Genomic DNA, 72,089 nt, shown 5'->3' with positions numbered 1-72,089 from the left:
TGAAGATATTCAATGTATTCTCCTCACTGAGTCAAAACGACGAGAGTCAAGGGTGTTAGGGTGAGCATTACGGTTATCAATTAAGGGAGTAACAAAAAAAAAGTTTGAACCGGATCAGGTTTATTTAAGAGATGTGAATGCATCACATCAAATTAAACTGAATCCTTTTACTTTCAAATGTTTCGAGATGCGGATAGAATCGTCCTTTCTTGGAGAGGTAAATCTTTGAAGGAACGGGTGCGTTTACTTACAAGTAAATTAGAAATGATGTAAGACAACAACAAAAAGTCATGACATCATATCCTCTCAAACTGAACTGCACCTGTAGTAGTGGAAATTTAATCCGACTAAGTCAAACCAAAAAGAATTGTTCAATTTTCAAATCAAACTGTCCTTGAATCGTTCGTTTCATGTACAAAAAAATAAGTACCAAAAAATATTTGGTTCCTTTTTTTTTTTTTAGAATAAACCCACACCCTGTTAGCTCCCCATCCCTACTATACACATCACCCTCCTAAGACGCCTGATGGTTGACCAGAATTTCTTCGATACCATCCAGAGGTCGTTCCCAGTGACCTGACCAAACTCTTTCCACACCCGCGTTTTTGTCTCAGCAACTACCAGAGGCCAAGACAGACTACTACAAACCCTGAGAATGATTGTAATGAAATTTCATGCTCTCAGAAGAACACTTTGAGTCGACTCAAGCACTAAATTACATTTAAACTCAACTATTTTCCGCAAACATGAGCATCATGGTCCGTGCCTGTTCCATGCGCGCAAACCAAGCAGAAACACAGAGTCCCTTACAAAACAATCTGGACAGGCATGTATGCATTAAGCGTATGTTTACTTCTAATTATAGAACATTATTTTTTTTAGGAGGACAGGCTGAAGATGCGGGTTGACTTTGTCGTATTCCCTCAGTTTCATGTGAGCATTCAAATTCCCTTGCACAACTCTTAGCATACACGATAAAATGCATTTTATGAGGAGAGCGAGAGAGACGGATGAGCCTTTCAATGAATCTCAGGCCTTTTGGAGTGTTGGGGGAACGTCTGCAGACCTTTTCATGACATTGTCGAGGATTAGTCATTCTTTGTGGAGTGGCCCACTCCAGCCGCAACGTCTTGACAGCTAGCAGGAAGAGGCTGAACGAAATGATTCAGGGCGACATTTCTGGGATGGGGTGTGCCCTCAGACCTGTGGAAGTGGAGTGAGAACAGTGGTTAAAGGATCATCCCTGTTAAATGCCGCACCTCCTTCGGTGAGATGTCGCATCTGGTTTTTGAAAGAGAAACCACACACTGCACTTTTATAATTGAAGCGCCTTAACTTTTAATTACAACACGTGTCCATAATTAGCGCAGAACTCAGTCATAAACAACTTTAAATTATGCGCACGATGATGATAATAAACGTTGCAGTAAATACAGCGTATTTAATGTCATTGTATTTTTGTAGCTTGCACTGTAAATGCAGCTCATTTTTAAATCCGTTAACTTTTACCACCATCCCCTAAATTTAACATGATAAATTAAATTTACCTCAAGAGAAATCATTCACTCTTTTATATCTTTTTTTTTTTTTACTCTTTAAGTTTCGCTCAAGATCCAAAAGGGGTTTAAATAAGCTGAAGTCTTTTAGGAAGTATAAATTGAGAAGAATAATTTGTTTTACGGTACCCAGAGCGGGGCAATTCATCGCCACATCTACCAGTCACTGACGGAGCACTGGTGAGCACTTCAGTATTTCCATCATGTTCTTTATGACGTGGAGCCTTGAAAAAAAAACACATGGGCTGAACACCGCCTGATGCCTGTTTATGTCTGTTAATCGGGGTCAGGACAGCTGGTTCTTCTCAATCTGTATATTTTTACAAAAGTAGTTCTATCAGCAATGGGTCAATTTGGTGACGGATTGCCCCGCTCTGATGCGTCCATACCAAGATTGCTGCCTCGCAGATCTACCAATACCGGTCCTATACTTACCTGGTTCTTTTTGTCACGCTACAGATTTTTCATAATACTTACATTTAAAAAGACCACATTCACTAAACAACGGCTGCTAATGTGACAAAAACATAAATATATGGCAACCGTGGCGACTGCTCTTCTGTGTTATGTTATATCGCGCAAAGTCAAGTTAAGGATGTATGACATACTTTGGACTTATGGATTGGATCAGTCTGGTTCTAATCAAAACAAACTGATACTCTCATATGGCCCTGGATTGAACTCGATACCGATCCAGTGGATTGGATCAGACCATCGCTAAATTTGACGTTTTAGCAAATAATCTCCTAAAGACATTATAATATGTTTGTATTGACTGTAAGTATTTCCAACTACAGACCGCTATCAACTGGAAATTCTCGAACCTGGAAAAGAAAACATGCATCAAATTTTCTATGATTAAATTACTTTAACGATCGATTCTTTGCAACGAAACTTCCGGTATCCGGAAAACAGAATCTATTCAGAGGACCGCTTTAAAGTAAACACAGGAAGTTCCCGCACCATATGACGGACAAGTATGCGCTCCTCCTTTTATGAATATAATATAATCGGCTCCAAAACTGCGACAAATAAGTGACTCTTTGTTGTTGTGAGTTTCGGTGTAAGTATAAGTAATTTTAATGTTATTCATTTACCTCCTGGGCAGATCATGGCGCCCATAAGTAAAAGGAATGGAAATGCCCGTGGAAGAGTGATCATGAAATGCATCTGATTGGGCATAGTGGCAGATGCCCAGAGTTGGAAAGATTTTGAAAAACAAGAAATTAATTCTTGCTTCGTATTCTGGCAATTTACTTTCACAGAGGAAATTGCTTGTGGCTCTACACACAAGAATCACCGGACCCCAACGATGATCAATGGGATAATTACTTGCAATTAGCAATACAACTATATGATATGCAGGCAAACATTTTCATAAAGCAAGAAATGAAGCCAGCACAACAATTCAAAATAGACTAATTATTTTCCCAAGATGGTCAAAACTCATCATAAAAAATAAAGTACAGTGTACAACACTGACTTTAAGTACTGTGTTTTCTGCACTATAAGGCACACCTAAAAGCCTTTTATTTTCTCAGAAACAGAAACTATACAGCGCATTAACCTCAATTTTTCAATTATGGGGGACGAAAATACAAAATAAATGAATCACCATGTTAAGTTTTCAGTTTTTAACCCCTGTATTTCAGTTATAAATATATTTTTTTACAATTACTCCAATTTTCACGCAATTTATATGGGGACAAGGCACAAAAAAACGTAAGTTTTGTAAAAGAAAGCACGATTTTATCAAATAAATCCAGAAACTGTTTTTGATTCAACAAAACAACATACTTTAAGCTTTTTGTTTGCAATTTGATTAAAAAAGATTTACGTTTAATATTTATTTATTTAATCATAAATATAGTCTTTAAAACTCTTGATTCGTCTCTTGATATCAATCTAAGGAGTATTTTAATGTAATCAAGAGATATTTTTCCCCATTCTTCAAATAGTACATTCCACAAATCATCTTTCTTCTTATTTTCTGTTGGTCTTTTAATAAAGTTTGACTGACTTATCTGATTGTTTTGTTGACATTCAATTTGATCCATCTAGTGGCTGCTTAACGCAACCCCAGCCACTACTGTCTCTTCTATTCTATGCGCCTTATAATGCGGTGCACCTTAAATATGAAATACTTTTTTTTAAAGAATAGGCCATTCATTGAAGGTCCGCCTTATAATCTGAGGTGCCTTATTGTGCAGAAAATACGGTATTTTATAAATAGTACATCCTTTGGACCGTGTTTTTGCAATTTCCAGGTCATATACAGTACATGTTCTAAACACTGTCGTTTTTGTTTAAACACGAGGGTTTGGACAATATTTTTGCATTTTATTGCTCGTGTTGTTACACATGTACTGTATTTTGTTAACACACTTGAATGTTCACGCAGGACATGTACTGTTGTTTCCATTCCATTATGAGGCAAGATTGGACAACGCAAACAGGAATCCTTACTAGAGAATACTTACTTTATATACAAATTATATTTAAAAAGTCACTGATATATGGAGATCTATGGCTTTTCCTCCTCTGAGCTTATGTACTCTCACCCCTCTTTTGTCTGCTCACCAAAAAGAAGCAAAAAAAAAAAAAAACAACAACAAAAAACCTGACTGGCCTCCATTTAACTTCTAAGAAGCAACTCATTTACTCAGATCTGCAAGCGGTCAATCATATTCCACCGTGCTTGACCAGCCAGCAGCAGGGGCACCTCACTATGACAATCTTTCACCCATGTACGGGACCTCTGAACAACTGCAGAGTGCTAATGTCTGACACCAAACAGATGAAATAGCGATAGATTTTGAACGGTGGGGTTGCCACAATATGTGGTTACAATGGATGGAAGCCAAATTCTTATTCTTGGTCCAGACAAAAAATATATATATTTTAAATTCAATAATAAATGAAAAACAAACAAGGCTGGCGTTCGATTGGGGATGGAAGAGGACTATTTTGTGTGTTTTTTTTTCACTTTCGCGGCAGGGATTCTCGAAGATGCCAGATTGCTACACTTGTCTGGATTATGGGGTCTTGTAAACAGAGGTTTTCAACTCCCGAGTGAAACTCAAAACATTTATGGACATGATGGTATTTTATGATGTCCTTGGCTTTGCTGCCTCCCCACTGCAAAATTGACTGATGAAGCATTTTCTAGGCAATGGACAACTTTGCACACCATCAGCTTTTGTACAAGCACAAAACCAGCAAAGCCAGCGTGCTTGTTGGCAATGCAATTGGCAGACTAGTAGGCAGATGGAGGTGCATATTAAAAAGTAATGACTGCAATACAGAGAGGTTCAAATCTCTGGTGATAATGCGCGGTGTTTTCGCACAACCTCTGTGAAATGAATGGTGATGAGTTCAGAGCGGAATGTGGTTTCGTGCCTTTAACCCAGCCTGAGGGGCTGCCTGATGCGTTTGGTCTGCCCCTCCATAAGTATCTGCATAATGTGGTTTTAGAGCTTATGACTCGGAGGCTGTGCACATTTGTGTCTCTCATCCATTTCCCTGAGAGAGTTGACAAAGTGATTGTCCCTCCTTTGAGCCAAGAAGGTTTGTTCTCTGAGCATGTACAGTACTGTAGCTAGCGTATGCTTTTGAAGGTTAGCCTTAGCACGTTGGTAAAAAAAAAAAAAAAAATGTGGTGCAGAGCTAACACACAAAAGGTTCTGCTACATCTTTTATTATTATTATAGTTAGGGCTGCATAAAAATTTGGGCCAAAAATGGCAAAAGATTTCAGTTTCTGACCAATAAATGTTCCACATTATTGTATTTTTCACACTATAAGGCCCACTGGATTATAAATCGCACCTTTGGTGAATGACCTTTTTAAAACTATATTCATATTTAAGGCACACTGCATTATAAGACACATAGAATAGAAGCTACAATAATGGCTGGGGTTGCATTATGCATCCACTAGATGGAGCTGCTCTGAAGGGAATGTCAACCAAATTTACAAATCAGTCAAAGTTTTTTAAAAGAATTTAAACAAATTCAATCTTATTTTTTGATCAAATTGCAACCAAAAACATTCAAATACATTGTTTTGTTGATTTAAAAACAGTTTTTGGCTTCATATTATAAAATATAAAAACAAGTTTTTTTTGCGTTTTGCCCACAAATAAATTCTTTCAAAATTGGAGCATATATAGCATATCAATTTTATAAACGGTGTTTTAAAATTTTTAACTGTAAAATAGACATTTATAACTTAAATGCAAAGGTAAAAAATTAATAATTTACTTTTGTTTTCGTGCCCAAAAAATGAAAACTTGCAATTTATGCGTTATATAAAGCACACTAGATTATAAGGAAATTGAAGGCTTTTTGATGCGCCTTACAGTGCGGAAAATACGGTACTCTAAAGTATTTTAGCAGGTTGAGAAAAGACAGCAAGCTTCCATTTCTTTCCTGGGCCTACGGGCGAGCCAAAAAAAGACCTACCTAGGAAGATGAACAAGTTGCAGTCGAATCCCAACGGCATGTTGCGAAGACCAATTTGAAAATAAACGCACAAAATACCGTAATTTTCCAAAAATGAAGGCCAAAAGAATAGGTGCATCCTATAAACAGCAACTTAAAAATGTCATTTTTATTCATTTGACATCACTTGAATGAAGAAGAATGATCTGTCAGTCACATACGCCGAGTCTTGAGGCTTATACGACGGCCCCCACGAACAAATAACGAACCTTCTGTTTTCCGTTCCAGTTGATGCTATGTCATTGAATGTCTCAAGATTTGTGGTGACGTCTACGTGGCATGTGTGAGGTTTTTTCCAAGCTTCTACTATGGCCCTTGCTGGGGACATGGCCTGAGTCTTGTTTTTTCTTCCTCCCCTATCCCTCGTGGTTTTCTTTTCCCAACTTAAAGTCTCAGGACGCTTCTTAGCAAGTCCCGACAGGCCTTCCCATCCTTTCTCATTTTGTCTATGTACTGTATATGTCTTGGACGGTTTGAGCCTGATAAGTGAAATTTCGATGCCTTTTAATTGCGTAGGTGTAATGAAAATTAAGAAACCTTGAAACCCAACCTTGTAAACTTGCTTTTGCTGTATCTAATTACCATAACATTTACCACAAAAAGTAACACTTTGAAATTAATTGCCTTTAAACAGGTATTAGAACATTGAACAAGAATAATATTCTTCGCCAAATTGTAAGGTGTTATTTCATTTTCATCATTCATTTTTAGTTTCATTTCCATGCATCTCAAACCATGACGATAAAGAAAAATCACGTTGCTAAATAATCATCATGTAATAGTCTTGAACCGTGATTCTCAAATCAGGACAGTTTTGAGTCTATCTGGAGACAGCACGCCACACTTATCACATTTTTCCTGTTGTCCATGCCACAGAAGTCTTTCACATCCTCCCTTTGTCCTTCTGCCCCCCCCCCCCCCCCCCCCTTTCCCGCACACTTGATTAAAGCGCCCTGGGAATGGGTCCCGCATTCTTCCTCCGACGACTTTGATACGGCAATTCTTTCATCATAATATTGTGTCGTCTTTGTCTAATTAGAATATATGATTTCACTTTGTTTTGTCATTTACCTTTTATCCACAAAGAAAGGGCAAAAAGAGGGTAATATATCAAATAATTCACAATGACAGCAAAAAGCTTCTTTCATTAATCATTAAGCCGACCTATGGCGCACTATAACGAGGCGGACTATAAAACCACAATGGATGTCTTGCATTTTTTTAATCGCTTAACTTATTTGAGCACAAAAACATATTTTTTTAGGAGTCCAGACATTCAATCACAGGTACCTATTTTTTTTTTTTTTTTAGTTTTTCAAATGTTTGGCTAAAGAAGTGTCTAAAAATGGCGGTCACAAAATGAATTAAGAAGTAAAGGAATTCATTACTTTAAATAGTTAGGTACTAATTTAACTGATTACTTAAAAAGTAATAAAGAACTAAAGTAATCAATTACAATCAATTATAGTACTTTTGTAGTTCATTACCTCAGTTAAGTTCCTAAATTGATTACATTGTACTAAATTACCTCAACTGTCAATGACTTTAGTACCTTAAGTACCAAACTTTATTGATTACATAAGCACTTAATTACCTGTATCCGATTACAGTACTTCAAAACTTTAAAATCGATCAAAAATTGATTAGGTAAGAATTACTAGGGTCATCAATTACTTCAGTAATTTTCTATTTCATTACTTTAGTTCCTAAATAAATTCATTCATACACAATTATCTAAAGTATCCATTACTTTAGTATCTTGAGTGGCAAACGTTATTGATTACATAAGCATTTAATTACCTAAAGTAACCGATTAACAGTACTTCAAAATTTTAAAATCACTCAAAAATCAATTAGGTACAAAATTGCTAAAGTAATAAATTATTTTAATACTTTTCACTTCTTTTTGTCACTCTACAGAAAGGGGGAAACACTTGATTACTTTAGTTCCTAAATTAACTGTTTACACAAATATCTAAAGTATCCATTACTTTAGTACCTTAAGTACCAAAGTTATTGCTCACGTAAGCACTTATTTATCTAAAGTAACCAATTACAGTACTTTGAAACTGTAAAATCATTCAAAAATCGATTAGGTACAAAATTGCAAAAGTCATTGATTACATTAGTAGTTAATTACCCAAAGTAATCAATTTAGTTCTAAATGTATTTGAAAGTGGGGATTTTTGGATACTTCTTTAGCCTAACACTTTGAAATAAAAAATGTAATCAGTGGGATTGAGGTTTTTTTTTTTTGTTTAAAATGTAAAATTATGTTTTGAGGATTGTATGAGTTAATTCTTTCACTTAAATGGATAGACAAGCACAAATTGTGCTTGGTTTATTTATATAAATGCATACAGTATATTTATTAGAGTATCTAAAAGTAATATGCTTGTATTATTGTGAAAAATTATAAAGCGGATTACTCCTGATCAATGCGTTATTTTAGGGATGTTTGTAATTATTGATGGATATGTTTGTTCTTTTAACTGTTGTAATTATGTCATTCTATTTTTCTAAGGCAATTTTAAAATAGCGTGGTTCCGTTTTCAGTTTACTTTGCCTATTATGACAGCAAATGTCTTGTTTTTATTTGATTTGAGTCACATTTTAGGAGGGTGACACATTTTCTCTCGGGCAGATAATAGTCACGCTTTTTTAAAGGCAAAACATAAACAGTGTCTCACTTAGAAGAAAATATCATGTTTCGCTTCCAAAAAAGATGACACAAACACATACTTGTCATGCAACTTGAAATGCCCCGTATTCAGCGATTGTGTGCCTGTCAAGGAGTGTTTAGTTTACAAAAAACAGTTTGAATTAAAAAAAAAAAAAAAACACACATTTAATGTCATGTCAAAATCTGGGGTGTCAAACTTTGTTCTTTGTCTTGAGCCATTTCACTTATTTGGAAGGTCTTGTGCAAATTTTATGATGTGGAAACAACTGCTTCGATTGAGTTGCGTCATCACTTCAACAAGTGCACAAGGTTTCAGCTTCAATATTTATTTATTTTTTTTGGAAGGGGGCTTATTTTGGTATACAGTAATCCCTTGATTTACACAGTTAATTGGGACCGAAATACCCTCGCGATAAGTAAAAAAAAATGAAGTGATTGACTCAGAGACCTCTCTCCACAATGGCAAAAAATAAATAAATAATGATAAAATAGTATAGTACAGTAGACCCCTGTGTTACAACGTCCCTGGTTTATGTCATTTTCATGTTGCGACTTGGATTACTGAGTTTTTTCATCAGTTATGCTACCAAAATAGCTGTCATGACCCTAGGGGCTTGGCTGCATGTGTGTTTTGCCTCCATCTGCTGGCGTTTTTAGGTAATTGCACTTATTCACTATTGCCGTCTAACTGCTTCCATGCAACGCGTGACTACAATTCTGGTCTGCTATTGGTCAGTGTCTCCTCATGGAGATGCTGGTCTACTATTGGGCGGCCTCACTTGTTTAAAATGGCGGAATGGTAAAGCTTTGTTCGATTGTGAGTGGTTCCAAAACCCCATTTATAGTGCATTTTACTGCTTAATTCAAAGTTGAAAGGGTGAGCTATAGGTCCCAACATTGCTAGTGATGTTAAAGAGAGAAGTAAGAAGATGATTTATATGCAAACGATGCTGGAAATAGCCCTTATTAGGGATTATGGGCATAACAAGTGCCACTCAAAGGTAAATAAATCATTTGCATATATTTTCTTTATGATGTTTTCTGATTGTATACCTGTATAATATACATAAGTAGCATGTACTATACTATTTTGGTACCAATTTTTAATATGTATTACAATTTTGATGTTTTTACCAGGGGTTCTAAACGCATTAGCTATTTTAACATAGGTTTGGATTGCCCGTCATATGACGAATTCGCCTTACGACCCCAACCGCAGAACGGATTAATGTCGTAACAAGGGGTCCCACTGTACTACTGTCAACTGACTGGCCAATTAGTTCAAGGGAAACACCTACAAGATTCGGGAACTAATGAGGAGTGGATTTCAACTTCTGAGCGGGAGTAGGTTACAACTCCTGCCCTCATTGGTCGATTGTTGTGCCAGGAGTCAATCACGTGTCTTGTAGGAGTGCCTGTCTTGAGATAACTCACAGATTGCCTGTCTAGTCAGTTGAGAGAAGTACTATTTTTTATTATTTATTTGTCATTGTGGAGGAAGTTCTCTGAGTCAATCACACACGAGCGGCTGAAAGAGATCACAAGGGGGAAAGAATAGGTGTACTGCAGTAATTTGACATCTGCGGAGTGCCTGTGGCATGTGCATTTGCAGTTAACCCGTCTGTCTGCCATGCAAGGAATCTTCACAGCGCATCTCTATGCAATTGGGGAGGCGCGAAGGAGCGAGGATCACTTTTTAAGTTTCTGCACCAAAGGATCACTTCAAATTTAGCGACATTAACTTCCTGTCACAGCATTAAAAATGATCCAAATAGATTTGCCAATACCCGCAGAAACCCTTTTAAAATCTCACAAGACCTCTTGAAGTGCCGTACATAAGAACGACTCCTTCAAAAGGTGCAATCCTTTCAAACAAATGAGCTTTGGCTCCATGGTTGCAAGCTTAGCCGGTTTTCCATTTGTAAACTTGATGCAGGTTTAAATGCGGTTCATTGTCGAGAAGTACTGAGCCTAAGCAAGTATGACGTACGGTCTGTCTGTGACCTGTGAACACAACATATCAGTCATCCGGTGTTGGGTTGCCTCACCATCTGAGAGATCTTTCGGCTCATTGCCTCTTGTTGCAGAGGGGCAGCAAGCCAGCGGCCTGTCGGCACATCATCGCTCTCCTGTGAATTTCATTTATTTCTTCTGCACCCCCCCCCCCCCCCCCCCCCCCCCCCCATCCCAAATATCTCCACAAAGCAAACACCTTGATTGTCTGCTTCTACATGTGAAAGTCAGCTTTATTTCAGCTTGTAGATGTTATATAACAAAGCTCTTTGTGTGTTGCCTGGTGACAAACAAGCATAAGCAATTATGGATAATTTATTGAAAATTAGAGGAAAGGGCAAAAAAAAAAAAAAAAGAATTTGGTTATAGCTTTTATTTTTTGCCCTTTTGCAGTTTGTCACAGATTTAAATCTCCTGCAGTATTTTGTGAAATATATTTTTATCTTTACATCACAAGCATTTCGCTTCAAAGGTTAAAAGAAGACACTGAGGGAGCTGAAATTTCACCTACTTAGTTATTCTATCAGTCAGTATCAATTGTTGATCTGTACTGACAGGAAAGCAAAGCCTCATGAATCACTGTTTTGTTTTGTTTTGTTTTTTTACCCCAGGAAAAAGCCTTTGTTTTTGTCATGTGAAGTGTAATTGCAATAAAATCTGAATTTTCCTCATTTTTGTTTTTGTTTCAGGCACTTTGATGCATTTGGTTATTTTGTTTCTGTTTGTAGACTAAGCTGTAACTTCTATAAACACTGTAAAAAATAATTAACAGTCATTGAGAGTGGATTTATTGCTTTTTCCCTTTGTTAATGTTAAAAAGGATACAGGATTCAGGTACACAATTTTTGTAGATAATAATCTTATTTATAGTCAGCGTGTCGGGGGGGGCCCAAAGTTTTCTCTTTTCCTAGTAAAAAACATAGCTGAAAAGCACTGGTTGAATCCTTGTGTGGTATTTTGCGCAGTCTTTAGATAGCCAACGCATTTCACATCAAAGGGAAATAAATCATTGAAAAAAGACACAAACTCATTCACTCCCAAAGATGTTTTTATACCTTTTTCACTTTTTTTCAGATATTTGTGACCCAGTATCTATTTATCTATTTTTCATTTATTTGTGATGGGTTTGACAAAGGTCGAAAATAAGCTGATACTGAATGAACTAGGGAGCAGAAATGTCACCCGGATGATGACAACATGTCAAATTTCAACATGTTACGACCAATTAGTTATCAAACTAGCAGCAGTGTGCCATTACTTGGCTAAAATACTGCAAGAATGATGTGGAAAAAACGACTCCAACATGGTCAAGATACTGCACAAGGTTAATCAACTGTGCAGAATTTGAAGGTAATATGGTTTTGTTTTGAAACTCCATCTCGCTGTCAGGTTTTATTTTTTTTTTAAATAATTATAACCTTGTAATTTGTTATTTTATATGGGGTTGCACACCAACCATCATACATGTGTGTTCTTTATTGTGGAGCCAATTGCGGTGTATGCCCATTTGTGATTATTATCCTTGACTTATTCCAATTATGACATTGAAACGCTGATCCGAATTCAACTAAGATTCTTTGAAACAGAAGACACTCTTGTCTATTCATGCTTCGAAAGTGAATCTGCATTATTCCACCTTTTTTTCTCATAAACATGAGAAAAAATGTCACAAAGAGTCAAAGGAAAAAAGGTAACACATGACGTTACTCCTTCAATCCTTGCTGCAATTAGTGCTTTTCATCTCTTTTGAAGACAAAAAATGCCTGACTGAATATCAATTTGGCAGTTCAGGGCACTGACACAGTATTTGAACAGCACTAATCAATGTAATAAATCCAACAGGCACATCTATGGTAGCCTGAAATATTTATTTGTGTATTTTTCTTGGCCAACTGTGCATTGCAGTGGCAACATTTCTGCAAAACCTCACAAAATCCTATTTTATCATCATTGGGAACTAAAAAACTTTCTGAGCAAATATGGGCTTGTTCCCACTGCCAATCAAAATCGGATTTTTTTTTTTTTTTGCCCATGCAGATTGGAACTGGTTCTCTGAGCAGTGATGAAGCACATAAAATCCAATTTTTGCTGGACGTATTTTGACTACATTCGAGAGTTAGCCTCATATCAGATATTGTCAGGATGTGTTTCAGTCTGAAGAACTCAATACACTCAGATTGGATTTGACTGTCTGTGATATCTCTCTACACCAGTGGTCCCCAACCACCAATTCACGGCCCCGCACGGGCCGCTCCTGAAATAATTATTTCTGTTTTATGTATTATCTGAGTCTGAAGATTTTTATTTCATAAACTGGATTCCCTTCTATTAGTTTGTGTCACTTGAGAGCCAAAATTTCACCAACAGAGTGGCAAAATGACTTACAGACATCTTTGTAAGATTTCTTTGGAAATGGGAAAAGGCCCAAGTGAAGAGACAGGAGACGAGCCTACAACTTTGAAGAAAAAGAAAGCTTTTAACAGACAATACTAGGAGTCCTACTTAAAATAATGATTTATCACGATAAGGAGATCGAGCGCTACTTTCAAGCCAAACCAGGTGAATCTAGCATGGCTGTTCAAGATGATTAACTCCTGGAGATCACGAATAACGACAGCCTTAAATGTATGTTGAAGATTTCCGACATCCTATCTGCAATGACCGCAACAAAAACAAAACAACAGAGTCGACTGGATAAGAAAGATACTTCAGGTGGCATTGTCTCCCATCATTCCTGGATTGGCCTGTATTTCCTTTAGCCACTAGTTGGCGCCATAACTACAATGTTGGGTTGATGTCTTCAGGCATCTCATCAAATCTGTATGACAGGTATTCATGACAATACCCCAGTAGTTCAATCCTTGTTTACACTGTCCTTCTGCTTTTATTTATTTCAATGCAATTATTATTATTACGATATATCCTTAGAAGGTTTGCTCTATAGATCAATTTACAGAGCAATCTAAGTCCTACCTTCTCTTAGTGTCACAAGCTCTGGAGTGTGAACAAAAGTACAAGGTCACTAATCCAAGCAGCAGAAATAAGTTTCCTCTGCAGGCTTTCTGGCCTGACACTTTGAGATAGGGTACGGAGCACGGTCATTTCGGGGGATACTTCTTTTCCAGTCGAGTGAACTTAAGTGCGCGTACCGGGGTAGTTCATGAGTTGAGCTGAGGCCGTTGAAAGCCAGTTAGCCGCAAAGTTGCTTTACAACAGCTTGTAGGGTATACAATATCATTCAGTCACAGGTTATGCCTTGGAGGTGTAACCAATTAGGAAGCAACATCAGGGGATCAATCATTTTCTTCACAAAAACAATGCCGGGCTGGAATTATTGATAGTGCTTTCTTTGCGATTGATGCTTTTTATCCCCTAGGAAAACTGCAGCAGTCCAGAAACTCTTAAGCTTATCGTATTTTCCATATTATTAGGCACAGTCTTGAATATGTGGTCTATTTGCATAGTAGAAGTTGCATGTGCCAACAAACGGTCGACAATAAAAGGTAACGTACGTAATGTCCACTGAATGGTCACTGATCCCAGCGTACATACCGTACCTAATACCTATAATTGGTTTATTACCACCAGAGAACGTGCACTACTCTATGTATTAAGAAATGTTTTATGATTGCTTTACAGTGCTAGCATACGTACCGTGCGTGTTTCATCCGTTATGTCCCCGTATCAGCGGAAAATGCTCCGACAGTCGGTCAAGCCGATTTTTGAAGATTTTGGGACTCAAAATTGGATTGTAGAGCACACTGCCAATTTTGGAGAGAATTAAAGGCCTTTGTTTGTGACTGATTTTACGGCAAATGCGGTGACATCAGACACTGCAGCTAAAATAATATTATGATTTTACAGTATTCACTTATTGTAAAGAGCCCAAATCATGAGATTTCAAACTTTCCACTTTAAATACATACATATAAAAGATGCAATCTTACGGTACCTCCGGCACATTGCCAAGTGTTTAATTTGGTACCCACCTTGGTACCCAGCCTCGCAAGCCATTTTTATCTGCTTCTGCTGAGAGCGCAGAATATGTAAGGAATTCTTGGACATCAATAAAGGAAAACAACACATGGATGTTTATAGTTTAAACTCCAAAAGGTTGGATTTCCATGATGTGAGCTTTTTAATTTTTTTCATCACTATGATCCAAATCGTAAAGATTTTTGTTTGTTTGTTTTTACATTTACATTCTATTTTTCATACACAGACCAGTGTGATTCATTTTGTTGCCTCTCTCACAACTCTTGTTGAAGTCAGTCCTGTTGGTGTGTGTGTGTATGTGTTGTCTTTGTGCGTCATGATGATATATCGGTGTGCAGAGTCAGCACTCCCTGTAATCTGTCTTAGTTGTCTGTATCTTGATTACCTGGCATGTTCACAACGAGTTTGATGTTGCACAGCATCATAAAAGCTGTCAGATCCTTCTACTTGTCATATGTCCTACGTGTCCTATGTCCTATGTCTACGTCCCTCCCGCGGAGCATCATTTGTCATGTCGGAGTCCGTACACATTTAAAAGACTGTAAATGGACCTGAATGGGCATCCGTGCTTTGTTCTTAATGGGCGATGTCAGCAAAAAGGCAATACGGCAAATGTCCCCATTCATCAATCCATTTTTTATACCACTTGCTCTCATTCGTTAATGTGGCGGGTGAGCTTCAGGGTGTCCTAGCAGACTTTGGGCAAGGCATGCCATACACCCTGGACTTGTTGCCAGCCAGTCATACCACACATACAGTTCGATAATTAGTTCTGTTCGTCTTTAACTCATTCAATCCCAAAGACATATTTTCACGTTTCTCAAGAGGCTAGTCCAGGGGTGTCCAAATGTTTTCCTGCATATGTTATACATACGCATACGTTTTTTGTTTGTTTGTTTGTTGTTTTACTTTATCTTATTAAACATGATAAAATCAATAAAGCAAGCAATTGCACATTGTCTATTTGATGTAGTAATTGAAAAGCATCAAGCATCAAAAGCATCAAGCATTTGTATTACTTTTTAAAACAGCGCTGTGAACCAAAATGTATTTTTAGCGGATGCCGTGGGCCGCAAGAATGTTGATGCAGGGCTGCAAATGGCCCCCAGATCATTGTTTGGACACCCCTGGTCTTGAAAATCAGGTACTTAATATGTCTTTTTCTTTTTTCAAATATTTAGGTAATTAGATACTAATCAATCACTTTAGGAAAAAAGTAATGCATTATTTTAGTCCATAAAGCAATGGATTACTCTAGGTTGCTTTGGTACCAAAAGTAATCAATTCTTTAAGTACTTCAGTGGTAAGGTACTTTAGTATTATTGTAATTGATTGTTAAGGTAATTGATTACATTAGTATTTATTTCACTAAAATAATAGATTACTTTAGTACTCAATTCAGATAATACCAGGCATTTTTAGACTGTCTAGCCCAGTGCTTCTCAAATAGTGGGGCGGCCCCCCCTGGGGGTGCGCGAGGTGATGCCAGGGGTGGGGGTGGGGGGATGACCCCAGGAAAAAGGCTTTGATTTTGTCATGTGGAATGTAATTGCAATAAAGTCATCATTTTCATCATTTTCTTTTAGTTTCAGGCACTTTGGGTGGTGCACTTGCTAACTAAGCTATAACCCGTACAAACACGATAACAATAGTTAACAGTTGTTGAAAATTGATTTATATTGCGTTTTTCTGTTGTCAATGTTAAAAAGGATACATGTGTAGGTATACTTGTACAATTTTCATCATTTATATTGCGTTTTTCTGTTGTCAATGTTAAAAAGGATACATGTGTAGGTATACTTGTACAATTTTCATCAATAATAATCTTATGTATATTCAGTGCATTGACTGAGGGGGGGCGCGAAAAGTTTTCTCTTTTCTTGGGGGGGCCTGGCAAGATATAGTTGAGAAACACTGGTTTTACACTTGGAAAAGAAAATAGAGAAAAATATTGATTACCTAGAACGAAATGTCTACACTTGAAAAAACATAACAATACCTCTTTGGAATTGAATGAGTTAATCATTGAAACAAATGGGAATGTCATTCATCTACAGTATATACATTACATGATTAATAAGCAAAATGTTCATATTGCGTTCAATAATAGGTAAAAATTACCTGTGTCTTTTACACACAGTTAATTTTCATAAAAGTCTAAAAAAATAGGATAGAATAAAACAGAATGGAACAGAATGCCTTCATTCTTATTGTACAGCAAGTGTAGTAAGAGATTGGGAGCACTGATCCGATTGGTGCATATTAAGAAAATCTCAGCAATAAATCGAATATTATTTTCAGTTGTGCTCTTGTTTTGTTGTTTTTCCATGCAAAAATACCTCTATGGAAAATAAACTGTCCCTGAGTCTGTTTATTCTGCTTTTATGAGCCCTGTAGCCCCGACCAGAGGTGAAAAATTTGAAAGCATGATGGCCAGGATGAGTAGTGTCTCTACAAAAAATGAAGGATGAAAAAAAGCATCTGTTTGTACACAATATGTGAATGTGCCATTTATAATTATTGTGCCTCTCTCACCCATTGGGGGCAAGTACTACTGTCAAAAATACAGTCATAAAGATCTAAACAAGTACTACTGTCATATGTTTGTTAAGATTGAGATATTTTCTTTCTTCATGTGTTGCGCCACCATTTGTGTCCAAAAAAAAGTTTCGACACAACAGTTGGAATACGCCTCAATTGCATGCTAATCTTCTTAAGAAGAAACAATGTTACAAAAAAAAGTTGGTTGCACAGCATGGAAATGTTAGCGTAAAGCCCTGTGCAATATTTTGGATTTTCATGCGTGGGAATTTTGCTTCATTCCCCAAGAAGAGAAATTTCTGAAGTTGAGAAGTGATGTTGAGTGAGAGGTCCTGCCTTCCAAATCTATTCCAGCGCATTCCGAAAGTGTTTGATGTTCAGCAGGGTGGATCAGGGGCATCGCCATATATTCCGTTTGTGCACGATGATGTGTAATAGAGAAACTGAGCTTTGACAAAACTTCACGCTGTGCTTTTTTTTTTTCCTGAGCTAAGTAAGGAACATTTCATCTGCAGCGGATTATGCCATTTCAAATTCTGAATCCATTATAGTTTCAGTGCATACTAATGGACTGTACATTTTCTGTGCCCCCACGAGTGCAAATGCAGGTATGGAGGGGGTTGAGAAAGAGCTGTTACATTTGACAGCGTACAAATGATAGGTTGTGACTGTGAGGCTAGCAAGAGCGATATTATGACTGGAAGAAATAAGCGGGAATCAGTGAAGCTTAAATAGTGCTGTTAAGATGTGCTGGTGACTTGAAGGGCACAAGGAGAGACTCGTTGCCAAGAATTGTTGCCAAGCTACAGTAAATTTAAGGTGAACATTGAGGACCCTCTCATGATTCTCGTCAATGAAGCTATCGTGTCATGTTGTCATGAGTACATTTTAGAGGATGTTTTCACAAGATTTGGTGATTTCATTTGTTTTTGTAAGACCGATTGTGAAGATACACAATACATACTTGCATTTACTTTCAATTTTATTGGACCCTAACAGGACACAGAAGTAGAAGTACACAAAAATCTAACATAACCACAACTCAGACTCGGAAACTAAACTCATTGAACAGAATTGGACAACGGACTTGACTCGGAAAGACGTAAAAAATAAAAAAATGAAAAAACTAGCTTGGGAGCTTGACGATGTTCTGACAAATGTATCAGTAAAAATTTTAGAGTGTAGCCATTGTGCAATATTTGACCATTTTTGGGTCATTTTCTTACACATTATCACTGCCGTATTTTACCCAAAGGATGGCACACTCCTGGTCATGTGATAACTAAGTGGTGCTACCATGTTGAACTTTGACATGTTGTCAACATCTGGGTGAAGTTTCAGCTCCCTCGTGTCTTCTTTTAATGTTTTCCCATTAATGCGAAATGATGTAAAGATCAAAGGATTGGAAAAAGGAGAGTTTGTACCTAAACAGGACACATAAGTGGAAAAGTAGAAAGTTTTTATACACAAAAATCTAACATAACCACAACTCAGAAAAACAGGCTCGGAAACTAAACTAAATGAACTGGATTGGACAACTGATTTGGAAACTTGGAAAAAAACTAAACTAGGAAGATGGCTTCGACAGCTTGGGAGCTTGACTTGACATTCTGACAAATCTATCAGTGAAAACTTAAAAGCTTTACCGTTGTGCAATATTTTGGCTATTTTTGGGGTCATTTTCTTCCACATCATTTTTGCCGTATTTTAGCCAAGGAACGGGATAGTGTGATAACTAAGTGGTCCCACCATGTTGAACTTTGACACATTGTCAACATCTGGTTGAAATGTCAGCTCCTTGAAGTCTTCTTTTTAATGCTTTCCATTAATGTGAAACGCTTTTGATATAAAGATCAAAGGATTGAACAAAATACTGCATAAGGGTAATTATTGTGAGATTCAATGGATTATGACATAATCAGGCCAAATAAAGGACCATGGCAATGGACATAGGTCATAAATACATAAAAACGACAGAAGATGACAACTACATGACCATAGCAACAGATATTAAAACACAATATACAATTATTTATTCTCTTCTATACATATGAATTTTTAGACCCCAACAAAATTTGCCTATGCTAACTAATTAGCAATCAAGATTAGCATTAGCATGCTAACAAAAGCCATTGCAACACTGCATTCATTTGCAAGGAGGGGCCATGTCAAAAACAGAATTGCACACGTTGTTCTCGTCGGAGCTTTAAGGCGAATGTTTAATCGACCTATTTTCAGAGTGGACTACCCCGCTTGGTCATTTTTTTTCTTTCCCAACTGTTGCATATATAATGAACATAAATGTCACGGATATGTCAGCCAGTTACTTCTGTTATTGGTTCAGTCATCAAAATCAAGCAGCATTTTACATCAATCATTTGTTGTGATTACAATATGCAAACTAAACTAAATCGGTTTCCACGCCACTGCTGACGACAGGCCAAGGCACAAAAGTGCTTAAAACTTTATGATTCAATTTTAATTTGTGGGCTATACAAGAATTATTGTAGGATTGAGTATGAACATAAATGTGCCTGTTTCTTTTGTAATTTGGTTGTTTTGGCGTAATTAACTTGTGGTGGTAATGGTTATGAGGCTCATTCATTTTGGAAGAATATTGATCGTCAATTTCAGGGAGCGCGCCTTTTAAATTCTCCTCCTTAGCATTTAACTAATTACCATCGTCAAGTGGGAAAGCGCATTTAACTAATGACTCCCACCAAATTGGAAAGCGCAAAAGCAAGAGGGTATTATTTTCACTCCATTTAGTTGGCTTGTGTGTTCATTTGTTACTTAGTGGGATTATGACAAAAAAAACACACACATCTGTTTGGAATGCTGTTTTCCTTCCTCATCTTCAAAAACAACAACCTTAAATCAGTCAAATCAACTTCATCAGTACCTCGCCCAAGAACAGAATAACAATTTCCAGGAAATTACGCTACACTTGCAAAGCTAGCCAAGATGCAACATAAGCATTTTGAGGCTCTCTAGGAGGTTTTACGATCCGTAGATATTAACATTTAAAGAATGGAAAATTACCATTAATTCTATGAAATTTTAAGGAAAATACAGTGGACCCCTGTGTTAAAACGTCCCTGGCTTACATTTTTTTCATGTTGTGATGTGGAATACTGAGTTTTTTCATCCCCTCTTTATGGTATTTTCTCGGTTTTGCAACAAAAACAACTGTCATGACCCTAGGGGGTTGGCTGTATTTGTGTTGTTTTGTCTCTATCTGCAGGTGTTTTTAGGTAATTGCACTTATTTTCTGTTGCCGTCACATGATGGAGATGCTGGTCTGCTATTGGTTGTCCTTACTCGTTTCAAAATGGTGGAACGGTAAAGCTTTGTTCTATCGCAAGTGGTTACAAAATTCTATTTATTGTGCATTTTACTGTTTAATTCAAAGTTGAAAGGGTTAGCCATGGGTCCCAAGATTGCTAGTCATGTTAAAGAGAGAAGTAAATAGATGATTTATATGGAAACAATGCTGGAGATAACCTTTTTAGGGAATATGGGCATAACAAGCGCCACTGAAAGGTAAATAAATCCTTTCTGTAATTTTTATTTATGATGTTTTCTGATTGTATACATGTATATTATATATACGTAGTACAGTTATCCACCCTACTTCGCGGTTAATGCCCCCGCGAAGTCTGAAACCCGAGAAGTAGGGTATCAGTTCCTAGATTTCTATGTACGCCCCAATATAGCCGCAGTAACCATAAACAATCCTTTTTTTTTTTGTGTATTTTTTGCGTATTTTATTTCCTTATTAACATTATTGTATATTCATTAAATAACTAATATTACTTAGTTTGTTGAGAATTTGTTCTCAGGACTGGTTATCTGCACCAAGACTCCGGTGAAAGAGTACGCAAGTCATCACGTTGAACTTCACATTTATTTTGGCTCATGTATGGTGTATCATGTAGTATCTGTTGAATAATAAATCAAAAACAATGTTAAAGTCAGTCAACTAACATATAAACACTTGCCGAACTTTAATCTATGAATTTATTTTTAGCCGACATTAGCGGGTTAGCAACAACTAACAACAACTACTAACTATAAAATGCAATCACTACACAAATTAACAGATAAACAGAATAAACACTCATCGCTTACTAAACATAGGCAGTAGCGTGCGTTATCATCATAAATGATAATAAACTATAAATATGAGCTTACGTTGTCATTCACTACGTCACCGTAACGAGCCGAATGACTCACAAAGAACGTAAAATAGTAAACGGAAATGCAACGCGACCCGACAAATTAAAAGCATGCATTTCAAAATAAAATTTTAAAAAGTCACAAACTCTAAAGCTTGAAGAATTCTTAACATAGTTATTAACTAATATTACTTTATTTCATGAATTGAGGTCTAAAATGAGTTTATCATTCAAAGGTTTTCATGTAGAATTACGGTAATGAAAAATGTTTTGATGTGATATTATTTAGTAGTATGTTTGTTGACTTTCTTGTTGTAATGTGTGGTTAAGGGGCTTTGGGGCTCTGGGAGAGTTACCTAACTGTCAATTGGGGGTCCCTTGTGTTAAACATGCTAACCATGTTCGATATATATGGTAGGCCTGTGACTGACAAGTAAGATTTAACAACTTGTGGCCCAGTTTATTTTGTTTTCTTCGTCATGCTTTCAGAAATGAACCCCAAGTTTGGACCCGCATTTTTGTACCTGAACACAAGGCCGTGTTGAGCGTTCCTGCTACAAATAGACTCAGGTAACAAACAGCATGTTTATGTTCCACTTGAAACTTGGTGGCTGTCGACCTTCTGTTGCCGTGGTAACTGTACAGTAGTTGCGCTTGCATTCATGTTAAGGTTGCGTAACAGGCATACTGATGAATGTGCAGGAAGATCTTTCTCAAGGTGCAGATTAGTGACTATGACGTAATGGATAACAGTTATTATGTATGGAAACAATTTTCTGTATAGCCTCCACGACGCATTGTCATCGTCTAATTTGAAAGATGCGTTCATGTTCCAACTGCAACAATACGCTAATGATGTTTCATAGCTACAATGGTGAGAACAAGCAATGATCCATAATGACGTTTACTCTTTGCAGACTATCTTTGTGTTCCTGTTCTGATGTAGTTTAGTTGTGTTTTGTATGCAGCTGTAATTTTTCTCCCCTCATTCTTCTCCCATTTCTCTATTATACTACATATAATGGACACGATGGTGATTAATATGTCGGTGACTATTTTGGAATTGTTGTCCCATCTCTGCATTGATCATAGCTTCCACAACCAGGTTTAGTTACATGTATTATTTCATTGCCATTGTCTAGTTTTACTGTTCCAAATTTAACTCAAGAATCGAATAAATGAATGAATAATTTCATATATATTTCAAACATAAGTACATACAGTATATAAAAATATAGTTTTTACATACAAAAGAAAAGGATAACATTGACAATAAAGCCAATTATAAAACCGCTCTGTCAAAAGTAGGAAAAAATAAAACTACTATTTTTATTTTCTACCCTTTTTAAAATTCTTGTATTATCATACCAATATTTCTACACGGACACTGTATATGTACTATGTATCTAAATACATGATATGATTATGTATAAATACCCAAAACATATATACACTTTATAAAAATCCATATAAACAGCCATTCTTCCATTAGCTACCGCTTTGTCCGGGCTCAGCAGCTTGAGCAGGGAAGCCCAGACTTACCTGTCCCCGGCCACTTGGTCCAGCTCCTCTGGGAGGAACCCCAGGCGTTCCCAGGACAGCCGAGAGTCATATTATCTCCAGCGTGTCCTGGGTCATCCCCAGAACCTCCTCCCGGTGGGACATGCCCGGGACACCTCCCGAGGGAAGCGTCCGGGAGGCACCCTAAACAGATGACGGAGGAGCAGCGGCTCGACACGAAGTCCCTCCCGGATGACCGAGCTTCTCACCCTATCTCTAAGGGAGAGCCCGGAAACCCTACGGAGGAAACTCATTTCGGCCATTTGTATCCGGGATCTCGTTCTTCCGGTCATGACCCACAGCTCGTGAGCATAGGTGAGGGCAGGAATGTAGATCAATCGGTAAACAGAAAGCTTCACCTTTCAGCTCAGCCCTCTCTTCACCACGACAGACCAGTACAGCGTCCACTGTAATGCGGACGATCACTGCACCAATCCGCCTGTCAATCTCCCAATCCATCTTGCCCTCAAGATATTTGAACTCCTCCACTTCATCCTCATCCCCCAACTAAGAGAGGGCACTCCACTCTTTTCCGACTGAGGACCATGGTCTCAGATTTTGAGGGACATGGTCGAACGTAGACTGGTTGGGCGAACTCCCGTTTACCCTTGAGGATCCTGCTGAGGGTGTAGAGCTGGTCCACTGTTCCACAGCCAGGACGAAAACCATACTGCTCCTCCTGAATCTGAGATTCGACTTCCCGACGAACCCTCCTCTCCATCACCCCTAAAGAGACTTTACTGGGGTGGCTGAGGAGTGTGATCCTTCTGTTGTTGGAACGCACCCTCCATGCCCCCTTCTTAAAAAGGGGGACTACCACTCCAGTCTGCCAATCCAGAAATAGAAGAGTCCACCTCAGAGCCTCCAGACTCTGCTTCCTCAAAGGTGCACAATTCATTTCGTGCACCAGTAAAAAAAAAAAATCATATTTTAATTTTTACTAAAGAAGTGTTCGGTGAATGAGCATATGAAACTGGTGGGGTTCGGTGCCTCCAACAAGGTTAAGACCCACTGATGCTGACAAAAATTAAACACTCTGACAAAATTAAAAATATACTGGATGAATAGTTACATATATATCCCTGTAAATATTATATGGCACAATACTACGTAATATAATAATTATAGTATTCTGTATATGCATATCCTGCACTACTAGTAATATAAACACACATACACACTCCTTCGATAGAACCAGCTCTCCTTATACATGTAAACTAAACTGAATTACCACATAACACATTACATCATAGTATTCAATTTATAGATGGATCTCTCATTATGGTGTTAACTTGCTTCCTTTTCCATATGGTTATTTCTAATTGTTTTTATTACCTTATTTTGATCATTACAAATTAATATTTTTCCTTTTTTACTTCAGTATCCAAACTGTTCCATATGCACATTTCAAGCTGGATCTCCTGTATTTTCTTCCAAATGATTTCATCTCATTATTTACAAGTAATGGACATGAAGAGAATACATGCAGCCTCAGTCATTCAAGAGTTTTATTGGAAGCTTAATTTCATTGTCCAGTTTTTTTTGTTTGTTTTTTTTTTCATGTAGTGCTTGTTTGGAACCCAAAAACTTAACATGAGAAAGACATATCCAAAAATTGAAACAACAGAATTAAAAAAGCCTTTAAAGCCTATTTAAAGGGCTAATTTAAATGTCCTGCAGTTTTGTGTGTGTGTGTATTAGATAAATGTTATAAATTTTACACACTATATAACAAAGACCGGTTTATTCTTTATGATCAACTTAACTCTTTCCGTACCAAGCATTATCGGAAAAGGAAATCTCTAGAGCCCAGTAAATTTTGCATTTTCACTCATCTTTCAAGGCCAATGGAAGATTGTGTGTTTTGTCTATGTAAATATGGGTAGCATCACATGAAAAATGGATTTCCATTTTCTTACTTGCATGTAGGTAATATCTGTGTTATATGTGTGGAAACACTGCCATCCAATGGTCACAGTTTTCACTACAGTGCACAAATGGCTTAATTTAGGTAAGCAATCTTCAAGGGTGTCAGCTACCCTCCATAAAAAAACATATTTGACGAGCATTTTGTTATTTATTATTGTTATTACTATTTTAAGACGAGAATCCTCATCAATGGCACTGAAAGAGTTAAATACCAACCTCCAGAATGGAAGACAAAGCTTCGTTGGTGTTGTATACTAGATGGACCGTTTATTGTAATTGAGTAAAATATAAAAGTAATTTCTCCCCGAGGTCTATCATCATTCTTGGTAAATGTATAACTTTTAAAGATGAATAGGAAGCCCATTTTGTTTAGACATTTGCATTTGTGCATTGACGAATATGTATTTGAATGTCCAGCATCATGTGAATGCACCACTTGTACTATATATGGGCTAGTGCTGATTAACATAATAAGCATTATTTTGGTCCTTAATCATTGATTGAATGTTTTTTTAATGGTTGTGCGTTGATGGTAGTAGCTCTGTGACGTTATGGCGATATAAATGCAGTTGCAAGGACTCAAGCTAGCAAGCAACTAGCTTGCGACTCAAGCAAGCTCTCTGCCACCATAGCTATATGGGCTAACTTCAAAATAAAAGCCTACGGCGGCCATTGCTTAACAAGTTGCAGTGTGATAAATTCCGGAGATGTTAGGCATGTTGCTTCAACGAGCACATATTCGAAACTCCTTTGCATTAGAGTGAAATCGATTGGGCACATAAAATATGATGATGAAACTTGATATTCTGACAAAGTGTATTTTTGTTAATTGACTGCACTCTTGATGTAGGCGGAAAATGAAAGAAAGCTATTAAATACGGTCATTCGGCAAAGCGTTTCAACAATCATGACTCTGAATCTATGGGAAACTAGTGCAAAGCTAATGGAGATTAATGGCGCAGGATTTTTGGCAGTTGGCGCTTCAAAAACAATATAAAGATTTAGTTTGAAGAATGTCGTCACGCATTAAACAAAAAATAATTCAAAAGGTGCAATTGTAGCATGGGTTGAGCAAGCATCTGCTTGATTACCTCAAACGGAGCCCTGTGCGCTGCGCATCCGAGCAAACTATACTCTTCACGATCTCAAACATTGTGACAGCGATGAACAATTATTTGATTTACAGTCAAACAACATCTGTTGGAAAGCTCTTTAGGGGCATTAGGAAGAAGGAAAAACGATGAGGCAGACAGCGTAGGATTAAGTAATGAAATGAGTGGGGATATCGAGTCTGTTGAAAAGATGCGGGCCTTGGTTCACTCGTTGCATTAGGTTCTTTTACGCAGATGGCGTTTGTTTCTACTTGTCAGGTATGATAAAGTTTTGTGTGCAGGTTCGGGGAAGAACAATTAACAACTTTTTGCATTCGGGGGTATGAAATCGTCACGATGCCCTATTTCATGCTATTTTTCTTGGTCATTTGGAAAGGGTTTTCTCATTATTATCAAATATACCTATCATCTCCGATAAGGACGCTGTTTTTATTTCATACACAAAAAGCTTTCCTCTGATTGGTAGTTCCAAGTGTATTAAAGGTCAGGGAGCAAAGATTTTATCGGGGCTATTAAAATGATTATCTTTTGAAGTACATGTCATTTCTAGGAAGTTATCAACGATAGTTCAATCAAAAGTGACTTTTTAACTATGATCCGGAGTGTTTTTGAACCTACCAATGTGTGAGGCATTGCGGGTGTAGTTACTCTATCCACCCCTAGGGCTACCGGAAGCAACGTTATATTAGCTAGTAACTTTAAGTAAAACATGTTTTTCTTCATGCTGTCGACTGAAAATCACCTGCGCCCGGGCTAGTTTGTTGGTCGTGTGACAAAGCCACGAGCTGAGCTACGATTGGCAGATTACTTGAGCCTTTAGTACTAGGTGTCATTTTCAGTCGATAGCATTTCTGGGAAATTGTCCACCGTAACAGATCAATACTACATTTTAACTGCGTTTACTGAGTGTTTCCAAACCTACCAAAGCTCGAGGCATCTTATTTGTGGCTGTTCTATCCAGAAATGACGTTATATTAGCAAATAACGTTCAAAATTAGCTTAATATTAGCTAGAATCGGAAACACATTTTTTCCTTGCTGTTGACTGAAGACCACCTGTGCTCAAGGCTTGGGTAACATCCCAACTTGGCAAATGCGTTGGTCATGTGACATTCATCAGCTAAGCTAGGATTGCTATTGATACAATTGGGATTTTGATCTTTAGAAAGGAAGAAATACTGTAGATCCAACAACCAGTCATTTAAAGGTTTGATTTATTTATCCAGTGGAATATAAATCTGACCAAAATAATGAAAAATACAGATTTAAAATTGGTTTTAACACAAACACAACATTCATTGCTTGTGCATTACTTGCACAGAATGACAGTCATATTTTTTGGTCATGTATGGCAGTAAAAAGTTAATGTTTCGTCAATAACTATTTTGGTAACTAAATTATTTTCATGTGACAGACAGTCACAAGCTGAGCTACGATTGGTCATTAGCTGAGCCTTTAACACATGATGTCATTTCCAGGTAACAGAAAGTGGGAAAAAGTGTTTTTAAAAGTATTAATCGCAAGTTAAAAAGAACTTGATCACCAAAACAACTCATTCAATCCCAAATATGTAATTTTGCGATAATAAACATTGACAAAACAATTGTTGAAACACACCATAATTCACGAGATATAAAATGCACTTTTTTCCCAAAAAATGAAGGCTAGGTTATAAAGGATAACTTAAAATTTGGATTTTTATTTTCTTTCAACACCATTCAAGGAAGATTAATCTGTCAGCCACATAAACCCAGTTTTGATGCACAGATGTGCATGTTTATATCGACCGTACACATAAAAATATGAAAAACTTACAAAAGATAAGATTTACTCTGTTTTGCGATCATTTTTACCTTGTTGCCAAACTCTTGGTGTCGTACACAAGAAAATATGAAAAACTTACAAAAGATAAGATTTACTCTGTTTTGCGATCATTTTTACCTTGTTGCCAAACTCTTGGTGTGTCCTACACACGGTAACATGAAAAATACCAAAATTTGGCACCGAAATTAAAGACTGTGTCTTATACCAAGGTGGGTCCTATATTTGGGGAATTACAGTAGCAAGAAAAAAAAGGTTGACAATTCTTTTCAACTCACAAATGTTCACATTTTCAATTTTTAAAATGACTAATGAATCATTTTAATTCGATTTATTACCCAGGCCTCATTCCAAGATCCTTCATTCATTATCTTGACCCCTGATAGCCTGCTTTGTTTAGGGGTTTTTTTTTGGCCTACCAGAGTTGCCCACAGCGCGCCCTCCAAGAAAGTTTTCACCTCAAAATGTGATGTCAGACTCTTTTGCCCCAAACGAGCCCCCTATTGTTTTCGAGCAGCAAGGCCAGGTCAGCTCACCAGAAGGTTTAAAGCACTCACAAACAAAGTATTGAACTAACAATGTGACCCCCGTTTGTTGGCCATACGGTTTCCAGATCAGTTAGTTGTCACCTGTCAGGGAAGGGTGCGCCTGCTAAGGCAGCATCTGGCTCGGTGACACGCACGCACGCACACCAGCGGGAAGCCATTACTCTGCTGTATGAATATATAATTAATTATTGTTTTCACAACTTATAATAGGGCTGTTTTTAAAGGTGGGGCAATTCAGTCAAAAAAAAAAAAGGAAAGAAAAGAAACTTTTAAACGACTTCTACCGTTATAACCTTGGAAAAAAGGACTTTCACACCTTTCTAAAAGGCATTATGTGGTGTAAGTAACTATTTCCAGGAACCAGAAATGCACAATATAACCATGAAAAACTGGAATGGTCAACAATACCTGGAACGAATCATATTTAATGTATCCCTGACCTTGCAGGGCCTTGGGGTTGACTGATTTGCAAAAAAAAAAAAAAAAAAAGATGGAGCCATGCGAGATAACCTTCAAGGTTATGCTGTCTGTTTTTCATTTTTTTTTTTCCTTGTTTTAGGGTAAACTCTAACAATCTTTTTTAAATAGCGATTTATACGTTTTAAAACTGTAAAACTACTTACTGCACTTTTCTCACATTTCTCTCTCACTTTAAACACTCCAGAGTTTTTTTTTTTTTTCCTAGATCCCAAACGAAAACAAAGCAGAATTTCAGATTTCACCGGTTGCGCCCACTCAAAATAGCTTGAGTAAACTAGTTCCATGATTCACATTTTTGCTTCCATCAAAAGGGATTAAGAGACTGGCAACAAGGTGGGGGGGGAGAAGTCAAGCATATTCCTCAATTTAAATTCTGGTTTGGAATTGTACTCAGGTCAGAGTGATGACACCTGACATTTAATCGAATCCTCGTAGATAGCGCGCTGACTGGAGGGCTTTGAACCTCAATCTTTGGCAACTTTGATGAAGGCACAGCAGGCTTGTGAAATAAACGAAGGCATGCTGACTCTCAGAGAAAAGCAATTCTCCGACTGAAATTATATGATTTGACAGCTTAAGTTTTCTCAAGTAATAGAGTGAACACAATAGGATGTCGAGATCGGGAGACGAGTCCAATTGGGCCTCATTTCACCTTGTTATTATTGCCCAAAAAAAAGTTCTGTTGAGCTGTCAGAAAGGATTTTGGTAGTGTTCAAGCATCTTCGAGGCCAAGTTCTGCAGGTGACAGTAAATCCTATTTAATGCTTTTAAATGCCATGACAGGAACAGTTTATTCTTTTCAAAGTAAGAGCAAATCAATTGGAACATGAAACAAATGTATTGCTGAATTGCGCTATATTGACCGATTTTCTAAATAGGCATTAGTATTTCTACAGATGTGCATTATTAGTGACGCAAACACTGTCGCTACATTTAGCTTTTTAGACAAACAGTTGCACTTGTATATCATTGGATTAAATGAAGGATTGATTTATTTCGAGCATATATGATGTACATAAACAATGTATTGTTTGTACATACAAAAGAATAGGATCATATAGAAAATAAATCCAAACATTACAAATTCGTATTCGGTTCAAAATGGAGTAGGAAGAAGTAAAACTACTTTATTTCCTACCCCTTCTATGTTATATACTAATATTGCTACACAGATAAATAAATACAGTGGGCCCCCGTGTTACGACCTTAAACCGTTCAAATATACATAAATAGCATTGATACACTTCATAAATATCCATATAAACATATGCTTACAATAATAAAATATGATACATTCATAAATATGACACAATGCTACAAAATATAATTAATATTGCTATTAATATAAACACATAATATAAATACATATACCCTATATAGCATAAATACACTTTAGAATTACCCATAAAAACATACTTACGATTATATAGGAATAGGTTTATACATATGCTTATGAATAAAAGTATGACACAATGTGACATAATAATATAATAAATAAAATGGAGTATACTGTATATGCATATACTACACTGCTATTAATACACAAAAAAACCATTCAAAGAGATTTTATTGACACATGTATAGTACTATAACACACAATGAAATTCTTATTCTGTTGGCTTCCCGAGCAGACGACATTCCGCAATCGAGCAAATATTGCGGTTGTAGTCTCCCACCGTGATAATTCATAATTCACATTCATAAAACGTCCACCAGGCACATGTTATCATACATCAGATGAAGTCCTCTTTGGGGAAACCTCCTCAATCAGGTGTCCAACATGTCACCCCATAACAGTTTTTCTAAAGTCAATATCTCACAGCGGCTACCATTTCTCCTTTTTCCTAAATCCCTCGGCTGCCGACCTCCTGACGTCTTCCGAAGTGGAATGTGACCCGGAACTCTGTGACTCCCAGATAGAGAGGAGGATCTCTACTTTCCACAAAGACATCAGTGTTAGTTGAGAGCGCATCGCCTTGAGCTCAGACCTGACAAGATATAGCTTCTCTTCCTGCGGGGGAAAGTTATCCCTCGTATACATCTCTGCTGACAAGACCCCAGCGCTACCTTTTGAGGGTGCCAAGAGCCTTGACTCTAGAAAGCCATTTATCCTCTCCTGCACTTCTCACATTGTTCTCTACAGCAGCAGTAAAACTTGGCCATCTTTCACAAGGGCAGCTGCCCATCTTATGTCACGCCTCTCATCTTGACACCTTCCAACTTCTTTTGGCAACCCTCTTTCGTCACACCTTTCCTCAAAATGTATCATATATGATGTATATATATGTATATAGTCATCACGTTGAACTTCACATTTATTTTGGCTCATGTATGGTGTATCATGTAGTATCTGTTGAATAATAAATCAACAACAATGTTAAAGTCGGTCAACTAACATATAAACACTTGCCGAACTTTAATCTATGAATTTACTGTATTTTTAGCCGACATTAGCGGGTTAGCAACAACTAACAACAACTACTAACTATAAAGTGCAAGCTCTACACAAACGAACACATAAACAGAATACACACTCATCGCTTACTAAACATAGGCAGTAGCGTGCGTTATCAACATAAATGATAATAAACTATAAATATGAGCTTACGTTGTCATTCACTACGTCACCGTAACGAGCCGAATGACGCGCAGAGAATGTAAAACAGGAAACGGAAATGCAACGCGACTCGGCAAATTAAAAGCATGCATTTCAAAATAAAATTTAAAAAACGTCGCGAACTCTAACGCTTGAAGAATTCTTAACATAGTTATTAACCAATATTACTTAGTTATTTGATCAATACAGTACTGTATAATGTACTTTTTTTGCTTTTTTTCATTTTTTTTCCATTTTTGCGAATTTTTAAATTATTTTTTGGTTTGAAATATTTTCAATTTTTCCTGGAAAAAAACGTGAAGTACTGAGACCACGATATCTGAGACCGTGAAGTAGGTGGGATCACTGTGTATGTATATATATATATATATATATATATATATATATATATATATATATATATATATATATATATATATATATATACAGTATATATAAATATACAAACACACACATATATATATATATATATATATATATATATATATATATATATATATATATATATATATATATATATATATATATATATATATATATATATATACAATATATATAAATATACAAACACACACATATATATATATATATATATATATATATATATATATATATATATTTATATATGCCACGCGTAGTTGTTTATCATTTGAATTATACTGTAAATTATAAATTTATGATAATGTATAATAATAATTAATAATAATAATTTATAATAATTCATGACAAAAATAAAATTCCATGCAAGGCTGTTTAGTATGATGGGGCCTATCATGGCTGCCATCTTCGATTCGCTGAGTGAACAAAGAATTTCACTGTGTGGTTTCGTGCTATATATGTGACAATAATTCTCTACAATCTCTTCCTCACGCTATGAACCCTGCGGCTTAGTGTCCAGTGGGGCATCTGCAGTTTTTTTTTAATAGCCAACAGGGGGCAATTTTCCAGTAAACTAAGAGAGACAGAAGACGCTATCAAAGTATTGATTTTGAGTTTGAACAGCTATTTTACTCACCATCAGGGGGCACGATCCAATAGTAAACGCAATCGGGCATGTTACTGTTGTTGTAACAATGCCGTGTCGCACAGTGTAGCATTTTAACAATCCGCGTGTGTCGGAAAATAATTTAAATTGAAAAAAAATAAAATAAATAAATAAAACTTCCCAGGTCCATTTTCCTGCATACATATCTGATGTTACAATCTGTGGTTTATAGTCCTGTGCAGCTTATCGGTGACATTTATTTGTTCTTTTCCTCTCTATCTTTGCTGCTGAGATTTATATACCGGTGTGGTTAATAGTCGGTAAACTATGGTAAATAAAACACCAAATAATACATGGCTGTCCATTCAATTTGCTTTTATTTTAAGTTGGCTTTTGCAGCAGTGACTGTTATTAGCTAGCTTTTCTCCTCTTCGTGACTCTCTTTTTATTGCCATCACATCACGTCTACCAACATCAAATATTGCCCGCCATTAATGTGCTAACATCCTGATCATTTGAATCAAGTGTCCTGGAGGACGGACATATCAAGGACAAAGGCCCTCGAGGACACTCAAAGAAGATTTCTAGTTGGTTTATGCTAGTTTCACAATAACCGTACCGGGATTGTGTTATGCTCGTTACACATTTAGGCATAAACCTGGTTCAGGGAGGACGACCCTGCTGTGCACAGTCTACATGCACTTTGGCTGTTTCAACATCGCGTCCTGTGAATTATGAATCTCAAGAAAGCAAAACAGGACAGGCACACCCTTAGGAGAAACAAGTACACGACTCCAGTTGAAACTGCAAAATAGATGTGGCTGCGTTTCTATCTCTGATTCACTTTGTTCAAATTCGGCTTACCCCGTTCGGGGTCCTGTAAGGTGCAGTCGACGCCGTGGCCTGGACCCTACCCACACAATCAAAAGGCGCCCTTTAACAAGTCACTAAACCCTCAACTTGTGAAAATTTACACCCCACACACATTGTAGCTGTGAACGCAGGTCAAAGAATCACCTCGCTGCCCACATTCAAACTCAAAGTAATTAAACCACCAGCGTTGAAACCTTATTCATAAAGGCAATGAATAAAAACATGAACCATGAATGTGGAAAAAAAAAATGTCTCCACTGTGACCAATCATCCAACCACAAAGCCTTTGAGAAAATGCAAAAAAAAAGCAAGTAGACCATGCAGCCAGCGAGCGAAGAGTAAATCCATACAATCATTCAACAAATCCAAAGATGCTTATATACATCTGAATGAGCAGATGCCGTGCCATGACTATTAAACCGTATTCATTCACAAAGCCAAAGTTGCGAATCAGTGCTTTTTAGGGGTCAGATAGAGCATGAGAGCGTTTTTGTGTTGTCAGCAGTGATAAAAGGTTTTCTCTGTAGTTTAGAACCACTGAAGGGCATTTTCCCCTCTTCCTCTTTCTAACATCCGAACAAGAAAGTGTGAAAAAGTTTTTTTTTATTTTATACATACATGCTAAAGTGCACAGCCATTGGATTTTGAGTTTGAACTGCTATTTTACTCGCTATCAGGGGGCACGATCCAATAGTAAATGCAATCAGGCATGTTACTGTTGTTCTAACACTGCAGTGCAGTACAGTGCAGTATTCTAACAATCCGAGTGGGTCAAATATGGAATCAAGATATTATAGTGTCACAGATGAGCTGGGGTAGGAGGTGGAGTTTCATCGAACAAATTCACACACACTTGTAGGACATTTTGAGTTTTATGAGGGGAAAGTCAAGTTTAAAATTGTCTTTCTTACAATATGTTTTATATGTATGTTTCCTTCCCAATTTTTCCACAAAAACAATAGTGTAATTCCCCATGTATAGGACACACTTCGTTTCCCGAACAAATGAAGGCCAAAAGTTCTACAAACGTCAACATAAACATTTAAATATGTTTTTCCAACAGCAAGATTGCATTTGTCAGCCACATAAGCGGATTTAGGATGTACAAATGCGCTTTCCTATATAGGATGACATCTTGTGGTATTTACGGTAACGGGTGTGTTCAGCCATACTGCGATATTGCGCATCGAAGAAAGCCACACAAAATATTGTTCGCAAAAACATCAACAACCACAGGAAAATTTTAATAAATGCCATGTTACTGTTACTCAATTTTGTTGCACATATTTATCTATAACAATTATTATATAACTTGCAGATATAAATGTTGGTACGTTGTAGAGGAAAATATGAAGACATTATAAGAATGACCTTTTACACTTTCACCAATCTGATGATGCTTCTTTGTACAGAAACACAGTAAGGATTTGACCCTAAAACGGTGTGTCCAATACACAGGTGTGGCCTATACAAAGCGTTCAATGCCGATCACAGCTGGGTGAATGTTGTGGGAGTGGTGGCGTCCATGTGATCAATGTTGTAAAAACCTTCAGTACCTTGAAGGTAAAACGACGTCAAAATAATCTTCTCCAAGCGCAGTTAAAGCCGTACAATGAATTTTGTTCAGAAAATAGAGCAGGGTGAGAAAAGTTAATGTAAGGTCATTTCCTATGCATATAGGTCAGGGGATTTGTCTCGGAAAAGATTTCATGGCTGAAGAGCAGACTTTAAAAGCCCTTCACCGTCAAGCATTTCACCTAAATCACCCCGGATTGAATGACACGTCGTCAATGTGCTAGTCGTACCTGAAAACGCGCCCAACCGCGCGATTCACTCCCTGCGGCTGTGCCAGAAGGAAGACAGATGGCATATCGAAAACAGAATGAAGTTAAGTATTAATTTTAAGCATGAACACACAGATGTTATCTACCAAGGATCGCATCAATATAAATGAAACGTGTGTGTTTGTGTAAGCAACTATTGTCAATGCAGCGCAGAAGTACCCCACCACACGTATATGGTATCCCCATCCATCTTTCTCACACTAATCTAAACCATACATCTTTATCCTCCCTCCTTGTCAGACATTTGATATGGACGCCAGCCGTTACAGTTCTGGCCAATTTCCACATCATTAAAACATATAAGTTAGGAAAGAAATTGCAATCATATACATTATGTGAATTACATATAGACCTGTATGGGGTTTTTTAGACTTTTTTTTTTTTTTTTTTTAATGTTTGAACATAAACCTAACATCTGAAGCCAGTGCATAACTTGTTTAAATGTCAAACTAACTGATTCAATACCAAAAATGTATTTTTACGTAGCTTTAATTAATCTAGGCATCCAGCCCAAGGTGTTTGATTTATTTAATATATGTATACAGATCATCAAGACGTAGCAATGACTCTTGACAACTTCTACAGATACTCAATCCAAAGTGTCCTCTCCACATCCATCACAGTCTTGAACGGTAACTGCACGGCACAAGACAGGAAGGCTCTCCAGCGTGTGATCAAGACCTCAAAGTGTACCTGTGGAGCAGCCTTACCTCACTGCAGGAAATAGACCACTCCAAGGTTCTGCGGAGAACACACAACATCATCAAGGACAGGACACACCCACAAAACGACCTGTTTGAAATGCTGCCAACAGGTAGACGCTACAGCAGCCTGAGGGCCAGGACTGCCAGACAGGCAAATAGCTTCTACCCACAAATCGTCCGGATTCTTAACATATGCCACACAAAATAATCTGCCTCCTACTGCACGCATAAACAATATCTTGCACTAAAAAAAAAACAAAAAACATGATATTCTGCACTATATTATTGGCACCGTTGTCTGTGGTTATTGTTTATTGCTATCTATTTATTGCTCACTTATGAAATGTAGTCTGTTGCTTGTTGAAGTGAACAGAATAAGAATTTCATTCTATGGTGCAACTATACATATGACAGTAAATCTTTTAAAATTACAATGTGGATCTGTTCTTAAGACGCGGTGTAACCTGAATTTCAGTGTAAATCGGAACACCATACAAATAATGACTTAAAAATAATAAATACAAAGATTACTCTCTACGTACTTACTGTATTGTAATATTGGTCTGCCCTTTTGTACCCCCGTTTCGTCAGATAAACTTTGTTCTCTCAGCGCATTTTATTTCGTAGTGAACTCTTGTTTTGAAGGGCCGTGCAACCGGAAACAGCGCGGCGGCCATTTTCGCCCTGGCTCGCTCGTGCCCCAGTCATTCTTTTGCAAGCTGTGCAGACTTGCCCGCGGCTGACAAGAATGTCAGCGGGGAGGCAGAGTCGATCTCAACGGTCACTTTTATTACAGCAACAAAACCCAAAAACAGAACATTGCACTCAAATGCTCTCGCTTGCGCGCAAAAACCTGCTCGTTGGCGTTTCACCATTTATAGACCGCTTAATAATAACTAATATCACTTCCTTGGTGATGGCCAAATTGTTTACTGCGCATGTTCATCACCGCGAAAGTTCTTTACGCAGCCATATTTGTGACCCTGTGCGTTGGCCAATAGCAGACCAGCATCTTAGTGACTCGTGACGACCAATAGTAGACCGGTATCTTAGAGAGTCGTGACGTCGACAAATAGCGGACTAGCATTGTAGTGATGAAGGCAGTGACACGTGTAGTGACGTATGAGCGCGCTGGCCAGAGTAGACACGCACGCACACTGACCGCCATGTTTGAGATTTTTTGTTTAATGTCGCAAAGCGAAAAAAATTGCGTAAAGAGGGGACAAAAAACTTCAAGACTGCAGTGTACTGATAGCGGTCTGATAAAAAGTGGAATCAAACATCTCTATTGTTAATGTTATATTTTGTCCACAGTACACTTGTTTCAGAAGCCACAAGAGCAACACAATTTGACCTTAAAAACAGAAATTATAATCTTGCTCGCTTTGCTTTTTATACGTTTTCGGTGCCATTCAAAGTGGTATTATCCAGTTTCCAGCTTTTGACTGGTGCAACCCGGATTTTTTGAAGATCCCAACACTCAGACGGTGATTTCATCCTTCAGTGGACCATGAAAGCTTTTTAGAAGTACATTGCCACCGCCAGCGCATTAATCGTCTCAGATATATTGATTTGGCTGTTCTGTTGTGCAAGGCGGCGTATGCAAGGGGAGACGGGAAGAGACAATAAGACAGCTGTACCGTAGGGAAAGGACAATCACATGGGGGAAGAAGCAGAGCAGTAGAATCTGGTAATTAGACTTTTATAACGGGGTAGTTTGAATCCCACTCATGCGCAGTCTTGGAAGAAAGCAGCTAGTATATAGCAGATATGAATTAATCAAAGAAAGTGCTTCTTTAATGCAAGACTGCGGCAAGAAATGAAGTTCGGGAATTGGACTAGAAACATTTATCACTGTCAGCTATCAGAACAGGCAGGGAAAAAAAAACGTGCTGAAAGTGAAAAGTGCGCCGACAAAATTTCGATTCATTTAAACGGGGCCAGAAAGACTAAATGGTTCAACGGGGGGAAAAAAACGATTGACAGAAAGCGAAGCCACGTTTCCAACAGTGTTGAACAACAGACATATCGATAACGGATAGATTCTCGCAAACACATGTAATTGGAAATATGCAAGTCATTCACAGCATCTATTTAGTCTTAAAAATCAATCGGATTTCAAATTGCTTGTCCTGTATATGCTTTTATCAATATTAACATGGATTGTGTCTCCAATGGCTTTTAAATAACTGCGGTTCATTGGGCTTCACTTGTTCTTAGGAACGGTCACGTTACACGGACTCCTTTTATTTACTTAAGAAAATCAGAGCTTTAATGTAGATATATTCACCAGATCAAATTGGTGAACATTCACAGAATGTCCAGGCTCTACGATGCGATACGATTTATGGTGCCATAAAATTCTGTGAATAGCATGCATCTGGGCATAATGTCCACCCACTAAAAAAATGAATAAAATAAAAATCACCCTTAATAAGCAGCATTTTCTCAGTTCAATACTGCTCTGATTTGCTGCTGTCCTTTATTACAATGGTTCTCTTGTTGGGGGTACATGAAGGCTCTTTGTGGGTATATACAGTAAGTATTCCGTAGTCAGGAATCATAATTGGGTGTCCAAGCTTTCCTTATAACAGAATTTGTGGGAAATGACGGTACAGCGCGAACAATACAGTACATGTGTAACAACACAAGAAATAAAATGCAAAAATATATTGTCCAAAACCTGTTTATTCAAATAACTGCAGTATTCAGAACATGCACACAATAATGGAAATTGCAAAAACATGGTCCAAAAACTGTACTGTTTATCAAACAACTCCAATGCAGTACAGTACTGGACTGTTCTTAACTACAGTATTGTATACTGTACTGTATTTTGAGTTGAGTTTTGTGTTTTGTGTTCTTGAGAAAAAGTGAATCTATTTTGAGTTGTTGTGTTGGCTTCATTTCTTGCTTTGTGAAAATGTTTGCCTGCGTATCAGAAATTATACAGTTAACATTGTATTGTGTTGCTAAGTGCAAGGAACTGACAAGAATCAACAGACATCAGCGATGATCAACGGGATGATCATCGCTGATGTCTGCTGATTCGTGTGTGTCGAGCCGCTAGCAGTTTCCTCTGAGCAGGTAAATTGCCAGAATTATGCTTACGTATGGTTACGGATACCAAAGTTTCCATTGCAAGGGATTGATGGTTAATGTAATATAATTGTAGAAAATGTAATGCATGTTATTTTTTTTTCCAGGTTTGGGAATTTCCTTTTGACAGAGGTCCACAGGTGGACATACTGTATTTATGTTGTGACAGGAAGTATAGTTTGCTTTTCAATTTAAGTGCAAATTAATTGGAGCATGAAGCGAAATTACTGTATAGTGACTCCTTTGCAAAAGGTTGTATGTCTTTATTTTGTTGAGTTTTATATGAACGTGTATCGTCAAACTGCACAAAAGTCTACTTCACAGATGGTTCAGAAAGACTGCTTTTCTTTTTTTTTTCAGTCTTCTAAGAGAACAACTCTGAGAACAACTCTTATGGCGCATCAGTGCAATGATAATAACCTGTATTAGAATCTTAGTCATGCTATTTTCCATCCGACGGGCCAGAACTAAAACAAATGACCTTCTACCTTTCTGGGCTTGCTTATTAAAATACGCATAGACATACCACAACAAATATGTTTTTGAAAAATACATATATATATATATATATATATATATATATATATATATATTATACACAGGATTTTATCATATTTATTGTGTTGTGTCGTGGTTATCATGGCTGCCTCGAATGACCTCAATTCCTTCTCAATGTCCTATTGACTGGCCTTTGACTATCATGCGATCGATATCAGTAGTACCCCTCCCAACAAAAGCTTAAGGCCCCCCCAACCCTGAACAACATAAGAGGTACTATACAGAAAATGGATGGATGGCCTTTCTCTTTTCATTTTATCCGACCATCTTTCAACTACACTTTCAAGCTTTCACAGATGCATTTGTTGGCCTCGAAAGCTTGAAAGTATACGTGAGACTCGGTGGAAAAGGGAAGAGGCAAACTGATCGATTCAAATGATGTAACCCTTACCGCATATTTGAAGGCGTTGCAGCAGAGTGGAAACGAGAGTTCACGTACTTGTTCAACAACAAATCTTCCTGGAGTTAAAGGTTACTGGCTTGAAAATGCAGTATTGTTGATCTGCTTGGTGAATTCAACAGCAGTCGTCAAAAAAAAAAAAAAAAAAAATGTTAGAAAAATTGGTGGGAATGAGTCAGAAATTTAACTGATTTTTTTCCAATAATTTTTTAATTCTGATGTAGCATGAAAATGAATGATCCATATTGAAAAAGCCAAATTAACACAACTAGTCAGTTCTTGTTGATTATGGCGGCTCCATATAGACAAAATCAGCAGTGTTTCGTCTCTGTCTTTGTTTTGTTAGTGTTTGTCTTTGTAATCAAAGACTGCATTGCCCGTGAGGAAGACCCCATAGCGTCTTGAAAGTCTGAGATCCCTGTCACCTGCATTTGGACTGAATTACATTTCTGTTTCCAGTAGCTGTTTTGGAACGATGTCATACTTCAGCATTTGTTGCAAAATATCGAGCTGATGGCTATTTATTGTTACCGTGCAAATTTCTGATAGCTGTCATTTTGATTTGCGCATCGAAAGCTACTTAGTAGTCCATCAGGAACGGAACCAGGGCCAGAAATCCTTCCTTGTCTTTGAGATAACGCAACGGTTGAAAGCCGGGCCAGTGTTGATCCCTGACTGTTCTTTTATCTAGTGGGCCTCCCGTTTTCTTGTCTCCTCAGTCATGTTTCATTTCATACGCATGTTTTTGCAGACTTCCCGGCAATAATGACACGTAGACGTTATGTAATGAATGACTCCTATAATCAGTATCAGCCCTGAATTAAACATATCGTTGATCTCTTTAGCGGTCACCACGTTTGCAGTTTTTAGGATTCTTGCCACCCTCCTCGGGGTTAACTCTTTCAGTGGCAAGCGTTAGCGGAAAAGGAAACCTCTTGAGGGCCAGTATATTTAGCATTTTCACTCATCTATGACTATGTCAATATGGGTGCTATCATATGAAAGATTGATTTCCATTCCTTACTTTGAATTGCATGTAGGTAATATCTGTGTTTTAAATGTGGAAACACTGCCATCCAATGGTCAGTTATGGTAAGCATTAGTCAAGGGTGTCAGCTACCCTCCCTAAAAAGCGAGAATTTTACTATTGTTATTACTATTTTAAAAAATGAGATTTCTGAAAGATATAAGATACAGATCCCCTCACGCCATGACAGAAGTAATGAGTTGTAAAGTCAATGTTTCATCAGAAGAGCTCTGAAACTATCTTAAGAAGGTTGAAAAGTTCCAGCCCAGGCAAGCCCGTTGGTAAAATCGGTCCCGAGCTTAGCTTTCCAGCTAACAATGGGGGGGAGAAAAAAAAAAACAAACAACTTTTCTTGGGAAGTGTGTCTGCCAGGCACAAACAAATATTGAATACATTACCAACCATAACTTCAGTTTTGCAGGTTCATTTGAATATTTGTAATGGCAACGTAAGGTAATCGCATGCTAATGTAGGCAAAGGTGCCTGGAGGGTAAATTAGAACACAGGAGTGTCAGGGGGTGAGTTGGGGAGTCAGTTCCCATCTGTGCACCACTGCAGGCCGTGGACTTTACCACTTTGGACAAGAAAGGACAGGTGCTAGAGGTGAGACACCAGGGGCACGGAACATCCATTTTTGTCTCTGAAGAATATCAGTGTGTGTGTATGTGTGTCAAATAGACAGATGCTGGCCTGGCAGGTGCAGCATCCCCATGACAGGCGACCGCTTAAACTGCTTTGGAAGCCTTATGGCTAACAGACCAGGGTCACATTGTTAGCTAAGTACTTTTGGATTCTTCCAGGTCGCACAGCTTTGACCCGTCTTGACACGGGGACACGGTTAATTAGGTTCTTTAGAAAACGCTGGCAGCAACACACAAAATTAAGGCTTAATAGCAGTTCACGGCTAAATGAGGGCGGAAAATCAAAAATCAAAGCTAACCTGGGAAATGTTCCGACTTAACTCGATTCGGTGTTAACTGAGTGTTAGCCCCGGGTTTCACGTTCATATTTTATTTGATTTTTCGGGTGTTTGTCATTGACCCAAGCAATCACATGTTCTTTGCTCCTAATGGGCGGTCCAGAGATACAATAGGAACTGATGGTAAGTGCACGCAATCAAGCAAACAGTAGCACAAAGTGTGGAAAGTTGAGTTTGAATATTGTTTGCAAAGAAGAGAAATATTTGCATTAAATGACGTAGAGTTTCAAAAAAAATGAAAGGGAACACTATATTTCACAGCATTTTTCAAGGTTTGTCTTTCACAGGAATAAATTGTGTGGGAACTCATTTCACAGATGGATGAGCAGGACAGACTAACACATTATTGGCTTTTAATCATTCTGTAAGATTCGGTGCAAGTCAAGAACCGGTCTCAAAATAAATTCCTTAGCGTATTTCTTTAACGCTCTTGTAATGATTGCTGTTATACACTGCTCTATTTTTTAAACCCGACAGCACATGATAAATGTTTCAGCTGACTCTATATTTTTGTTTTTTTCCGCTGGATTATGAGAAACACTGAACTAAACGCCGCACTAATCTGGTAATATTTGCTAAAATGAGAATATTTTGGCAACCGTTTGCTAACCGTTTTTCTTGCCTTCTAAGTCTATCCTTACACACAATATATAATATATAATATATATATATATATATATATATATATATTTTTTTTTTTTTTAAAGAACAGTAAAAGATACAAACTTAAGAAAAATTAAATGTTTAATCTCTACTTTGCTGATTTTGTTTACTTTGGTTAATTTTGCGAACACAATTCCCACAACAAACAAGAGAACACTGTAAACATTGTTGGCTTGGCAAACCGCAAATACTTTTCAAAATATTTTCAAATACATCCAAATGTCCTTGTAAATATGTCCAAATGTATGTTTTTGTTAAATGCTACGCACATAGCAATTGCTGCCATACCTTGTAGCATTGCATGGGAAAAAAAAGCTGTTTTTAGCATTAAGCTTACAGTTACAAATATTTTTAAGTTTGTTTGAGCATATTTTTCAAATGGTTGAGCATACCTGAAAAGATATTGAATTGTACTTGTAAATGCGTTTGAATGTGCCTGCAACTACATTCAAATGAGTTTGCCAGTCCAAAAAAAAATGCTTGTCATATTAGCAGCTCCACGATTTTGGATTGTTATTTCTTATGTTTTTTTTTGTTTTTGTTTTTTTACACAGGATATGATGTAAACATGTGGCTAGGAATTATTTCGCAGCTTTTTTTACTGCACCCTCATTTGAGGAAAGATGTGTACATAGTATCCATCCATTTTCTCGACCTGTCAACTTGTAAATACTAAAAAAAAAAAGCAAGCAAGCAAGCAAGCCTCCAGAGTAGGGTAGGGTGTCCAACTGAAATTGAGACTGTAATGAAATTGTGCTGGTTCAGAAATGACTAGGCCCTTATTTTGTCGCACTTCTGACGAGAGTTTGAGGTCAGTTAAAATCTAGAATTGCAAGTCATTCATCAAAACCAAGTGGCTTCAATTGAGTCAGGTGTGCTTCTTAAATTTCGAAGCCAGGTTAGATGTCAAGTGCTACACACTTAACCACGTACCAACGGTTTCTGACTTGCTAGAATGTATAAATACAATGCAATCTTAACCCCAGGTAGTCCAGGGAGTTTTCACTAGGCTGGCCTTAATATCACCCAAATTGAGCTGACTTTGAAAGGGTCATAACATCAAATATAATATATATTTACTTTGAATCCCTCAAAATGTTCAGTGGCATCAATCCACTGTGAGGTACAAAAATTGAAAAAATGTGATATGATAATGAAATTGAAATAGGAATACTCATTATGTCATAATTAAAGTATTATGACTTTGGAAGACTTTTGCATTACGTGAATCCAGGCTAAGCCAATCATCGAAGTCATTGAAAGGCTTGCATATGCAATAAATTGGCTGCTTGGCTCGTAGTGCCACCGGGATTTTAGGGGTTTTGGGTTGTCAACTCAAAAATTTCTATTGTGCCCCGTTCGTATGTTGCCATCCAAAGGATTAATCCAAAAATCAGCGGAAATGCATGACAGTATTTCCAGTTTTAAATGGCAGTAAATGAGCCCGACATGGGCTAAATTTGACACCTATGGCGTGTACCTCTTGACCTGCCGTTTGCAAGCATTTAGAAAGGAAGGCAGCTTGGCATGTTGAAAGCTGACATGTTTTGACATTCTATGCAATGTTTTAGCATCCTTGTGTATTTTTTGTATGCTTTTCCTTTGATATCACGAATCAAAAAGTCAGAGTTGGGTCAAAATTCCCCCCAGGGGTTAATATGGTGGACTAATTGGTAGAGGAGTTAGCTGTTAGCCAACAAGCCATTAGCTAACTGTCTGTTACATCTGTTGAAGTATTTATGTTGCGTGGCCTAAAACTGTATAGCGCAAAAATATTCTTTTTCTTCTCCCAAAAATGGAAATGCACTACACTAAAAATAATGTGAATACATGTAAAATAATAATTTTGAAAAAAGAGCTTGAAATGATGCTAGCGCTTTTCCACGTTATGATTAACCAAAGCTATCAGGGATAAAATAATGAGGTTCATTTCAGGTTGGAAGTTTGGGGGTGATGTAAATGGTGTATTTTCAGATTTTTCTTTTCAAGTTCAGTCTGGTTGTATTTGAAAAAGTTCATGCGTCACTCTTGTGTTCATTTCCCAGCTGGCTGCCAGGTTTCAGGTGGAGGCACCTTTCTTCCCTTCCAACGCAACACTTGACCATTAGTCATAAGAGAACTGATTTAAAAGCAAATCATTTTAGTGACAGGTCACACATATATGGTCTTTTTTTCCGCGGAAAAAATTGCCCACTGTTTTTTTATCTTTATTTTACTTTTTTTTTTCTCTTTTGGAGAATATGCCTTATAGTAAAACTACTATTATGATAGTACTATTATGATATAAACGCCATTATTTTATTTTATTTTTTTTCCTGAAGAAAACACACCTTGGTTTGAATTACATACATCTTTTTTCCTTTGGAAAGAGGTTTTTTTTTTTGTTTTTCAAAAAAATCAAGACCCCTTACAATAAGGCATGTAATTATTGTTTTTAACAAGAAAAAAAACTCATGTATACTGTAGTACGTAAGGCTTTGTTTTTTCATGAAAAACGACCACTTATAGAAAGGCTTTTTTTTTTTTGTGAAGACAAGCATGCAAAAATAAAAGCCTTACTATACATGGTTCATTTTTTGTAAAAAAATGTCTTACTATACATGGTCGCAAAAAAAAAAAAATCCTTACTCGAAATGGTCGTTTTTGTTTTGTTTGTTCTTGTTTTGTTTTTGAATGCCATTTTTTTTTTTAGGGGGGTTTGTCTCGCTACACATTTTCATTTTTTCTTATTTTTCTTGTAAATGCAAATAAACACACACTGAGCTACAAATATTGCAAAGAAAAGTTGTGGCAGGCTAACTAAATTAGGAAACAAATATACAAATAAATGTTTGTAAAGAACTTGAATAACAGGAAATGATTCAACAATTATAATATTGCAATGCATGTTGTGAGCTCACATTGAAAGCAGGCAGAAGGAAAACTCATTTAAACTTTGTGCACGCTTGCAAACATTACATTTTTTTCATTTATTTATTTTGTGTAAGTGCTTTTAAAGGCATAGTAATTTAAAGTTATTTAGGAATATTTTTTTTCCTTCGACCACTCAAGTTGTTCAGTGGCATCAGTTCTATCCATACATACGTTGGTTAAATGTATTAACATCTGCAAAAAATTGAAAAAATTTCTTTGTATTCTGCCATGTGATGATGACACTTAAACTAATAGCCATTAACTGGTCTCTACCGCCACCTACTGTCTTAAAGTGAAACAAGTCAACAAAGAATTTTCCGTTTGCTAAAATAGTTTGACCGCCGCTCAACGGAATGATGAAAAATCGCAGGAAAATCAATGTCATAAATCTCAAAAATTATGATCATGGTTTTATATGGTGCAAAATTTGGACAATGATTATTTTTGTACACAAAATCTCGCACGTTCAGGTGAAATCACATAGAAATGTCAGAATTGTTGCATTTTGAAATTTTACAGTTTTAATCATCTGCTGGAAATTTCAGCTTCCAGGTGGGGTTTTTTTCCCCCCGTTGGTTCTTTTATGACATTAAAAAAAAAAAAAAAAAAAAATCAAAGGAATTCCATTATTTGTAACATAATGCCACAAGGGTTAAATACACAGTCAATAAAACATGTGCGTTCAAATGTGTTTTCCCTTAGACTGCAGTTAGCCCAGCAGTACATGCAGGAAACTGAAATAAAAGACGCTGTGCCTAATTAGTCAGAATTGACGAACCGCTGGGACGCCACGTTGCCCTTTTTGTCCAAGCATTCATAGAAAGGACGGCCCAAGTCCATAAACAGTGTATAATTTGGGTGGAAAAGGTCAGAGCAGCTGATGGCTCCATCCATCTCAAATAGCAGCTGACCTAATAGCGGAGCGGACTGCCTGCCAGGCTTGATTAAACACAACTCGAGACGCGTGACAGCTTGAGAAGCAAGATGCGCAAAGACCAGTCAACAAGTTACTCCCGATGTTCAATTCCTGACACTAAAGAAAAAAGTTTGAACAAGGACGAGACTTCTCTAGCGTCTGATGTTTGATTTTGTATTTTTTTGGTGCTACTTTAGCTTCATCATTTCAGTCTGAAGCAGAAGCTGTCTGCTGATGGCCTCATCCATCTAACGTGACAAGCAACCTCTGCGGACCGTTTTGGGAGCATGATGGGTCAAAGCCACCGAGAGCAAAGGGGCAAAAAAATGAAAAGAAAAAGCGTGGAGAAAGTTGATAGAAATCCATTCCTTTGAAGATCAAAATCAATATTGACAAGATAAGGTTGCCCTAATATATCTGCTAAAATATTCTTTGGCTTTGACATCTTTAGCAAAAAAAAAAAAAAACGTGAAGCCTCATAAAGCACTTTTAATGTTTTTTTTTTTTTCCTCTAGACTGCACTTGGTTTAAAAAACATTTCTGTTGCACAGCTACTGGAGTAAAACACAAAAAACTGCTTCATATATGTATGAACTTTGAAACTGTTACTGATATAAACTGCTGAGCTAGCGAAAATAATTTTGTATAATTTTAACGCCTTTCACTACCGATTTTTTTTTTTTTTTAAACTTATGCCAAATGTTGTTTGTTTATAAGTATAGGACACTTGGAAAATTACTTTAAAAATTCCCATTTCCATAGATAAGGTTAGAGGCCCTGGGATCTTTTTGTATTTTATGATAATAATAATAATAATAATAATAATAAAAACATGCCGGAGAAGCGAAAATGATCAACAAACGCATACAATACATAATCATCAGTGTAATAATCAGTCAGTAGCAACATGCATTTATAGCACATATCAATACCGTTTATTGCCACAGTACTAGATCGTCAATTGAAGAAAAATTGTACAATACAACCTACCTTGTTGACAGTTGACAGCACTGGCTTGTTGTGTACGGAAAAGTTGCTAAATGCCACTAGAATTTGTAGATAGGTGTCTAATGAACCACTGGGCTGCCATTTCATGTTATTACTACCACTCCTATACCCACTGCGATTTCTTTTTGAAAAGCTGTGGGACACATTGTCCCAACGGGAGTGAAAGCGTTAAATCCGGCTGCTAGCTTGCGCTAAGATAACGTCGGGGATTTCCTTTCCAGTCTGCTGACTTTCAACTAAAAATAGCTAAATAAGTTTAGTCTCCCATTAAATCCACCAACGTGTGTTGTACCAGCTGCTAGCTTGCGCTAAGCTAACCTGGGCATTTTCATCAGGCGTCAAACTGCTGAAAAAAGCTACATACCGCTAAGTTAGTTAATATAGCGTAACTGTGTTCTTTCACATAGAGTACCGCAATAAATGTCAACAGCAGCGTCTGGTTTGAAGTATAAAATATGTCTTGGATAGCGAGAACTGCTTCCAACAGGTCGGGATGTTAAAATACACAATTAATTTGATTTTTATTGTTTTTGTTTAATGAATGCTTTGAAAACTAGCCAATTTATAAAACTGAGATTTTGCACAATATAAACTTTCAATAGCTTCTTTTTGGACACAATATGAAGATCAGATATACGTTAACATTTTACGTTAACTTATTTTATATCAGCATGCATCATTGTCTGAATATTTTGCACCATTTAAAACCCCTTTTTTAATAATTCAAACCTTTTAAGATGAATGTTCTGGCCTTGTTTGATTCCAGTATTTTTTCCTTTATACTGAAAATAAATATCTCCAAATACTGGTTGACAACCCATGATTAGAAACGATTGTCAAATGAAACTTCATGCAGCACTTGTAATAGTTTTGATTCCTCTAAATGGCCCTCTTGCTTCACAGATGCAATAGAAATTGAATCTATTTCCGTTACATGTAGCCTTTGTTTTTAGAAAGACCATCTCGAGGGTTAAAAACTATCAGAGGTTTCATTTTTTTTCCCTGACTACAAATATTTTAAATGAGCTCTCTTGCAGCTAGCGTCTTGTTAGCTTGAGCCACACTTTTTATCTGATTTGAACAGGCAGCGCGCCGATGTAGAAAATTCAAGATGGAGGCCATGTGTCAGATATTATTATTGGGTTAGCGTTAGCGAGCAAACTTGCTAGAATGAATATTTGTGAATAATTAAGATTGGTGTAAATGTTAATGGCAAACTGTTTTGCTTGGAGATCACTTTGAATGTCTCTGCAGCCTGATTGGAATGATTGACAGGTGTCACTCATTTGGACATTAGGTGCCATTTGCTCATCTTCTTTGCCTGTCTCGCATCTCAGAGATGCTAGGTATGTCCTTTGCTGTCAGACGGGACCTTTGGTGTCATACCTCTTCTTGCTTAGTTTGCTGGCAGCTTGACAAGACCATAAATCCTTCTCAAAAGCGCATTTGGCTAGAAGGGATTTTTTTTTTTTTACTATAGATGGTGACTTAAAAAAATCTGACTTTTTTCTTGAAAAATAAGTGTCTGCAATAAAAGGTTTTTTTCCCCCTTGAAATAAAAAGTCCAACTATATGGTTTGTTTGTTTTTTTTAAACATTACATCACAGTTGTTTTTGTCGCTCCGCCCACCCGCCATATTGCCAGTTGTTTGTATTAACACCCTATTATACATGATTGTGTGTTTCAATACACAAACGATCATGTATAGTAAATCAAATGAAAAGACTATTTGTTTGTTTTGATAAAAAAAAAAAAATTGGTAAGGTAAAATGTTTAGTAAGGCTTTTTTTTTCTTTAAAAAAAAAACTATCACGTTTAGTAAGGCTTTTGTTTAAGAAAATCGACCGTGTATAGTCCTCCCCCCAAAAAAAAACAAAAAAACAAAAACCAAAAAACAAGACTTGTTTTCCTAACCCAATGGGTCGTGTTTTTGCAGGAAAATTAATTTCACAAAAAAGAAAGCCTTTACTAGGCTTGGTTGTTTCTTAGCAAAATATAAAGAAATCCTCAACATATATGGCCTTTTTTCCACAGAAAAAAAGCCTTACTATATTTGGTTGTTTTTTCACAGAAAAAAATAATTATAATAAAAATTACTTACTATAAACATTGACTTTTTTTGCAAAAAAAACCTTACTATACGTGGTCATTTTTTGATAATAAACTACTATAAATGGACTTTTTTGTGAAGATAAAAAGCCTTACATCAGGCATGTCCAAACCCGGTCCTCGAGGGCCACCTATCCTGCGTGTTTTTGATGTTTCCGTCATCCAATGCAGCTGATTCAAATGATCAGGTTTGTTGTCAGGCTTCCGCTGAGCTTGCTGATGAGCTGATCATTTGAATCAGGTGTGGTAGGAGGATAGAAACCTCCAAAACATGCCGGATAAGCGGCCCACGAGGACTGGGTTTGGACATGATCATCTTTCTTGGAGAAAAAAAAAAGACAAAAAACAAAAAAAAACAAAAGAAACCCAACCCTTAATCTAAATGATAGAAAAAAATTCTTACCACACGTTTTTTTTTCTGTGGAAAAAAAAGCTTTCCGTTTACATGATCATATTTCACAATAAAAAAAAAACCTTATGTTATTTTTTTCAAAAAGAAATAAAACCTTACTATACATGGTCGTTTCTTAATAATTAACGGAAACCTTGGTCGTTTTTGAAAAAGATAACCCTAATTGGTTGTTTTTCACAGCAAAAAAGCCTTACTGTACGTGGTTGTTTGTGAAAAAAATGTCCTACTATACCTATACTATATTTTTTTTTCCACCCCCCCCCCCCCCCCCAAAAAAAAGGAAAAAAGCCTTACATGGTCGTTTTTTAGGGGTTAGAGATTTTTTCTACTAAAGCCCTACTAAAGAAAAGCCCTACTATAAATGATTATAAATTGTCATTTTTCGCCCAAAAAACACATTTTGGTTGTTTTTTTTTTTTTTGACCAAAAGCCTTGGTTGTTTTTTTTTTTTCCCCTCACAAAATACACCTACATCATCATCTTTTTTCGCCAAAAAAGTATTACTAATTAAACATGCTCATTAATTTGTGTAAAAATAAATAAAATAAAATAACAGCCTTACTGATTATATTTTTTCACAAATTAATAAGCCTTACTGGACAAGGTCATTTTTACTATGCATGGTCGAACAAAAGCCTTGCAAAACATGGTCGCTTTTTTTTTTTTTTTAAATACATGGAAGATTTTTGAATGCCTTACTACACATTCTATTTTATAGTGCCATTTAGTAAAATCATGTCTTACTATTAAATGTATTGCTGTTATTAGATTTATATTTAAAAATAATAACAGGTGCAATGAAAAGCAAAAATAAATACCGGGTAACACTGTATTCACCTCCAGGGTCTGCCAGGGAGCTGTAAGAAACCATGTAAAGACTGAAAAAATATGACTGCAAAGAATAGTGAATGCAGACCACTTATTTGTGTTTATATTCACTTGTAAGTTACCTTGAAAGTACTCAAAGTAGTTATAAAGCTGAAATACATGTTTGCTTTCATATATAATGTATTTTTTAATAATGGCTGTTTAATTTTGATGCCGAGATGCATAGAATGTAAGGTTGGTTTAGATTTAATGTCACGTGAGTTTTTAAGGTGGGGTCCCTTGTGAAAGAATAAAAGCATTTTCACTCTTTTGATAGGACCAACATCCGGGGTCAATGTGATTAGTATTTTTAAAGGCATTTTTTAAACTGTACTACAGTATATACAGAATCATTTCCAAGTGCTTTTAGCGTCATTATTCTGCAGTCGGGTTGCCGTTTTTCATACACAAGCCAACAGCGCCCTCCTGTGTCCTAACTTGTCGAGATATTTTGTGAGAAAAACATCCATATCCATCCATTTCCTATAGTAGCATATAGTTCTAATCAGTTATTTAAAAGGCAATAAATGTAAATTTCAATATCACGGGTCTCTTATCTTTTTTTACAGACATGTAATTGTCCGCCATAAGTATTGACACCCCCTAATTAAGACACAGACCTCATAATAAAAGTGCAGCATTTATTCTAAAGGGTTACAACTGGAAGCATTTAGACTGTAAGAATTTATGAAAATACATTCTTTAAGATAAAACTGTACAAAAAGTCTTGTCATCTGAGTATGGGTTGAGTACCCCTCAAATAAACCCGTAGTCCCCCCCCCCCCCCCCCCCACCCCAACCCCATTCTACCCAAGGCAAAATATCTCATTTCTCTTCTAACGTTCACAGCTTGGTAAAGGTCTGGATCCGTTTTTGCAAAGAGAAATTTCGTCCCACATTGTCACATGATGCACCCATTTAAATTCAATTCAATTAAAGGCTAATAAAAAAAGTTGACCAGGTTGGGCAAGTTGGCCAAACACACCATGTTTGCATCACCTTTTGCACCATCACAAACCTTTCATGCATAAGTAAAGCAAGGGCGGCCAAAATTAGATTAAAAGTTGGGTACGTTGACTTTAACAATACTGTAAGTCAGCCAAACATGCCACGTTTGCACCACCTTACGTCATACGAATGACATAAAGCAGGGGTGTCCAAACATTTTGCAAACTGGGCCAGATTTGGTGTGTTAAAAATGTAGGGGGGCAACCTTGGCAGTCGTTCTTTACATATGACAGCAATTAATTTAAATACATTTAACATTTACTTTTTTATTTTCATGTCAGCTATCTTAAGCATGTGTTTCGGTTCATTTCAAACATGCATATCAAAACTGAATTGATATTAAATATTGAAATTGAATATTCACTTAACTTTTTTTAACACTTTAACTTTTTTGTAACAGTTGAACAGAAGCAATTGTACTCTTGGATGCAAATTGCATTTGAAACATAAAAAAATATCTCACCATGGCAGTTTCATATTTATAGAATTTTTAAACACAATAACAGAGAAATGAGCAAGTAATAGTCATATCAACAAGTGCAGGGCTCATTTAAAATATGAAATAAGTGCAGGGCTCATTTAAAATATGAAATTAGTAACTATAAATGTTGATTAGATTTTTAAATGTTTATTATTCTTGAGTGAAAACTTAAAAAAAAACGTTTTCAGACTTATCGGAAATGAAAAATGACTTGTCCGCATGAGTGTGATGGGTGAAACTGACATCTGGAGTGCAGGACAATGGATGCGCAAGATGTCTTGTAAATGAGAGTCCAATGGCCGTGTCCTCACACGGCTCTTATTTAAGTTCATAACCGAGAATGTCTTCTCACACAAATACGTCGACCCGAACAAGCTTAGCATTTTCTTACCAAATGCTCGAATCTCTCGGAAACTTGTCCTTATCCGGCTCTCAGTAAAAGTTGGCGATATAAAGCTGCTGGTGCTGACTGCGTCACACTGCAGCTCAACTTCCCTCCTTTTGTTGATTGTCGCCATTTTAGAAAATTAGGGGCTCATACAGTCTATTTCTCATATACTAATTTGCTGTTCCTAATTGAACCTATCGATGGCAGCATTTAGCACACGCAGGTAACGGCGCTGCTGCCCAATGTATTAATTCTCCATGCCGGCCAGACGTTATTGATTTTATGACGGAGGCTGCGGGCCGGATGGATATTGACCACGGGCCGCATTTGGCCCCCGGGCCGAACTTTGGACATGTCTGACATAAAGCAAGGGCGGCCAAAACAATATTAAAAGTTTAGGATCAGCTTCAATTTTTTTTTAAGGGCAAAAACAAAGACTCTTAAAATTATTGCAAAGTGGCAATAGGATAACACAACAGTACGTTTACTGATGCTACAAATACAAACAGACAACAGCCATATGCAAAGACCTACTTACCACCCCATTTGTTGTCTTGGTGCACCACCTAGTGGCCAAAAGGCAGATACTATTTTGTTGCTTAGAAACACATAATAATTTTGTAGTCAGCGGACTTTCATTTAAAGACAATATTACGTAATGAAAAGTTGTTAACTTCCCAAAAGGCACAAAGGTTGTATTATCCATGAGTATTAACTGTCAGTACAATCTTATTTACAATAGCTCGGTTTTAGGTGTTCAAATTTTAACCATTAGGGGGCACATGGAATATTGTTGTAACGGTGAATTTTGTCCACATATTATAAATAACATTGACCTCAAATGGTAATCACTAAGGCGCTAATGCTAATAGCAATTGTTAACATTTGAGCATGGGCAAATTGTGTTCGTAATTTCAATAAAAAAATATGGACCAATTAAAAACCACCTTATAAGCTGTTGTTTCTGCAAAATGGATAAACAATACAATTTGTGTTATGGACTGTATATAATGCATATATAAAAAATAATGCCATTCCATTAAGATATGATAGGTACACAGGTATGGTTTTTTTTTGTTTGTTTTTTCAACTATACATGGTGATTGTCTTGGCCAATGGTGACACTGTCCAGCAGTGCATAACCTTTTTTTATGTTTTTACCTGGGGTTTTATACGCATTAGTTAATTACCATCGGTTTCTATTTTCCGCCATATGACGATTTCCCACTACGATCCCAACTCCGGAATGGATTAGTTTCGTATGGTGGGGGTACACTGCATTTCCTAGTCACCTTATGTTTAAATCTAGAATTAAAGTGGAATAAAGTTTAACGTTTGTGTTGCAGAATAACTATATACAATAATTACCACCTTTGAAGAATCTCTTTCTTCCAACTGGCTGTACTTCATATCAGAATAAAAACATTAAAAATAACTAAGTATAGCCTATGTCATACAAGGTTTCTATTGTTGTAATCCAGAACTGGCAGCGAGGTGATGTGTTTTCACATCCAAAGTAACTTTCTGAATAAAAAACAGGTTTTATTTAACAACCTGGGCAAAGGTGTGTGTGGTATTGGTCAATAAGTCCGTAAATGTAAAACAAAACATTTACCTCATAATGACAAAAGCCGCAGCAAAAGGGACAAAGACTGCAAGGCGGTTGTGTTTGCGCACCATGCCGCCCATATTACAGTACAGCATAATCCCGATGTGAACTTTGACTCTCCAGTTTCTGGAGGTCCCAGAAGCTCTTAGCTATCTTTCAGGTTTGGGATGGAGGGCAGCTGCAGCAGGCCGTGAAGTGTACGATCCCTTCGTTGAAGGTAAAAGATCATCCTCATAGATGCAGCGGCTCCTTTCTTTATTATCATTCTGATCAGCGCCTGTGCTTTTTTTTGGCAGGTCCTGTTCTCCTCTCTTATCGCTTCCTCCTCACCATCATTCAGGACTCCACCCGAGAGGTCATCTATTAACTGATCAATAACTACCTCATTGACCCTTTGCACAAATTCAGGCTTCACTCTGCGAAGCTCGTCATCTGGAAGAAAATATTTAAAAAAATTAAAAACAAAGAAAAGTAAAAGAAAAATAGTCACAATAGAAGATTGCTTAATTATGCGTCATTTGTTTGAATGGTACTCAAACTAAGATGGTATACAATGAGGTGTTCACTAACCGATGTGGGAAATCTGAAACACACTTAATGCGCAATGAACACTAGAAAAATATGAAGAATTTACAAAGATGACACTAATTCTGTTTTGCTATAGTAGTTAAATCGTCGCCAAACTTTTGGTGCGTCCTTTACACAGTAATGTAGACAATACTAGAATTTGACCTTAAAATTAAGGGTAAGTCCATTTGGGGAATTTGGTACTACGTACCTTCTGCGCAAGCCATTTGCGGCGATAGTGTCCCTACCATGTAGTGTACATTTCATGCAATTCTTTGTCGGATGTCACATCTGTAGCTTTATTTATATGCAAATAAGCAGAAGGTTTGCTTTTTTGCTCATGGTAGATCTCATTGGGCTTTTCTGTGCACATAGCCGTTACTTCAAACACCAATGTTGGGATGTGAAAATAAATAAGAGAAATTACGCTGTTCTTAATAAAATTGTGCATTATAAAGGTTTCAACTTCTGCCCCACTTGTTTTTTTCCGTGCTCATCACTACCGGTTTACATTTTGTCTTTTGTCGGCAATTCGCTAGCTAAACAGCCACTCAGAGTGAAGATTGTTCCGACGGCCCCGAACTGATTCAACACGCTGAATCGGACCGAAACCCTTTTCGAGTTAACCCTCGACGAACCCAACCGTTCCAGAGGTGTTTTGCCACACCAAGCAGATGACAGCGCATGACAAGCAATGTTCCCTCTAATTTTCAATGCGCCTGAGCATTCACACAAACTCCCTGAGCAGGCTTTGGACCACAGTGAGCAACTTTTGACATGCACACAGTGAGTCACCGTGCACATATCTGATGCCGCTCCTAAGGTGACCGGTATCACATAATTCACATTTTTTCATTCATGAGCAAGGAAGGAGGGGGGCTCTGAGTAATGTGCTTTTGGGTACTTATCCCGTCGTTTATGAAGGGATAGCTAAGGTGAAAAGCGTTGTCCAGGAACAATAACGGAGACCGATGCATCTGTGATTGACATGTTTGTAGGGAGCCAATTCACAGCATTTCACTTAACAGAGTTACTTTCAATTTCATTTTTTGTAATGGCCACGAGCTAGAAAGTTATTTATTTGTTTTTGGGTTGTTTTGACTGCCCAATGGAATTTATGTTACTGCCCCTTTAAGGCAGAGGGAAAGGTGCATAATACTGGCCCTTTAAGAGCCTTAGGCCAGCATCACAGGGGCAGTTGAGGTTGATCGCAGATTAGAGAAAACTGTTTCTTTACCGTAATGTATGCCTTTTATTAAAAGTATTTTTGTTTGAAGAGCTTTGGAACTACTATGGAAATACATTTATCATTTTACTGAATCAAAGATAGACCTGTGAATTCTTTTTTAAATGTTATTTATTGTATTTGAACCTGGGCAAGCATACAAGTAAACCAGGCAGCCAGAAGTCTTAACCCGCACAATGTTGCTTAACAAATCACAACTATTTTTGTTTGTTTTCAACACGTTTGTCATTAATATCATTTTTATATCTTGAGCAATAAGTGTTTTAGACATGACTGTGTGATGTATGTAGCACTTGTCTTCATGGCAATAAACGAGCCACGTTGTGAAGAAGAAAAAAAATCTCACTCACTTTCACCGCTTGTTCTTCTACTTGCATATACTCCAACAGTCATTCCATCTTAAAAGAAGCGCATTTCTTTTTTACTTTTGCTGGATGAGTGGATGTATCGCTGCTCGTTCGTTTCGCAAAGAAAAGAGGTTAGCATGTGCATCTCTTAATTCCGCACTCTTTGCTAGCTAACCTGCACCGGGTGTATATGCAGGGAACGTTTCTGTCCATGCGTTTGATTGGATGAATAGTGGAAGTGAAACTTATTGTATCATTGGCTGGACACTTGTCCCTCGCTGTCACGATGCAAAATGGTACAGAAAACAAGATTATTGGTCTAATTTTTCAGATAACACGAGGTCTAATATTAGATATCACTTAATATGTTTATATTGCATTTTGTTTTATGCGCAACATAGCTTTTCTTGTGTGCTGAGAACATGCGAGCAGTGCGCAATTGCGCACGCGCGCAGTTTAGAGGAAACACTGATGACAAGTTCCGACAAAAATTAATGGGAAAATCAACACTTACCATACGTCGTCACTTCAGGCAGAATGAGTCCAACACACGAGTAATCAACTTTGGGGGACAAAAAAAAACCTGATTAGCAAACACCACAATAATGCTCTTGTAAAGCATGCAGTATTTAAAAAAAAAAAAAAAAAAAAAAATCAGCACACACATTGTCGAATAGTGCATTTCCACACTATTCCAGCTGCATTTTTAAGTTCGAGAGTGAATCGATCCCCTGGTTGTTGGATGAACACCTCAATCCAATTTGGGTCCCAACTTTCATACGTGAACCTACATTTCTGTGAAAGAAATACATAAGGGGTCTGTTTTGAGAATGACTATCGTTTAGGTCAGGTTGAAAATGGCAGCATTGCTCACTGCTTTAGGCCCCTAATCCAAATACAAGTCTTTTTTTTTACACTAATTTAACCACGAAGAACAGTATTTCATTTGCAATGACAACTTGGCAGATTTTAACAGGCTTTTTGTTGCAATAATGCTCAATTATGATTTTTTGTGAAATGTTTTTTTGAGGTCGTTCACATTTCCAAGCAAATGCGACCTGTATGTGACCTGTGTGCGAACGCCAGATTGCTGAAACCTGTCCCGCATGCACAGAGGACATCATAACATCACACAGCAGGTGCGCTTAACATTCGTGTTTACAGAAGTTGCACAATAGATTTTTTTTTTTTTACATTAACAAAATAGCGTAGCCTTACATCTGGTGTTATTTCTGCACCGTCAACGTTAGTTATGAGTGTGAATTGGTCATCCATTTGCAAGGTCCCCTGAGGGTAAGGCTTCTCAATACTTTGATAGCCTTTCTTTTGTGCTTTCTTCCTCAGCTCCTGTAATGAAGAAACACACTACAATCACAACGACGCTTCATCCTCATCTAAAGTTAAAGCAGCAAAGGTTTGACAGCAGCAGTCACTCTTGTGCCATTAAAAAAGAGACTGACCGCTTCAACGGCGGGGTCGTTCGGGATCAGATAAACATGCAGTGTCAGGAACGTTTTCTTAGTCCTATATATCAATACTTTGCACTTCAGGGACACGGAAAATCCAATCCAACGCAAAATCCGAAGGAGTACCCCTCTTGCGGAGAAAAATGGCCGTGTTAGCTTGACATGGGATGGTGTGACCTCGGACACTGTTTCCACAGTAACTCCGTCAACATCTGAACGCACAACTGCAAACTCCAAAGCCGAAGGCTCGACAGCTGCACATGAAAAAACCCACCATTGTTAACCTGCACGTTATCTGATTTCAGTTAGTTTCACTTACTGGTGCAGATCCAGTGAGGCAGATAGACCTCATCAAACTGCCCATCAGTGACAGTGACATCCATTAGGGGTCCTGCAGGAATGTACTGCAAGGCCTTCATTTTGTCCTCGAGCTCCCACCACTTGCCAAAGCGGTACTTAAACCTCAGACGCGAATCCTTACAAGTCCAACGCAGGCCCGAGACACTGCATTCATATTTACCTGGTTCACACATGAAGCTGGCGGGACACAAAGTACAGTTAACAAACTTAAAACTGCAATTGGAAAAAACAAGCCCGCAAAAATGTGATTTGATGTGATCAATATTTTTTCAACTCAGAGGTGCTGTTTATAGTGCTGCAGTCCCTTTCCCTAAGAGGAAAAAGCTTCAAAGCTGCCTAAGATCGTAATCAAGTGTGGCCCCTCAACACTGCCTCTGATTGGGTCCTCCAATGCTATGTTTCCCAACTAGGGATACATAAGCGCATTGTAGGAGGCGTGTGGAAATTCATTAAAGCTCAGTCGACTGATGAAAATAAAATTGTACGATATGCAGTTTAAATATGCTATATGCGTTCTCCTGAAATTCTGGTTGTGACGCCATAATCTCAATTTCTCTCCTTTAGAGTGCAATAAGAGTGCTGAGAATATGTTTCACCTGTACCAGGTACACCCATCATCATCATCGTCTTGGCTGACTTGCGGCTCAAGTTTAGTCCATTCGTCCTCAGCGACGGTTGCAATTTCAGCAAACCATTTTGCCTGGTTAAAGGAACGTAACATACAACTGACAAATGAAAGTGATAAGTTCAAAGTAAATAAGATCTTAATTCTTATAGAATGCTGAATTCAAATGAATTAAAGAATTAAGGAAGTAAAGTGGTATTTTATGGTTTATTTTCGGGATCAGGTCAAGAATACAAATAAAGGAAGACTGCATTTAGTATAAGATGTACTTACTGTGACCATTTCAAAGTGTTTACATGATGGCTCGCTTTCCCTGAAAGTGGTTCAGAATGTTAAAAAAAAACGTACACATTCATACTAGATTAAAACAAAAGGTTTCAAAATGTGTGTTCTGTGTCTGTGGGCTCAAAAGCTCAAAAGAGACTTTCTTGTCTCATAATTAAAAATCATACCTAAATGCCTTAAAGAAATAGCAAGACAAACTATCACCATTGGAATATCTGTGGGTTAAGTGTATGGTTAGTTTAACCCTCATTTGGCTGAGTCCATAGCCACAACCAAAACTCAAGCTCTTTACTGGTGTAAAGACTTACATTTTCAATGATATTGCTTTCAGTGTTTGTGGTTCCCGCTCCCGAAGAATGCTGCAAAGGATTATTTTTTCTTTCACAGTTTTCAGGCTATCCATGACTTTTGACATCTTCTCGCGAGGGCTCTGGATGGCTTTGATATCACCACTTGTAGCAACTCCCCTTATATTGAGTTCTCTTATTATCATGTCAACATCTGCAATCATGTTAATCAGCATGTCTTTATGTAGATCAATAAAGCAGTGATCTGTGGAAAAAAAAACAGGTTTACATGTCCCAGTTCATTACAACAATTTGGTGTTCAGTGGCATGAAACCATTTGCCCCCTTCAAAATAATTCCCACAACTTTCAAACCTTAATGTATAATATCGAATAAATACAAAGCACGGACAAAGCTAAACCAAGGAAACAAAAAAAATGCAGTTTTTGAGTGGCGACCTGAATCATAGGGAAATAGAGGAGACTGTTCAAAGATATCTGACCCTGGATGTTAAAGAATTTCTCAGCTTGTTAAATTATGAATTTACTGGGGCTCACCATTTTTTTCCAGTTCATTTTCACTGACCACATTACAGGCCTGATTGACTACAGACCAGCAAGTGGCGAATTGTGAGTCGAAGTGTATTATCTTATGTATGTCTTGCATGGTGTGCGAGGAGCTGTTTGATGTTTGCCCCACATGTACTGTAAAATAAAAAGGGTGTGGACTTCATTTGATATGGTGAAAGTGTCACATAATTGTAATGTAGCATAATTGTAATGTACCAAAAAAAAAAAAAAAACCTCTCCTGTCAAACAATTTCTTAATGGAAGTGCTTTGCTAGTTTTTTTTTTTTTTTTTTTTTAATATTTTGAAGATAAATACATCTGCAGGTCCAATTTCATGAATGAAGATAAAGACAGATGATAAACGCAAAGCAGGTTGTAAATTTATACGCTGAGTGTGGTTGTCTGCATCTGTAGAATATAGTTGTTAAAGTATCTGGTAATTAGGGCTGCATGATTATGGCCAAAATAATAATCGCGATTATTTTGGACAATATTAAAATCACAATTATTAATCACGATTATTCATCATGTTTAGTCAAACATGTCAATTTATTGCCCTGATTTTTAAACAAACAGTATATAAACAAGGTTTAGAGGCTAAATACTTACAAATAATAAAAAACTAAAATTAATAAAGTTAATAATTAACTTACTTGATGAGTGCAAGCCTCACCCTACTTAGAACCAAATACATTGTTCACTTTAAGCAGATTTGAATGAATTAGCAGTCAAAATGTAATTTTTGGTCATTTAAAACCAAATGTATTCCAATGTCCAATTCCAATGAACCAAGCACATTATTTACTTTTGAGCACATTTTAATCAATTAGCAGCCAAAATGTCGTTTTTGGTCATTTCAAACCGAATTCATTCAATTTTTTTGGAAATCAGATTTTTCAAAATGGGTCCCAATTGACAGCTACCACTGTATATAATAGGAATCAGATGAGTAACTCAACGCCATTTCACACTGATAAATAATACAATATATTAGGGTGAGAAAATCAGCTTTTGTCAGGCAAACATATGGGAAACATTGACCCCTGGTGGTAGGATGACACAGTGCTTGATTTGATATGTAAGGTACACCCCTATTTAAATATTAATAAGACCGTCAATATTGTGATCGCGATTAAAATTCGATTGATTCTGCAGTCCTACTTGTAAATCTAACAAAGGCACTTTTAAAAATCAATCATCAGTAACTTATTATTCTCAAGGTAACTGTAGCGACACCGAGAATAAACAGCTCAGTTAAAAAGGCATATTGTAAATTAAGAAAGAAAAATTGGTAAAGAATAAATAAATAAATAAATAAATAATATATGTGCATCTGGTTGATAAAAAATGATGGTTAACTCAATCACTCATTTTTTAAGAGTCCGAACATTAAATCCCAGATACTTAAGTGTAAATTCATTACCTAAGCACATTAAAGACATTATTTTTCAGACACTTCAGTGTTAAAACAAAACTTAAGTATCTAGGATTGAATGCCTGGGAACAAACACAAAAAAAAAATGTCCCAGGTATTGCACGAGTTAATGGTTGAAACAAGGTTGCTAAAAGAAAAAGCTACAACTCACCATAGAGTCGAGGCTCGATACGCTTCAAAAAAGAAACCATCTTCATTCTTGCTTCTGGCCCTTTCAGGCCGACTAAGTGATTCAGATGGAACACCATACTTTTGGTATCCGGATTCAAAGAGATTATCATAGTTTTTTCCCCCCAATCCAAGATACGATCCGCCATTAGCTCATCCATCAGTCGACTTAAAACTTGCTGTGAGAAAAGCTCTGACCTAAACACAGGGGGCTCTCGAAGCTTTAGAAGCTTGAGACGATCTTCAAGCTTCGATTCCCCCTTGTGACCTGAAAAACAAAGCAAACAATGTATCATGTCAGATGTCTACCTTCAACAAAAACGCCATTAATGTGTACATGCGTAACATCGCTAGTTAGAACACAGTCAAGGACGCCTAATCACAATAATTTGTTTGTGACAGCACAAATGATTCGTTTCTGACAGCTCTAAAATACAGTAGTGTAAGTAAGTGTGAAAACGAAACAACGGATTTAGTCCTTAAACCTTTACTTAACAATATTTGTGGTCACTTTCATATTATACATATTATCATTTTGAACGTTTACAAATGAAAACAGCCAGATTAAACGCAAACATATTGCAATTAACATTACTTTACTACACAGATAAATTTGGGAGGAAAAAAATGCTAGTGTATGCTATCAATCTTCCTCAGATTGAGAGCCGCTAGAGTAATGAGAATTACTTTTCATGAAAGTACTCGTTATCCAGATTTACCACTGGAAGTGATGTCCTATGAATTCTTCGCATTTGTAGTTTAATGCTTCTTTCAAGCCTAGGCCAGAGGACTACGGATGAGTTTTGATAGGTCTCTTTTTTTTTTTCAAACATGATTTTTCATGTGTTTTGTGACCTTGCACTGTCAACTTTCATATACCGTATTTTCCTCACTATAAGGCGCACCGGATTATAAAGCTCAACTTCAGATCAAGCACAAACGTATGAAGTGTTAAACTAAATCATCTCCAAAACATTATTTCGCGTGCAGCCCACGCGACCAGTGGTTGGGGACCACTGCACTAGATGTTGTTGTGTTATGCATCCATTATGCATCCACGACATGGTGTTGTGTCATGCATCCACTAGATGCCGCTGCACTTAAGGGAATGTTTTAAAGGGGGCGTGTAAGACTGTACTGTTTCATTAAAAAGGAATAAATTTAAACGTTGTAAATTTCAAAAACATGCAAATGATTGTGTTCTTCATGACCAACAGTATGTTTTAAATATAATGAGAGGTCTAGTTATCATTAAATTATATTACATAGACACAGCCATGTTTGTTATGGCTACAGACAATGGTAAATGCAGCACCTGCAGCGCCTCCTGCTGTCTGTAATGAAAAACGGTCTAAAGCTTACACAGATCCCTTTAAAAACAATCATAAAGCTTACACAGATCCCTTTAAAAACAATCAGCTAAGTCGTCAAACTTTATTCATAGAACATAAACTTTATTAGTACAATATAAACGTCCTCACAAATCCCAAAATGAATTAACAGCTGTTTTATTTGAGTACTATCTGAAGAATGGGTAAAATACCTCGATTACAGTCAAAGACTGTTTAGATAAATGCCAAAATGAATCAAGAATTAACGTTTGTAAATTAGCCTTTTAATATTAGTCTAGTTAAACATTTACATAGGGCGGTGTTTTTCAAATGGGGGGGGGGGGGGGGCATGAGATGATGCGGTGGGGCCGGACGATCTCAGGGAAAAGACTTTGTTTTTCTTACGTGACATGTAATTGCAATAAAACAAGACTTTATTTTTTTTTAGTTTCAGGCACTTTCATGCACTTGGTTATTTTTTTTAGACTAAGCTGAAATCCGTATAAACGCTGTAAAATGATGAACAGTTGTTGAAAGTTGAGTCATGTTTCTTTTTTTTCTTTTATTAATCTTAAAGAACGATAAAAAAAAAAGGTTTAGGTAGACTTATACAATTTTACGGATAATAATCTTATTTATAGTCAGCATGTCAACTGTTTTCTCTTTACTGGGGGGATTGCAAAAATAAAAATGAGAAGCACTGACAAAAAGATGAAGTGGTCCAAGTATGGACCTGCCCAAAGACTGCTGGGATGGACACCAGCACACCAGCGACCCTAGTAAGGATAAGTGGCGATAGAAAATAGATGGCTGGATAATGTTGACGTTGTTGGAATATAATATGGACACATATACAGCCGTCAAATAGTCGGGGAGTGTTCTCTATCCGGACCAGGTGTAACCAGGTGCGACTCAATTGAACATAAGCGGCTGCAGAAAATGGATGGAAATGGCACTTGTCTATTGGCTAAGCATGATTGTTAAAGGACAGTTTCAACTCACCTGAGACTTTAGAAAGAGTAAAACCTCTTTGATGTAGGAAAAACATCATTATCTGGCTTGCTTCTGGACCTTTGAGAAGGACCAGATCAATCAGAGATTGTGCTCTATTTTTCCTATATGAGGGGCTAAAAAATTCCGCTCTTTCTCTAGCACTCAAAACATGAGCCTTACGAAGATCTTCCAACAGTTGATGTATACGTGAAAATGATGCCTGTGATACAAATTCAGGCTTCAGTCGTTGAAGCTTTCTTTCTTGAGACTCATCTGAAAAACAATGCAAACAGACAAGGTGAACATTTGCCAAGTGCTGAATAAAACATAAAAACATACAGAATACTTGGAATTCATTCGTTATAGTTTCAGAAATTTTGGAAAACCTTAAAATGCAAAACTGACAAGTGGCTGTCATCTCCATGGCATTTAAAAATAGAAATGGAATGAGCACTTCAAAGGGTAACAAACGGGGTGTCATTATCATTGTATAGCTGGTATGCAACAAAATTGCCAGCACCTTGTCCAAATAGTTTAGTTTATATAGTAAGTGATATAAGTTTCATAAATTAACAACGTTGAAAAAAAGTTTCACGTTTGCGCTTAATCTCATACAAAGTTCGACATTTGTTTACAAAAGTATTTCATGCAAGTAGGGCTGCACAATTAATGAAATTTTAATCAGGATTACCATATTGGCTGCCAAGATTAATTAAGCTGATCCTCTGCAATATTAACATTTAAAAAGTCAAGCACTTTTTTTTATTACAAGGCAAATCAAGCACTTTGTCAAGCTACCACCGGGAGGCATTGTTTCCCACTGTTTGCATGAAAAACGCGTCAGCTTTTCTCACCCTAATATATTATTTACCTATGTAAAGTGGCATTGAGATTCTCACCTGATTTCTAATATATACAGTACTAGCTTTCAGTTGAGACTCATTTTAGAAAATCTGATTGGCAAAATATTGGAATAAATTTGGTTTGAAATGAACGAAAATGACACTTTGACTGCTAATTGATTAAAATTTGCTTCAAAGTAAATAATGTGCTTGGTTCTAAGTAGGCTTGTTTTTTCATTGGTTTGCACTCAGTAAGTAAGTTAGCTGTGTTGCCCCGTGTGCCAAGTTTTTGCCATATCATATGAATTAGTTTCAATTATTTACTTTATTTATTTATTTTAGTTTATTAGTAGTAGTATCAAGCACTGAAGCCTTGTTTATTTGCTGGTTGTTCAAAAACAGTGCACTAAATAGACACGTTTGATCAAACATTATGAATAACCGTGATTAATAATTGTGATTTCAATATTGACCAAAATAATCGCGATTATTATTTTGGCCATAATTGGTGCAGCCCTACATGCAAGGCAGATATTTTGCGCTTCAATTCTAAGAGGGGGATACATATGTTAAACGCTCGCTGTAATAAAAGCAAAACTTGTTTTGAATTTTCTGTTTCATGGTTAATACAAAATAGGGGTGGGGAAAAAAAATCGGAAATCAATTTTTGACTTTTGTTTCTCGTGTGCAAATCTAAAAATAAATTAAGTAGGAAAACAAATCATTTTTCCCCACTGCATATGACAAAAAGAATAACAAAAACTAATGATACATTTTTTGGTCCAAATTGGCAAAGCAGGTGTATGAAAGGGCCGGTTCTACTCACAGAAGTCTTGAAAAAAAGCAGGATCTATTTGCTTTAGTTTATGCAACATATGCCGACTTGCTTCTGGACCTTTGCAGAGAACCACATCAATCAACATCCTTGCCTTTTGTGGCGTGCTTAAGTGCTCGGACAATAGCTCGTTTCTTTCACTGAAACTCAAGAAACCCTGAACAAGAAAGTCAAACCAAAGATGTAAATCTGATGAAGACAATCGTGATATGATCTCAGGCCCCAACTGTCGAAGTGTCCATTGAGCATATTCATCTGAAAAGCAGTCCAAACAGAAAAAAAAGTCAGTTCAGATACAGTAACTCAAACAGAACATACTGAAGGCTTAAGTGTGATAGTGGCGGTCTGTGCATTTCACACTTAGGCCTTCAGTAATTGGACCCCTCATGCGCACACGTACGCATTACAGGCCTACGCAGGCTATTTTTCAGAGCATTTAAACATCAATAAACCCGCATCAGCCATTACAATTTCTCATTCTACGTGCCAAAACTTAGAATAAGTAATAATAATTTCTAATTATTTGTCCACAAAGTTTTACAAAGTTCACAAAGAGCAGGCAAGCTTTAACAAGCTTGTGCGCTAAATTATAAATGGCAAGTTAAAATAAGTGTCGCGTCTGGGCATAGTGAGTTGGGAGGAGGAAGGAATGGGAACTAAAAAAATTCAGGAAAAGTGAGAAATATGTGGCTCAAAAAAGGACGTTTTAACAAGGAAAATAGGCAGGGCCAAACCGCGAGCAAAACTGGACAAAGTGTCACCAGACAGGTGGACCAAATCAAACTAATGAAAACGCTAACAAAAAAGGCAGACTCGAGTAGAACAGAAACATGAACAAAACCCCTCACAAGAACCAAACCCAACCAAACATGACAATTGAGTAAGAATGACACGATGACAAAACATATTAACGGCGGTCTCAAAGTCATTTCAGTACAAAATCCATTCTTTTTTTTCGTTAGAAAGACTTTCATGACTTGCTTGTAGAGTTTGTCTTCGCATTTCATTTCCAATAATAAATCCTTTTTTTATTGACGTCGACGCCAATGCTGAAAGTCAAGTCGGTCCAATTTCCGTTTTGCTCTTCTTCAGCCATTGTGGGTTTTTATTAAAAAGAAAAGCTGCTGCGGGTCTGGCCTCGACGTACGCTAACGCTAGCTGGTTGAGATACATGTTTTTTTGTTTTATTTAACTACTTCCACCATTAAACCTGGTGGATCAATATAGTACCGCCTTGCTGCAGTGGACATCCACTTACGTCACACGAAATGAGTGATCTCAAGATTCGGTAACATTCCCTGGTCCCCTAAATCGCCTGCATGGTAGCCAAGCACTGAATCAAAAAAAGCACAGAACTTATTATCGACCTCGATCAATCAGCCTCATAATCATGGTGAGAATTGAGTTTCAAATTACTCAAAAAGACTCATTTAAATGTTAGCTTAACTAAACTCATCGAGAAAACAGAACAAAACTTACAGCAACTGGTGTCAATGGTTGCTCAGTTGCCAAATTCACAGATGTTCTTTTATTCCTGGATTCATATACAGCTGACCCCCGTGTTACAGCGCCCCTGGTTTACGTTTTTTTCATGTTGTGATGTGGAATACTGAGTTTTTTGTCCCCTCTTTATAGTACTTTCCCGGCTTTGCGACAAAAACAACTGTCATGACCCTCAGTGTTTGGCTGTACTTGTGTTGTTTTGTCTCCATCTGCAGGCGTTTTTAGGTAATTGCAATTTTTTTTGTTACCGTCACATGACGGAGATGCTAGTCTGCTATTGGTGGGCCTCACTCCTTTCAAAATGGCGGAATGGTAAAGGTTTGGATTGCCCGCCATACGGTGAATTCACCTTAGGAGCCCAACCATGGAACAGATTAATCTCGTAACACGGGGGTTCACTGCACTGTACTTTTATGATGATCAAATTCAAGCAGTTACAGTAAAAGAAATTCTAGGTACAGTATCTGCATAGTAGTAATCCAGTGGAGCCCCGGTTTATGACGTCACTGCCTTATGTTTTTTTTTTACAATGTGGACTGCGAGGTTTTTTCGTCCCCTCTTTACGGTATTTTTTACGCTTTAAGACAAAAACAACTGTCATGTCCTTAAGGGTTGGCTGTGTTTATGTTGTTTTGCCTCCATCTTCAGGTGTTTTTAGGTAATTGCTCCAATTTTCTGGTCACCCCAAACTGACTGCGCTGCAACACTTCACTAAGATGCTGGTCTGCTATTGGTCGGCTCACGGTCACGAAGATGTCAACATGCTGACTAAGACTTGATCCTCGTGTGAGTGTTTACAATATCGTATTTGTTGTGCATTTTAGTGCTTAATTCAAACTTTAATTGGTTAGCCATTGGTCCTAAAATTGCGAGTGATATTAAAGGAAGAAGTAAGATGATTGGTATGGAAATTAAGCTGGAGATAATACAGGAATACATTACAAAGAAGGCAAGGCTAGGCTACCATCGCTAGGGAATATGGCCACAACAAGCTCAAGGCATGTCACTCAAAGGTAAATAAATAATTTATATATTTGTTATTGATGACGTTTTTTCTTGTATACAGTACATGTATATTAAACAATATATAAGTAGCATTTACTATACAATTTTGTTTCCAATTTTCAATGTGTATATACAATTTTGATGTTTTGACCTGGGCTTTTACACGCATTAGCTAATTAGTTTAAGTTTCTATTGCCGGCCATACGATGATTTGCCCGCCATACGATGATTTCCCCTGACAATCCCAACCCCGGAATTTCATATAGCAGGGGTCAAATGTACTGCTATTATGTTATTTAATTGTATCCATGTATATTATATATAAGTAGCACATACTATACGATTTTGTTACCAATTTTTAATACGTGTATACATTTTTGATGTTTTTACCTGGGCTTTTACACGCATGAGCTAATTAGCCTAGGTATCTATTGCCCGCCATTCGATGATTTCACCTTACAATCCCTACCCCAGAACAGATTAACTTTGTATAGTGGGGTTCCACTGTACTTCTATTACAATGGTGAAAATAATTTAAACTGCCTGACAACGTTTAATGGAAAAATCTGTCCAAATTCAGAAAATAAAAGCAAGTAATATAATTTAATGATAACTAGACCAAAGATTATATTTAAACATACGTCATTATGAACACATTCATTTGCAAGTTTTTGAAATATACAATCATTTGATGGATTCCTTTTTAATGAAAAACTGGCTTACTCTTACACACGGTCCCTTTAATAAATGTGACAAAAGTCACAGCCGTACCATATTGAATCAAATTGTGACACCGCTGAATCGAACCCCATCAAATATTTGCATTTTGAAATTGTTATTTACTTGAATTGTATCATTGCCCATGTATAGAGGATTGTTTTTTGGAGCAATGCACACACCTGATATGTCATTTATTACACATACACAGGATACACTGTAAAGAAGCATGACATACTGTATTTGGGTCTATATACGCTGAACACAGTCGCTAAAAGGTAGTTTCAACTCACCAGAGAACTCGCTTTCACTGTCACTCAAGAAATCACTTAAACCTCTGACGAGAACAGTCTCCTTCCATAAAATTTTGGGCCCCAAGTCTTGAAGATGGCTTCCTGCTGAGTAATCTGGGAAAAAAAACAGCAAATGGCTAGAGTCCAGTCTAACGATAAAAAGGACACCATTGGGCATTCTCAGTGTTCAATAATGAAAAAAAAAAACACCACGCTATTGGATTTCTTTTGATATCCTATAGGAAGTTTCCAATTGTATACAGCAACATGAAAAGTGAACGCAATCTTTGGTTGGTTGTTGGATTCTTCTTTGCACGCAATTAAAGGAAAAATGTCTATCATTTTGTTTAGAGAGGAGTCAAAAAATGTCTTTACCATGACATGTTCTCTGCTGCAACACTAGTTTAAACATTTGTAATCTGAATGATACTTTTTATGAATTAACCCATTGGTTGGCCGTGGTCAACCGGTTACCCGGCAAACTATTGTTAGTCTCCTGCATGACATTGCACTAGATGAAAAAAAAAAAAAAAAAACTCAGCTGAAAAATAAAAACTTCAATTGAGAAAAACAGAACGCAGTGTTGTTTGCATCGAATGCTGCTCACACTGGGAGGTGAAGATGATCAAGTAGAAGACGATTGTCATGACCTGGCTTTCGGGGGGGATGTCAAAATAAAAGCATGCCAAAGCAGTTCATTTCATACAGTACTTGATATCCCACATTTTATTTGAAAGAATTGTCTAGCTTTCTCACAAAGTTTGTCTGTTTCATCAAAATACAGTTGCTTGGGAGGTAGTGAATTCTCCACAAGTCTCATTTAGCTTCTGGGCCAACATGCTAAAAAATAAGATAAAATTAAATAAAATGAATAAACAGCTCTCATCTCATCCCATAGTTACTGCCTGGTAAATGTGTCTGGCTCAATTTACTCTTCCCTACCAGAAAAGAGAAGCGATAAATACTGCAAGCCAAAGGAAGTTGAGCAGTTGGACAAATCTGAACACGTGACACAGCCGAGATGTGTATTTTTATTCGTGCTGTGTTTACTAAACTGTAATATTACTAGACATTGTTTGGCAAGATGAGGGTCTATTAATTTCTTATACAGTTGTCTTGTTTTTCACAGTTAATGGGGACCCGAATCCCCCCGCGAAAAGTAAAACCTGCTGAATAGTGCTCCCACTTTTCTTTTTTTTTAATGTGAAAAGTCTTCATGCTACACATATTATTTAAGACAAGTATTACTCCAGTGCATAGTTTTACTTCAGTCTTAAATGATTAAACCTTATACACTGTACAATAAGTGAAAAGTTCCGCCTTTCCTTTGAAGTCTTGCGCAGCTGCGGTCATATTAGCAGCGGCCTGGACACTGAATTAAAGTCAGATCTGTACATGATCAAACATGATAACACTGGAGACTTTAAACTTGAAATACCATTTTATTATAAAAGAAATCTAGGGAAGAGGTTTCCAACGGCCTTAAGTAAATATGTACACTGCTGTAGGTCCACGTCTGAGGAGGACCAAGTGCATTTATAGTTACCTCGTCTGTCTGGCATGCAAGAAACCGTTATAGCTTGTAACCGCAATACAGTATAGCTTTTTTTCCCCCTAAAAAATCCGCGAAAGACCGAGGCCTATAAAATCGAATCGTGAAGTTGCAAGGAATCACTGTAGTGTTGTGGCTTTGCATTACAGATTATTAGGATATTAAAAAAAATACCTCTTTACAAAATTCTGGGCTTTTTTTTTTTTTTTTACACTCAACTCCCCTCGCGGGAGCTGGGCTACAAGAAAAGTAGATCTCTAGCCAAAATATTTTGGGCACCCCTGACATAACCATTGAGTTTCGCCCCTGCTCCCTGCTTGTTTAATCATCCGCTGGTGTCTGCTTTCAAATGCATGCAGTTAGCAAATTACAAAAACTATGTAGTCTTTTTCTTCCCGAGCAATTGCGCACGGGTCTGGAGAAACATATGCCTCGACGTAAACCGCGTGATGACAGTCGTTGACAGTACATAAACGCGGTTAGCCTCCTGGTTGCACAATCGAAAGTGAAAGCAAACTTCGTTGTGAGTCATTTTACATTAAATCAAATTGTGAAGAACAGCAGTTACCTGGTCCTTGTTGTCTCACCCGGTGGGAAATTAGGTCGAGTGAAGTATTTATAAGGTCGTAAGCTTCATCCTCGCCCAGCGAGGAAGTCAAGGCGGTCAGCAGCTCGTCTGTCGTGCCGTACGTGGCCTCCTTCAACGAACCTCGGCTCACCAGTTGCCGACAAAGCTCCTCGAAGTCATCCCTGGACAATTGTGACATTCTTTGCGCTACTTGCGCTTCGGGAGGAGCCGCCATCCTTCCACGCTGTCAACGTTGTCAAGTCTATCCCAAGGAACCGTTTTAAAAGTAACTTTTAAAAACGTAGCTAGTAAAGTTTGTTTTTTTCTGCCAGGAAGACTTCCCCGCGTCGAGGTGGTGTCAAGTCTATCCCAAGGAACCGTTTTAAAAGTAACTGTTAAAAACGTAGCTAGTAAAGTTTTTTTTTTGTTTGTTTTTCCTGCCAGGAAGCTGAGGACGACTTTCCCGCGTGGAAGTGGCGATAGTGGTGGGGGGGGGGGGGGGGTTCAAGGGTCTCTTCTACAGCAACTCCTCATGGACAAACGAAATGGGCCAAACGCCAAAATCACAGCCGAAACGCGAACTGTTCAACTGTGACTTTGACATGATTTTAAAGTCATGAAAATGTAGACAAATTGTTCTGGAGATTAATATCTATCTGGGAGCTTCTATTTAAATGTAATCTTTATTTATTTGTATATTTGAACCTCACTGAATGT

At 37.2% G+C, this 72,089-nt stretch overlaps 1 protein-coding gene across 4 annotated transcripts; it reads right to left on the bottom strand.

Moving 5' to 3' along the window:
* Positions 1-53,238: 53,238 nt before the first annotated feature.
* LOC148414070 (uncharacterized) lies at positions 53,239-71,840 on the bottom strand. Of its 4 annotated transcripts, XM_088430605.1 has the most exons (15): positions 71,373-71,840; positions 69,253-69,366; positions 65,726-65,989; positions 64,067-64,330; positions 61,717-62,001; positions 59,584-59,827; positions 59,264-59,303; positions 58,962-59,065; positions 58,325-58,542; positions 58,000-58,259; positions 57,758-57,886; positions 57,205-57,334; positions 57,054-57,101; positions 56,543-56,590; positions 53,239-54,811 (listed from the first exon to the last, which is right to left on the bottom strand). In XM_088430605.1, the coding sequence occupies exons 1-15, from the start codon at positions 71,605-71,607 to the stop codon at positions 54,525-54,527; spliced, it is 2,670 nt and encodes an 889-aa protein (XP_088286731.1). In that variant the 5' UTR covers positions 71,608-71,840; the 3' UTR covers positions 53,239-54,524. The 4 variants fall into 4 exon arrangements, 3 of the variants coding, with proteins under 3 accessions (XP_088286731.1, XP_088286732.1, XP_088286733.1); XM_088430606.1 differs by lacking the exon at positions 56,543-56,590; XR_015867541.1 differs by lacking the exon at positions 57,205-57,334 and having other exon boundaries at positions 54,756-54,811.
* Positions 71,841-72,089: the final 249 nt, after the last annotated feature.

This window comes from Hippichthys cyanospilos, chromosome 13, assembly GCF_059441005.1.
Source record: "Hippichthys cyanospilos isolate Australia breed blue-spotted pipefish chromosome 13, RoL_Hcya_1.0, whole genome shotgun sequence".
In the NCBI taxonomy this organism is placed as follows: Eukaryota; Metazoa; Chordata; class Actinopteri; order Syngnathiformes; family Syngnathidae; genus Hippichthys; species Hippichthys cyanospilos.
This window is presented reverse-complemented; position numbering and strand designations above follow the sequence as displayed.

What these genes read in the sequence shown, in the direction of transcription:
- LOC148414070 (XM_088430605.1), bottom strand. Translation starts at nt 71,607, where the DNA reads ATGGCGGCTCCTCCCGAAGCGCAAGTAGCGCAAAGAATGTCACAATTG. An exon ending in TACTCTTTCTAAAGTCTCAG is followed by an intron (nt 62,002 to 64,066) that starts GTGAGTTGAAAC and finishes TTTGTTTTTCAG; the next exon opens with GTCACAAGGGGGAATCGAAG. An exon ending in AAAGCAATATCATTGAAAAT is followed by an intron (nt 59,304 to 59,583) that starts GTAAGTCTTTAC and finishes AACCACTTTCAG; the next exon opens with GGAAAGCGAGCCATCATGTA.